Source organism: Adiantum capillus-veneris, chromosome 17 (assembly GCF_014529385.1).
Source record: "Adiantum capillus-veneris isolate H3 chromosome 17, ASM1452938v2, whole genome shotgun sequence".
Classification (NCBI taxonomy): domain Eukaryota; kingdom Viridiplantae; phylum Streptophyta; class Polypodiopsida; order Polypodiales; family Pteridaceae; genus Adiantum; species Adiantum capillus-veneris.
The window spans coordinates 46068179-46140267 of record NC_140947.1 but is presented as its reverse complement, the minus strand read 5'-3'; the positions used below and the strand labels follow the sequence as shown (position 1 = coordinate 46140267).

At 41.3% G+C, this 72089-nt stretch overlaps 3 pseudogenes; 1 reads left to right on the top strand and 2 right to left on the bottom strand.

Moving 5' to 3' along the window:
• Positions 1–50809: 50809 nt before the first annotated feature.
• On the top strand, positions 50810–51306 carry LOC147437164 (uncharacterized; annotated as a pseudogene).
• Positions 51307–57178: 5872 nt separating this feature from the next.
• On the bottom strand, positions 57179–57470 carry LOC147437163 (uncharacterized; annotated as a pseudogene).
• A 3510-nt stretch (positions 57471–60980) lies between these two features.
• LOC147437162 (uncharacterized) lies at positions 60981–61555 on the bottom strand (annotated as a pseudogene).
• Positions 61556–72089: the final 10534 nt, after the last annotated feature.

The following is a 72089-nucleotide window of genomic DNA, read 5'->3' as shown; positions in this document are numbered from 1 at the left end:
GGCACCAAAAGCTAGGAAAAAAGCCCCTAATTTGATTAATTTTTTACTTTTATGGGGGGGGGTCTTCAATTTGGGAAATTTCCCTCTCATTGGTCCATCTGGTACCCTAATTTGGTATCTTTGGGAAGGGGGGCACCGCTTTGCTTCATTTTCTCTCTCCTTCTCTCTTTGCACTTGGAGGGGGGCATTAGCGATGTGGCTACTTCCCCTTGGCTTCTCTTTATTTTTTATTTTTTACCCCTTTATGGGCTCAGCCTTGCACTGATCTATTGGCTTGACTTTGACCCTTTCTCTCTCTATCCGACTCCTCTGTCACCTCTCTCTTCTTTTCTCTCTCCTCCTTTGCTTCCTTTTGGCCCCGGCTCTTACCTTGCTCTTACCTTGGCTTTTGCTTTTCCCGGACGGCTTTTTTCTTTGGGCTCCTTTGCCTTGGTGCCCATTGCCAGTTCTATGGGACCCTCCCCTTTGGTCATCAATAGCAAGGTCTCTATTGGGGGGGGGGACCCCTCCTCTTAAAATTGCGGCCCCAAGGGCCGTGTGAATGGCCTCCTCAATGGCGCCTGTCACGTCAACAGTCAACCTCACGGGCGCCGACGCCGCCCACACCGCCTCCAACTCTCGCGGGTGCGCCTGCGCTGCCTCTGACCAAAACACACCATAATGCGCCCAAGGCCGCCTACGCAACGCTAGCAGTGCCGCCATGCTCTCAGGCCATGGCTCACGGAGATCCAAGCTCCCCATTCTCCACTTGATAATTCAAATGGGCCACATCGCCCAACCCAAATACCCGCCATCGACAAGTGTTGAATGTGTATATAGGACGACCGCCGGTGCCACATGGCAACAGCTGGGGCGTCTACCTCTTGGGGTAGTCTCTAAAGCCCTTTTCAAAAAAAAAAGCTCCTTACACTCATTTCCTTCCCCCTCACTTCGCAAACCTGTCAAATTCGACTTAGAGGCCGGTTTCTTCAGCTGCAAAACCCGGCCAATGGTGCTCGTCCTTGACTTCAAACTCTTCGGTGCTCACTGCACTCTGAATTTAATGGGCCTGCGATTTAAGGCAACCAAAACTCAAAAAAATTCTCTGCCAACACTTCATCCCCAATTACCCCAGGCTTTCCCAGACCGTCACTCGGTGTTCGCAACTCAGAATCACATGCGGTCGATTCCAACTAACTCCACATAGTGCACACTATCATCGAGAACCTTGGCGAGGCCAAAATGATGCCAGATGGCACAGGGCTCAGACCCGGCCTCCGAGAAATCTTCTAATGGCCATCACTTACTAACCAGAGCTCCGATTTGACGAGCCGTCTAGACCGGCTTCTAGAGCACACTGAGCAGTACATTTTAGGAAACTGGTAGGGTACTTTGAACATCTTTACCTGCCATCCCAACTGAGCCTCCTTGGCCTAAAAAGCTGCATTGAGCATACTTTTCCGCTACCTCTTGGCTGCTCAGGACCTTGGTACCTGCTCTAGTCTTCTGCTTTGCACTTGCCTGCTGCCTCTGCTTGGCATAGACCATCTCCTAGCTCGGACCAACTTTGGCTGCACCAGTGGTTAGGAAGATGCCTCGCGGGCAGCGGGATGTCTCGTGGTTAGCGAGATGGGAGGGTTGCGCAATTGAGGGTTAGATAATAAATCCTTTGCAAAGGCTCTGTTGGTTAGACAAAGAAAGTCCACGGGTAGCGGCAAACTCATAAGAAATTGGAAAAGTTGTTTTTGTTGAAATATAGGCTTGTCTTCATTAGGCGTTGTTTGAATTGTTTTGGTATTGTTTGAAGGGTTGTATAAAAGAACCTGTGTCTAGAATTAATCAAGGAACATTGTTTGTATGTGTAAAATCGTGTGGTAGTAATTAGAAAACAAGTTAAAAAGTATGAGTGTGGGGTGGAAAGTGGGGGCTCACTCACGTTTCTAGTCAAGGATGGGTGGTCTCGATTAGTCAAGAAACTCTCCACTCCCTCTTACTAAGAGAAGTGACATTAGAGACTCATTGCGCCAAGAGTCAAGATATCCCAAATCTACGTGTCCCTAAAAGCTATGGACCCAATTAGTTGGGTACTTTTCACAAGATTACTAATTAGTTTAGATTAAGTCTATATCATATTTATGGTTTATGGATGGCGGCTGTGCCTCTTAAACGTGGGAAAAAAGGCGTTGTTTATGGATTCTAAATATGTCAATGCGAAACAACTTCCATTAGAATCCTATATTTATCGACCTGGCTTGTGGCGTATGACCTTTATAACCACGTAAACGATGGATAGGGGACTTCCTCTCTTCTCTTGTTTGTATCTCTACTTTGTGGAAACGAAGTAGGGTGTTGTCAATGGGAAAGGAGAATAAAGGAAGGCCATCTATCAAGTCGCCCCAATCTTCTCGGGGTTGGGGACCTCACAATTTTACACTTCCTAGAGAAAATACATTACAACAGACATGTCTAGTAGAGGGACCACAATAGGATACAAGCTGTTTACGACGGCGAGAGTGGCCATCTACTACAAGACGGTCTAGACCTAGAGTTAGCCCAGATAGACAATCACGACCACATGTGAGGAGAGCTCAACCTACATTGTGGACATTGAATATTTTGCTATCGAAGAGCTGACCACCTATCACACCACATGTTGACACGAGCCATAGCTCATTTGAGATTTCCATTGACCATGTTGTGGACTTAGAGCTAAGCAAGAGTCAGCCATTGAGGGATCTTGAGCCACATAGTTCATTGTCCACATAGTCACATGTTGTTGTCATCCCTAGACCCATTCCTTGTGCTACGGAGTTTACCATTGACATGGAGCTAGGCGCTATCCAGTCAATGACCATTAGACAGAGAGCTATGATATTGGAGATTTTTTTCTTTGGAGAGAGTTCTCTTATCCCTCCTAGTTGCACTAGACCCTTGATTTTTGTAGATTGATTATGGTGCACTAGATATATGCGCATATACTAGAGGCACTTTTTTTCCTTTGGGTTTTGTCCCTCTAGGCATCTAGGTATGAGACTTTGCTTTAGGATTTCTTTTTATTTGCATATAGGTAATAAAACTTTCATTTCTATGCCGACATGCCTTTCTAGGTGGTAGTGTTTTGTTCATGATTTTGGAGCATAGATGGACTTCAACTCATGAATCATGGATAGATCGAGCTCTAGCGTTGCATGATTATATTCACAGCTATCAAGGAGATGCATCACATACCGCCAGGTGTACTCCTTTCAATTATTCATGCTTGTGGATATTTATATTTATTGATTGTGGTTTTCCATGGTTTGATTGAGTGCATTTAGTTATGTTTTTCTATTTTCCATTATAGATGTATAAATTTGTCTTTGCTTTAGTTAATTTGACTTAGAGTTTAGTTTTATAAGTGAGCCTTGAGGTTAGGAGGCCGTGACTTTAGGTTAACTCATTTACTTGTCTGTTTGTCCTAGTTGGTAAAATTATTTGAATGTTTGAGACCTTAGGAGTGTTTTAGACATAGAGAGGCTAGCTCACTCAAACAACAAAGAAAACTAGTCAAAACACAAAGGAAATGGAAGTAGAAAACAAAAGTTCCATAAATGTAAAGTCTTCGACTAGAAGAATAATCCTAGATTGATCTTGGTGCTTCACTCACATGTATAGCCTATGCTACTAGAGCCCTAGAGGTTCCCAGTGTGGATGATTTTCTTTGAGAAGGAAAAAACCCTGGGCATACAAAATAAGCACACACGTCAAATGATTTTGACTGAATGAGAAAGAAAGATAAATGAAGAAGAAAAGGGAAGGAAAGAAAAACGACATGAAAAAAGAGCTTAAAATGACAAATTCAAGGTTTTGTTTGGAGTTGTGAGAGTTAGTTGGATAATCAAAGTTGAAAGGAACAATTAGAGAATCTTGTATTTAGATAATATTCCTAATTTAGCTAGTACTAGAGTTGTTGGTTTAACCTTAGTCATAGCTAACTAATCGATAGACTCATCCATAAGCCCAAAACTCTTAATTGATTAATTTTAGCAAAGTGCAATTTATTTGTCCTTAATGGAAGTGTAGCATTTCATAGTTATTTGCATTTACTCATTTCCACATGTGCTTTACATTCCCCTCATGATTTATTGCCATGTAATTCAGCTTTCTACCTCATCAACATTTTTATTTTGCAGGCACATCCTTCCTCAAACATCTACCTTGACATGGCTTTGTCAAGGACGACAAAGCTTTAGAAGGGGGGAGTGTTGACGGGCGAGCATCAACGACATACATAGTGATTCCATCGATGTATACACACATGTGTATACGTACCTTTCTTGTATCTTTGGGCTCTATGAGAGTTCCAGCTTGTATTTGTGAGCCTAGGCTTTTTATGCACATTTGGGCGGCCGGCCACTTCTTAAAAAACCCCAAGTATAAATGTCAAATGCTACAATGTGAAGCTTATTTTTATGAGAGCTAGGGTGGAGAGTAGAGAAGATAGGTGGCTATGGAGATAGAGATCCCCTCTCACATTGTAGCTAGCATTGGGTTGTAGCTAGCATTGGCTATGGAGATGGAGATCCCCTCTCACATTGTAGCTAGCATTGGGTCTCTATGTGTTGTGATGCTTAGATTTGAGATTATTAGTCTCTAATTTAATATAATCATTCTCTCCTCTTGCTAATTTACTAATGTGTTGTACACTTTCTTCATGTGTGTGCTCGATTAGAGTGTGTGTATTGAGGTAATGGCATTGCAGTTCTCTAATCTTGGCTTCCATATGCTTGTGTGTGCATGATTTTGTGTGTGAATGCTAGTCATTAGTGAGAGATTAGAATCATTTCCTTGAGCTTGTGAGACGTGAGTGATGGATCAAGGTGTGTGTGCAAAGAGCTTCCCATCTCTTCTTGCATTCCCTCTTCTCTAGTCACTAGTTCCTACTCTCTCCATTAGAGTCCTCAATCTGTCGCATTTGGTGCATCCATGCCTTTGTGCACTAGCCGGGTTTTGATCCACCGGATTGACATTATGTCAGTGGGTTGTGAGGTATGCTATGACCACCAATAGCTAAAAAGCTTTATTGGTATGTGTGTATATTGTAGATAGTTCATAGAAAAATTCTTGCAAATAGCAAGACCGTTACATGACTTAGCAAAAAATAACGTTAAGTATGCATGGATTGCAAAAGAGAAAAATGGTTTTCAGAAGCTCAAAGAGAAGCTTACCTCTCAACTTGTGTTTACACTACTGTATCTCTCAAAACCATTTGAGGTCCAATGTGATGCTTGTGGAGATTGCCTTGGAGAAATTTTGCTTCAAGAAGGGCATGCCGTAGCATACGAGAGTCGAAGACTCAATTCCAACAATGAGTGAGTGTTGGGCATATTAAAAAAGGAGCTACTATCTATTTACATGCTTGACACATGGAAGCATTATCTTTTGGGGACTCCATTCATCCTACAAATGGATCACCAAAGTCTTAAGTACTTCATGATGCAAACCAAGATTTCCGACAAACAAATGAGGTGGGAAATTTTTATTTCTCAATTAACTTTCATATTGCTGACATTGTTGGCATTATTACAACAACCAAGGGAAAATGTGGTGTCTCTAGAAACTCACAATTATCTATCTTTCATGATAGATGAGTATGCTACTGACCCCAATTTCAAGGATTTCATTTCAGCCCTTGCCTTAGGTAAGAAAGAGGAACCATTCACCTTGCAGGATGGTTACCTCCTCTATGGAAATAGGCTATGTGTTACTAACTCACTTCGTGACAAAGTAATGTACAAATCCCATGATCCTCCTTATGCAGGGCATAGAGGGACTCAAACTACTCTTTGGGGAGTAGAGGCCTACTTCTATTGGCCCAGTATGAAAGTAGACATACAAGAGTATGTTTCAAAATGTGTAGTGTGTCAAAAGACAAAGTATGATAGAGGGAAGTAGCCTGGATTTCTTTAGCCATTGCTAATTCCTGATTCACCATGGGAGAGCATATCTGTTAATGGTTGGGTCAACAGTACGACATAACTCAATTTCCGTAACAAAGCCTTATTCTCTGAGAAGTTTGAAATGCTGCGGATTATGGTTCGAAACAACATTTGCAATACGTAGGTAGTCTAGTAGCAAAAGCCGGGGTGCAATGGCACTTCCAAATTGTAAATACTAAGCCATTTGACCCCTCAAACTCTATTTTTGGTTAACCTAAAGTGACCTTAGTATATAAGGTACCTAGGCCATTTTTATAAGGACACACAACTTTTATCATGAATGAAATTTTAAGCTGCCATCAATTGTGTGTGAGAGAGAAAGAGAAAGAGCGTGAGCTTCATCCTGGTGCTACTCCCGCTCGTTCATCGCATTGTAAATTCAAAAACACCATCATGCAAGCCTCGGCAAGAGCTACACCACAACCCCAAACATTCCTTGTGGAATGGAGCATATGCGATGACGCACCTACGAACTATTTGTGGTTGTAAGTGTATCAACCAATGGTTGTTTTCTACCTGCAAGTAGTCATTAAAATCATGGCGACATAAGCTACGCATAGGTACTCATAGATTTTAGTTTCAGGCACTTTCAAAATTCTGCTCTATCTTGATACGTAATTTTTGCAGATGGATTTTGAGTGTACAAGCTTGGGGACACGTGTATCCCAGTGAGGGAATGATGTTCCATAAGTTTTGTGTGATTCTGGCATGATTTGATGGGTTTCCTTTCGTTTGTGTGTATGTGGTCTAGGTGGTGTAGTTGAGAGCAGTTAGATTCTAGATTGTGATTTAGTTGGCTTTCGAGAGTGTTGTATGTGTAGGATGGTCTCAACCTGACAAGCTAACGAGATTTCCTCTGTGTGCCTATCGTGTCATCTGTGTCCTCGATTGACATTATGTTGATCTAGGTTGTGTTGCATGCACTTTATGGGTGGTGTGATTCGCTCCCGCAACATTGGCGTTGTTGCCGGGGATACAAGGACTTAGGTAGGTATTCCTACTAACACTCGTGTGATAATTGCTTGCCTTAGTTTTGGCTAAAGAAAGCATTGTTTTTCTCAAGTGGATCCGGAAGAGGTTATTCTGAGATCAAGTGGATAGCTAGGAAGTGTGTGTCTTGCCGAGGGTCTGCGACTAGGTAGATTTAGTTAGGATTTGTAGATTAGAGTAGTTGTTGGTGGTCGAGTGGTTTGTGAGGCGATGAAAGCATTTTCCAGTCCGTGTGTGGCATTGAAGAATTTTTCTACTCATAGATGCAAAACCCCATATGATTTGTAGGAGTAGATTTAGGTAAGTGAGCTATTCATCATTGATCTATTTGCTTAAGTGCTTGTTTGCATTTGAAATCATGAAAAATTCTACCTTTGAGGGGAAAATGCAATAAAAAGAGTTCTGTTGACATTTTTGCATGACTGATTGGTGTTGAGCATATAAGAGAGCATGTGCAAAGGTTCTATGAAGAAAATTAGCAATTCTGTAAACTTGGACTTTATACGCGTATAAAGTCTCAAGGGGCATCTGGAGACAAAATTTTGAAAATTTGACTGCACCAATGTGTTCAGAAGGGGGGTTTTACCCTAAGTATACATTGAAACTTGAGTTTTGACCAACTCTTGACACCCAAAAGGAAAAAGATGGAGTGTCCAAAACTGAAAATAGAGAAACTTGAGATTTTGAGCATATTTTTACATGAAAATTGGAAGAGGTGCTTGAAAACCAGTGCTAAACACTTGGGGATGCATGTGAATGAATTATGTCCAAAAATTCATCAGCAGACATCATAGGCATATGAAGTCTCAAGGGTGATTTTGGCAGCAATTTTGAACGTTTGACATTATACCCATCTTGTGCATGTTGTGTTGAGCACACACACCAAGTTTCATGTCATTTGGGCTTATAGATTGAGAGTTAAGGGGATTCTACTCTTTCAGAGGATTTATCCCTAAAATTGATGATTTTGTGCAATTTTGATATCCAAAATGTTTTGTGAGCATATATTTTTGTTCCACACACTAAGGGGCACCTTTGGTAGAAACAAAACTAAAATTCGAGCAAAAGACTTCATATGCATATGAAGTCTTAGAGCCCAGATCTGGGGTCAAAAGTTACATCTGAGTGTACCCTTGTGATCTATAGCATTTAGCAAGCATATAGGCCAAATTTCATCAAATTTGAATCACTATTGGGCTTGCAAAGACCATAAGACTCATCAAGGCAAGTGAATGCTTGTTTTGGCCATAATTTGCTCAAAAAGTGTTAAAATTCAATTCTGAAACTTGCTGTGAGTTACCAGTGTTGTGAGGAACTTGTGGAGTGAAACTCACTTCATTCTGATCAATAGACTTCATACGTGTATGAAGTCTAAAGGGAACTTTTAGAGACCAAAATTGAGATCTAAGCCTACCACGGTGTTAAGCACCACAATACAAGCTTACTCACCAAATTTGGGCAAATTCTGAGCACATTGACTTTATACGCATATGAAGTCTCAAGGCCAAATCTGAAAGTCAAATTTCAATTTTGACCACATAGGGGGTTGGGAAATGATGTGTTAAGATTGCTTGCAAAATTTCCAGTCATTTGGACACATACTTTTGCAATTAAAGAGATGTTTGCAAATACAAGACTGAAAAGGTGAAAAAGTGGTGATTTTGAGCATATTTAACATCCAAAATTTGCTGTGATCACATATTCTTGTTGTATGCATCAAGGAGTACCTTGGGTAGAAATCTAAGTGAAATCTGAGCCAAAATACTTTATACGCATATAAAGTCTCATAGGCTAGATTTGGGTCAAATCAGACATTTGAGCATACCTCAGTGTCCTAGAGCATAAAAGAAGTCCCTAGCCAAAATTTCATAGAATTTGGAGCTCATTTGGGCTTGCAAAGAGCAAAAGACCAAAAACTGCAGATTTAGGCTTGTACTGATCACAACTTGCCCAAAAAATCTCCAAATTGAATTCTGGAAGTAGTTGTGAGTTCCTTAAGCGGTGGCCTACCTCTGGTTTTCAGCCATAGCCAAAAATTGTTTGAAGCACATAAAAACTTCGGACTTCGCTTTAAGCAGAAATACCCATGCATGCCTGGAGTAATCATCAATGAAAGTCACGAAGTACAGGTAATTGCCCAAGGACGGAGTTTGCATGGGCCCACAAACATCACTGTGCACAAGCTGCAACCTGCATGTGGCCCTAACTGAACCATCCTTTGGAAACTTAGAACGCTGCATTTTACCCAAAATACACCCTTCACAAACATGTTTGATAGGTGCTTCAAAAGGCGGCAAAGAAGCAACCATATCAGATTTCTACAAACGCAACAAATTGGCAAAATTCAGATGACCAAAATGTGCATGCCAAAGTTTTGCATCTGAAATAGCCCTTGAATCTGCAACAGCATTTGCAAAATTTTGTCCACACTTGTCATACAAAGTGAGATTATACAACCCAAGGCACAAAAGGCCAGATGCAACAATTTCATCAACAAAACTGAGATCATGAACTGTACATCTTTCATCCACAAATTTGACTACAAGTCCAAGTCTAGCAAGTGCGGATACATACAAGAGATTCTTCTTGATCCTAGGTACATAAAGTGCATCAACAAGTGTGAAGGAACTGCCATTTGCAGCAGTAAGCACAATCTTTCCAACTCCGTGAACTGGATACGAGGCATTGTTGGCACAAGTGACTGAATTCCCATGAGGGACAGACTCGAGAGAGTAAACAATTCACGATGTGAGGTAATGTTCTTTGTAGCACCACTGTCGAAATACCACACATGTGAATCTGCAGCAACTGACAAGCATGCATCATGGACAACAGGATTGTAAGTGCACTCTGCGCTAAAAGCCCATTCTGCATCAACATCAGCATTACAGTCTCCTTTCACAGAAGACTCAACAATGGATGCATTTATAGTAGAACCAGCATTTGCAGTGGAACCACCCTCTTTCTTCTTAGCCTCTTTGGCCTTCAACTTAGGACACGACTTGATCAAGTGATCATTAGCTTTACAATAATGGCAACGCATCTTCTTTTTGCCCTTATCACCAGAATTTCCAAACGAATTGTTGCCAGCAGAAGCATTAGGAACAAAATTTTTGCCACTCGCAGCAGAACCATAAGAAGTGGCTGCATTGCTGTTACCACCCTTTCTTTGAGAAGCAATAAAAGCCTGTTCAACTGCACGCTGCCTAGTCCTGTTTTTTCTAGAAAGTGACTCTTGCAATAGCAATGTGCATAATGCATCAAACTTGACAACTTCAGGATTTCCTTGGGTCATCAGTCTCCAAGTACTAGCAAAAGTCTGGTAGGAATCTGGTAAGGCATCAAGAACAGTCTGCACAAGGGAACTGTCTGAAATGACTTCACCTGTAGAAATAAGTTGCTCATTGATATCCTTGACACCTGCAAGGAAAGTTTCCATATCATCTTCCTCATGCATAATCTTCGACTCCAGCTCTTTATGCAGCAAAGCAATTTTATCCTCATTGTGGCTTGCATAAAGACCTGCTAAATATCCCAAGCCTGTTTTGCAGATTTTGCTGAACGGATGTGAGGAACAATCGTGCGCTTCACAGACAACGCAATCAATGCATGAGCCTGCGCATCCTTAACATCCCAACGAGCTTGTTCTGCCGTAGGCAACATAACTTTAACAGTTGCAATCCTTGCAGCAAGACCTGCAACATCCTCAACATCGCCTACATCCTCAGAACCAGGACGTACATCAATGCCCTGCACAATATTCCAGACGCCCTTTGACACAAGAACGTGTTGCATCATATAAGACCACATAGGGTAATTGTCCCCATCCAACCTGTCCTCAACAGCAAACATCTTGAACACATCTGTGTAACATTTTAATGGCCTAAAATCTCATTTGTAGCGGAAATTAGCATGAACATAGTGGGCATTTCATTAGAATAGATTCCTAATGAGAATTACAAGAGTGCTTGGGTGGAGAGAGCAACAAAAAGCATAACACCTAGTTAGATAGCATCGACAATACTTTCAAAAGAGAGAGCAATTAAGCTATTGACAACAGTTGAGGACCGGATTTGCATGGAGCCGGTCCCCCCCTCCAAAAGGCTTTGTATTATGGTTTCTCCCATCAAGAGAGACATTGTACAATACAATTCTTTGTGTTCCTTCAAGACTAGCTAGTGCAATGAAGATGGAAGCTTCATACACCAAGCAAAACACTTAATCAAACACAACTTGAATTATCCCCGTTCTCAGACCCAAGACCTCACACACCTTCGAAGATGGTGAGAGCTAGTAGGGTATGAGAGTAGATTGAGAGGAAAAAGAAGTATCTTACGAGAAAGAAGTACATCTCCTCACATAATCACTCATATTAGCATAGCTTAGCTTAGTAATTAGCTTGGTAGAGAAGATGAGCATGCATTGAAGCTTGGCTCTTGGTTGGATTTGCATCCACATGCCAAGAGAGTGTTGATGTAGGCTTCTATCTCACAAGCTTGGAGTAGGTGATGAGCTCTCCATTAAAGCTTGGGAGGAGATAGAGTATTTTTCCCTTCACACATGGTCAAGTGTGAGAGTGTGAGAGTGAATGCCCAGCAAAAATCAGCCCCCCCTCTCTCTTGGGCGAGCCCTAGCTGCTAAGTTAGGCTGGCTTTTTCCTCATTGGACCTCCCCAGGTCAAGCCAATAGGAATTAAGCAGCATAAGTGATAGCCTTCTGACATGTGTCCCCCTTTCCCCTTTTGTGAGAGCTTTAGATAATTAAATAATTAAACTAAACTCTCATTGGACCCCTTTGCCTCCTGGCCAATAGGAATCAGGCAAGCCATGGGGCTCCTGAATGCTCATTGGACCCCTTGGGAGACTGCCCAATAGTCTTCTAGGACACTTAATTCTTATTGGTTTCTTTTATTAAATGTTTTTAAATTAATTAAACTAGATTTACTCTAGCTTAATTCTCATTGGTCCACTTCAAGGGTCTTCCAATAGGAATTGGGCACACCTTGTGGGCATCTGGCCTAGGGAGCTGACATGTGTCCCTCATTCCCTTTGTGCAAAGGGAGCCTGTGTGTGTGTGTGTGGCTTTCTCTCTCATCCCCTAGCTTTGGGGCTCGCCCCCTCCCATGTAGGGATATGCAAAGACTTTTTAAGCTCACACTAAGCATCCAATTTTTCCCTAGGGTTAACCTTTGGACACAACCTTTGAATTTTGGAACCTTAGCATTTTGGAAGTCTTAATGGGCTAAACCTTAGGGTCTTTTTGGCCCATTGTTTCACATGGTTCTTTTGCAGATGGCCCCCCCCTTTGGATCCCTATTTTCCCTCCTTTGGATCCCTACTGTGACCGGTCTGCTAACTTAACCAATATTCTAGCTTTTTCTCCCTTGGCACTTCACCACATTAAATGATCAGTTTAATATGAGAAAATCATTTAGGAGAATTAGATATTGATTATTATGACACATCTGTGTTGTTGTTGTCAGCCATGGTAAATGCTACACCTGATGTGAAAACTGCCAGAAAATAGGAGAAATGGAGCGGGAACAACACGTGCTATATAGCACAAACCGTAGAAGAATGTAAGACACTTGTTATGCAGAAAACGGCATTGACAGAATTTCTGCACAAAATGACAGAATTGCCTGTGCAGACCTGGCTGTAGTGGAAACGGAGGCCGAAATGAGCCCAAATTGAAAATCTGAGCAGACTGAGCTCTTCGAGATCTCCCAAAATATTTTTCGACCTACGAACGCTCGCCAAACCTCACTGAAATCGGAGAAAGTGAGCAGGCGTGTGCTGGAGCAGCTAGCGACTAAGCCGAGGAGGACGCAACCTGCTCTGATACCAATTGTTGGAATTAGGATTGCAGAGAAATGCACACAGCTTGGAGAAGACGAAGGAAGCTCAAGGCACAGAGTGAAGAGTGTGTTACTTAGTATGAAATGGAAAGATAGATAGCCCTAGAATGATGGGCGTATATACAATGCACGGGGGAAAAAACCTCCTAAAGAGGGAAAAAATGCCCCGGCGGTCCTAGTGTGTTCACACACATCACTACCATATGTATATGGTAACAAGACTTAGGACCTTTAGGTACTTTAGACCTTTGGCAAGCTAGGCATGTTCTTGAGGTGCTTAGTGACTAAGGTGCTTGAGGTGCGCAGTGACTAAGCTGCTTGAGGTTCTTGATGACTAAGATGCTTGAGGTGCTTGAGGTGTTCAAGTCAAACATGATTACTACAAAGGAAGGGGTGATCCCTAAAGGTAGGGAATGAGAGAGAACACACTCCCACACTCTCAAGAGCCACACTTTCCACAAGAGGCATGCAATCCCTTAGCCATGTTGCCCTCATAGTGTGCTTGAATCCCATTGGATGGCCTTTATGGAGGTCTCATATGAGAATTTGGATTCAATAAAATAGTTAATTAAGCTCTCTCTCTCTCTCTCTCTCTCTCTCTCTCTCTCAAAAGGGGAAAGAAGGACACTTGTCCAAATGCTACCTTTATTGCTAGTTATGACCAAAACCTATGATTGGCTAGGCCTTGGCATGGGCGAATAGGATGCAAGCTAGTGCTAAGGAAGAGAGGGATCGACCAAAGCAAGATAGGGGGATCCTTTTTGGGCATACACTCCCACACACTCACACATTTTCTCATGTGTTGAGCAAGAACTCCGTCTCCTTCTCCATGCTTGAGAAGTAGAGAGCCTACACCAGCACCTCTTGGCTATGGAATGCAAATCTAGCCAAGAGTCAAGCTTCAAATAAATGCTTATCATCTTATTTATATCCATTACTAATGCTATGCTATGCTATAAGAGTAGTGATATGTGAGGAGACTACTTCCTCCTCGTTAGAATACGTCTTCTTCTCTTCCCTTCACTTGCTCCCTGCTATTTATTGCAAGTTCCTATTTATTGAAAGTTAATTACAAGCATAATATTGGTGCATGAAGCTTACCAACTTCATGGCATCAACAAGGTCTCAATAAACACAAAGAATGTATTGCACCAAGTCTCTCTTTAGGGGAGAACCTATAATACAAAAGCCTTTTGGAGGGGGACATGCACCAAGTAAATCCGGTCCTTAACTGTTGGTTAATTTCTCTAATTCTCTCTTTCTTTTGCAAGTATTGTTCATGCCAAGCTAACTAGGTATAATGTTTATTTTTCTATCTTCATCAAGTACTCTCCCTATGTTCATTAAGAATTCTCTTAAGAAAATCCTCACTACTGTCACTTTCATTCCGCTACAATCAATGTTATTTTCCTTATTCCATTACAGCTCATCAATTGGAAACATGGTCATTACTTGCCCTTGATTTTGTAGTTCTAGTTTATTGTAAGTTGGCCCAAATTTCAACTTGTGCCAAATCCTTCCATATTTGACATACTCAAAGTTCTTGCTTTGTAGATTTGGTGTTTGCTTTCAAAACATGAATCCAAATTTCTTGGTTGTGTTTATTAATTCTTGATCCATTGTTAGATAAAAAAGAGAATAAAAATCATTGAAAATTATTATTAATTGGCCAAAAATTTTACCAAAATTATTCCTCACACTCATATGTACATACTCTCACCCTAGGCATCTCGCATGTCGTCATTTGTCAATATGGCTCAAGAAGAGAAAAATTCTATTAAAAAGGTCGACAAAAAAGTAAAAATTAAAGAAACAAAACACACTTTATACATTTTACACATAATCTTTTATCATCTTGTAGCTTGGGATCTTGTAAAATGCTGCCCTAGCTATTTTTACTCCCTCCTTCCCATTCTGAGTTGTCTCGGATGAAGTTTTGTGCAATGTGCATGATTGCGAACAATGTCTCTATGCAAGACCGTGGAGAGTGTCCCTATGATTCTTATGAAAGAGATGCACTGAGTAACACTATGCTATGCAAGATGTGGGTACTCAACAAATGGTTCAAGGGTTTTTGCTAGCAAGGCTGCATCTAGATTGCATTTTTCAAACAAAACTCATTGAAGACTAATTGTCGGTACTTTGGTGGTTGGTTTGGTGAGTACAATGGGTGGGTTGATGATTTGTCTTAGCCTCAATTTCTATACCCACTTGAAGATTGGTTTTGGAGACTTTGAAGATGTTTGGCGGTTTGGTCTCCATTGCCATGTTAGTTCTTTGGTAGTTGTTCACTTTTGAGATTGGATTTTTGGAATCCATTTGTACTTTGGTGAGCTTGATGAAGCAATGAGTTGGTTTTTAGATAATTTTCACCGTTTTGGCTGATGTTAAGGAGTTTTGGATACTTGGTATCTTGGCTCATTTGAGTTGGAAGATGGATTGGAAAGGAGGACTTTGGGTATCCATATTTGTTGTGGTTTGGTTTCCATGATTAACTTTTTTACCCAAACTTGCTTAACCTTTCTCCCAAGGATGCTTGTAGACTTTTGCGGTTGGATAACTGACTTTGGCTCCTCTGGCTCCAATTCTTCTAACTAAGACTGTACATTTCAAATGTGATCTATTTGGGCCAAGGGTGTAATATACACTTTACCCTTGACGTTGTACTCTAGAGTTTCATCTTGCAAATCTAGTACTACTTTGTAAATGCAAATCCATGAAACTCCTAATATAATGAGATCCGTATATGCCATGATGTGGAATTGATGTGGGTAGTCTTTACCATCAATTTTGATTGAGACATTGGCTTATCCCAAACTAACCATTGCTCCTATGTTAGTTGTCCTTAGCTCTATTTTGGTCGGTTCTATCATGGAGTTAGATTGTTTTAGGTATGTAGAATATGATATAGCATTAACGCATGCTCTCATATCTACAAGTGCTCAATTGTTGTTCCATTGGTGAGTTGGAAATGAATACGTACATCCATACCTCCAAGCCAACTTTTGTTGATCTAAATTACTGATATAGGAGGAGAAGGTGCTTCTACTTTCCATAGTGTAGCTGGATTTTGTCCTTCTTTGCCCTTTAAAATCTGCAACCTGACTTCCTCTTGTGCTTGGTCTTGAATTTCTTGAGCTTTTTTCTTCTGTTCCTTTGTTTCGTGAATATTCTCCAACATTTTTGCAGTAAGAGGTTGATGATACTTCTTTGGTCTGCATACATTGATCCAATTAGGCATCACCTCTCTCTCTAATGTTGCAGGTTGTACGGCACCACTCGGTGATGTATCATTGATCACAAATGGGCCATTACCTCAAATTTCCAATTTCTTGGAGTGTTGCTTCAAGGTGTAAACTAATACATAGTCGCCTTTTTGAAACTCCTTGTTTATCACATATTGGTCATGAAAGAATTGTTTTTCACATATTGGTCATAAAATTATTTCATTTTTTGTTTTTGTGCGTAAATGGCCGCAACAGCCTTGAGTCGCAACTCATCTAACTGGGTTAGCTATTCTAGTCTACCAGACAACTTGTGTCCATCCTAATGCTTGTGAAACCCATAGTGTAGGAATAAAAAATTCCATGGGCAGTATGACATTTATCCAAAACACCAAGTTGAAAGGTGTCATATTTTGTGGTGTTTTGCATGCTACCTGATATGCCTATAAAGTTGAGTGTAATTTTAGATCCCAATTGGCTCTTGACTTGCTGATAATGTTTGTGAGCACCGTGCATAGAATTTTGTTTGTGCTCTCGGCTTGCCCATTTTCTTGAGGGTGATATGGCACGCCGATTTCAAATGAAACACCATAAAATCTTGCAATATATATTCGACAAATTGTTGATGAAATGAGTCCCTTAATCACTCACTATCTCAATTGGAAGCGCATATCTTGTGAAAATTCTCTCATACAAGAACTGTGATGTCATTCTAGCATCAATTTTTTGTGTCGCCTTGGCTTCTACCCATTTGGTCAAATAATTTGTGGCCACTATGATGTATTGAGCATGATATGCCGAGGGTGACATAGGTTCCACAAAGACTATCCCCCATTTGGCAAAATTCCTTGCACCCATCATTGGTCTTAATGGCATTTCATCATGGTGCATCGGTAATTTTATTCGTTGGTAATTTTCACAGCATTTAACATATTGCTTCGCATCCATGTATAGAGTAGGCCACCAGATTCCTGCAAGAAGTATTGCTTTTGCAGTTTCTTTGGCCGCAAAGTGTCCTCCTATCAGTTTGGCATGTTCTTGCTGAAAAATCAGTGAGTACTCATTTTCCACAGCATAGATGTGAAAACTGTTGTCTATCCCTCTCCGATAAAGGATATTTTCAATGATTACATAGTTTTTCACTTCTCTTTGGATTGAACATATTTTGGATCTGCTCATGTTTGATGGAAAGACTCTTTTTTCTATGTAATCCATGATGTATTTCCCCCACTTGGGTGCTTCTGTTATCCGGAACAGTGTAGCATGTTTGATTGGCTTTTGAATGGCACAAGTTTCACATGAACTAACATAGTCATGGACACTTTTTTGCATATGAAGCCGATACACTCCAAGTCTCATGAGTATCAGGTATGTTTGTGTTTTTGCATTGTGAAACCCCGTCATTTGTACGTGAGTTTGTCTCAAGTAAAATTATTTCTCAAATGGCTATGTACATAGCCTAAGTATTCCATCCTTTCCTTACTTATATAGACATCCTACTATAAGCACAAGCGAGCGTGATTTCTCAATGATTGATGGTTGCCTTTCAACCTGCAAATAACCAATGGTGAGCAATGGAATCACATGCTCGCTCCACCTCAGTACCATCTATATATTGAAAAGGCACGAGTCTAGCAATTCATCATCAACTCCAAGAGGTGCTTTCCCATGTATCAATTGAGACAAATGGTCCTCCCTCTAATGAGTAGTTTCTTTCTTGACCACTACAATGAAATCAAGACATAGCAATATAATGAGCCATTGAACTATGCGGCCAGTATTTCATGGTTTGCTCAATAAGTACAATAGTACATGGTGGTCCACAAAAAAACCAAACTTATTTATGAGAAGGTGTAATGGAAATGGCCAATTACCTTTGAGAGTAGAGAAAATTAAAGAAAGTACTTTTGTGAAATTACTTTGTGAGCATAGCGGGTGAACTCAATTGATGGTAGCAACATAAACGTAGCATTTAGTTAACTTGGCATGAACAATACTTAAGCAAGAGAGAGAGTTTAGAGAACATGACAACAGTTGAGGACCATATTTATGTGGAACCGGTCCCCCCTCCAATAGGAATTTGTAATATAGTTTCTCTCATCAAGAGAGACTTGGTACAATACAATATTTATGTTCCTTGTGACCTAGGTGATGCAATGAATATGGAAAGATTCATGCATTATGAGCATAACATAAACTTTGTGGAAAGCATTAAATATCCCAAGGCCTCAAACACCTTCGAAGGTGGAGAGAGCTAGCGGGGAATGAGGGTAGGGTAGAGGAAGAAGAAACATTTCATAGAAGAAATAACTAGTTCCTCACTTATCATAACTCTTCATGCTAGCATAGTAATGAAGATGGAGAATATGGAAATCTTAAGCATTGAAGCATAGATCATGGTTGTATTTTCATTCCATATCCAAGAGTGTTGGCGTAGGCTCTCAATTTCTCTACTTGCTTGGAGAAGGAGATGGAGCTCTTGCACTTTGCACTTCACACAATGAGTGAATGTGTGTGTGTGTATGTGTGGGAGAGTATACCCCCCAAGCATGCCCCTAGCTTCCTTGGTAGCTCATGCTTGAAGCTCATTGGACCCCTTGAGGCCTAGCCAATCACAAGCAAGAGGCATATCAAGCAAGCATGCTAGTCTTGGGACAAGTGTCCCCCTTTCTCCTTTTAGAGAGAGGACTTGATAAATGCAAAAACAATTAATTAAATCTACTAATTTATCATTGGACCCCTTGGGTGGCCAACCAATAGGCTGTAGGCACACCATGAGGGCAACATGAGGAGGAACTTGACAAGTGTCCCTTTTGCTTTCTTTGTACCAATCCTGCCTTGTGTGAGTGTGTGTGAGCTCTCTCTCATCCCCCCTCTTGTAGGGCTTGCCCCCTCCTTGTAGGGATAGATGTTGAGTTTTTCACACCTTAGTCAGCAAGCATGACAAAGCACCTCAAGCTTGGGTGGTGTTCCCACAAGCACCTCAATCTCCCTAGTCAACAAGCATGACAAGCACCTCAAGCACCTTAGTTAGTAAGAACAACAAAAACCTCAAGCACCTTAGTCAGTAAGAATGAGAAGCACCTCAAGCACCTTAGTCATCAAGCACAAGAAGCACCTGAAGCACCTTAAGCTTGGGCTAGTTTCACACCTCAAACTGATCCATAGCTTACCTAGGTCAAAGGGATTTTTAACACTAACCTTTGGAGGTCTTTAATGAATCGAACCCTAAGGTCTTTAATATCCATTAGCTAGCTTTCTCTTTGACCAATTTTTCTTATTTGGGCCCCTTTACCATTGGCCCCGTGTCGAGATAGACCTAAAAGCACATGTCTATATTCTAACCCTTGTTCCCATTTATTCTCCCACATTAAATGATCAGTTTAATATGAGAAAATCATTTGGGTTGGTTAGAAATTATTTATTATGACATTACCTCTTTCTTGAAATCATAGTCATCCTCGACTATGAGGTAGAATAGATAAAGCCTTAGTCATTAGTCAATCTTTCTTAGCGGGTAGAGGATCCTTTTTTACCCCGCAACATCTTTCCAAGATGGATGACTAATCCATTTGGTGCTTGGGAGACATGGTTTTTGCAAGCATGTCTTCTCGTTAGTCCATTTCGTTCTCCCAAAGTAGAGTGACAAATTCTACTTGGTGTTTGAAAGACGTCGTCATCACAAACATGATTCTTAAGGATGCATACTATTTAAATTTGTGCACAATAAAAAGAGAATTAGTCTTATAGGACAAAAACATTGGTCATTTAAAAGAAATTTGTATATTTTCTTACTCTAATGTAGCATTGTAAGCATTGAAAAGGTTCATACTATCCTTAAGCTGTATTCCTTGCATCCATTTAGCATCTTCAAAAGGATACTTAACAAGATACCGTTGGATAATCTTACCTTGTCTTCATGCCAAAGGATAGCTTCAGGTTTTAGCACCTCTTCTTGGTCTTTGATTTTGGGAGGGTCTTCAATAATTGGTTCACTTGGTGGATCTCCTTTGTAGGGATTCAATAGGCTCACATGAAAAGCATTGTGTATGAGCCAATGGTTGGGCAACTTGAGTTGATAAGCCATCTCATTGATGGGCTTCAAGATTTGGAAGGGACCATAGTATCTTTTTGCTAGCTTAGCATAATACTTTTGATGGCTTGTAGGATTTTTGCCTATCGTTTGTCTCAATCAAGCCTTAGGAAACTTAAGTAAGACCCAATCATTTTCTTTGAACGTTATGGCCCTTGTGTGCTTGTCAGCAGTAGCTTTTTTCCTTTGTTGAGAGACGGATATAGCCTCCTTAATCTTTTGAAAAGATTCTTGTAGGTCATGGCTATACTGATCGACAATGAAGATCTTCCCATGTACTTTAGGTAGCAAGGGACTTTTAGGTCTTCCCTCTATTATTTCAAAAGGTGCTTTTTCCATAGAAGTATGTAGAGTATTATTGTATGCATACTCTACAAGAGGTAAGTACTTTTCCCATTGTGAGTGTTGATCTACTTTGGTAACATAAGTCTTTAGTAGATCAAGTATTGTAAGATTAGCTATCTCAATTTGGCCATCCGTTTGTGGGTGATACATCAAAGAGAAATTCAATCTTGTTCCTAGATTTTCAAAGAGACCTTTCTAGAAATTACTGGTCATTCTAGGATCTCTATCTGACACAATGGATGTTGGCAATCCATGGTGTTTGAAAATTTGAGATATGAAGAGAGTTGCCATTTGGTGTGCCTTAATAGTCTTTTTGACAGGAATGAAGTGTGCTTGTTTGCTAAACCTGTCAACTATTGTCCATATTCTCGTATTCCCATGGATAGACTTGGGTAATCCAAAGATGAAATCCATGGATATACTCTCCCATGGTGAATTTGGGATAGACAATGGCTGGAGTAATCCAGATTTCTTTCCTCTATCATACTTAGTCTTTGGCATACTACACATTTTGAAACATACACTTGTATGTCCACTTTCATGGTAGGCCAATAGAAGTATGGTTCTATTCCTCCAACAGTAGGTTGAATGCCTCTATGCCCCGCATAGGGAGGAGTATGGGATTTATATATGACTTTCTCACGAAGGGAGTGTGTAACACATAGCCTATTTCCACGGAGAAGTTAAACCATCTTGCAAGGTCAATGGTTCCTCTTTCTTCCCCAAAGCAAGGGCTGACATCATGTCTCTATAGATAGATCATTGTGAGCAATTATAGACACTGTATTAATTTTTGGTCATCGTGAAAGTGCATCGGCCACTTGATTTTGCTTACCCGCCGCAATGTGAGCAATATGAAAATTAAATTGCGAAGAAATTTTTTCTACCTCATTTGTTTGTCGGAAAGCTTGGTTTGCGTCATGAAGTACTTGAGACTTTGGTGGGCAGTTTGTAGAATAAATGGAGTCCCCAATAAATAGTGATTCCATGTGTCTAGGGCATGTAGAAGAGCTAAAAGCACTTTGTCATAAATGCCCAAGACTCGTTCATTTGTATTGAGCCTTCGGCTCTCATATGCTATGGCATGCCCTTCTTGAAGCAAGACTGCTTCAAGGCAATCACCACAAGCATCAAATTGGACCTCAAATGGCTTTGAGAGACCCGAAAGCATGAGGACTCGTTGGGAGATAACCTTCTCTTTGAGCTTGTCAAAAGCATTTTACTACTTAGCAGTCCATGAATACTTAATGTTTTTATTTGTTAGGTCATGTAATGGACTTGCTATTTGAGAAAATTTTGCTATGAAGCGTCTATAGTATGCACACATACCAATAAAGCTTCTTAGCTCATGTAGATTCCTTGGATTAGGCCATGCTTTTATTACCTCTAACTTTGATGGATCCATACGGATACCATCTTGAGAGATAATATGACCTAAGTATTGAATCTCTTGAAGGAAAAATTTGTTTTTCTTTTGGTTGAGAAAAAACTTGTTCTCCCTCAATGCTCAAAAAATCACTTGGAGATGTTGCTTGTGTTCCTCCAAAGACTTGAAGTAGATGATGATATCATCAAAGAATACTCCAGTGAATTTTCGGTAGGTTCTAAAGATTTTCTCCACCATTAGATGATTGAATGTGGCTAGTGCATTAGTCAAGCCAAAAGGCATGACTAGATATTCATAAAGGCCAAACGTTGTACAAAACACGGTCTTTAGAATATCTTCATCCACTATCCTTGTTTGATGATAGCCACTTTTAGGGTCAATCCTACTTAAAAGTAGGTAGATCCTTGTTGCTTATCAAACAGATCTTCTATTCGAGGCACTAGAAATCTATTTTTGATAGTGATATGGTTTAGTGCTCGATAGTCCACACACATATGGTATGTACCATCTTTCGTTTGCACTAAAAGGACTGGAGAACAAAAGGGAGAGGAGCTAGGCCTCACCATCCCTATATCAACCAATTCTTGTACTTGCCTCATGATCTCCTCTTGTTGAGCTTGAGAAACTCAATAACGAGGCTTTGTATGGTGGTAAGCTTCCTGGTAGGATCTCAATTCGATGGTCATCACCCCCTCATTTTGGAGGTAAATCCATAGGGATATCATCGATGAACACATCTTGGAATCCTTTTAGAAAATTAGACAAGCCTTAACTCTTCTTGATTCCTACCATTTACAATTAATGAAACATTAGGATCTTTTAGAGACTCTTTGACAAAAATCATGTACGCAAAAATTGAGCTCTTCATTTATTTATCAAAAGCAGGAGGATTTACAAGTGGTATAGTGTGACCAAACTCACTAGCATCTATGTACATGTTCTTTCCCCTATAGGTGACATTGATTCTCCTTTCAGGGAACTTGATGTTGGCAGCCATGCGGTTGAACCATGGTGCCCCTAGGATAGCATTCTCATGTTGGAGAGGAGAGATGAAAAAGTCTTCTTTGTCGACATAGCTTTGGACATGAAGCCTCAACTTCCCAATCAAGGGAGTAATGGAGGGTTGCTATCACTTGAAAAGCCTCAACTTCCCAATCAAGGGAGTAACGGAGGGTGGAAGCTCTAGGAGTCTCATTGCGAGCATTTTTCTTGGGGAAATAACGATAGCCATGTACTCGCTCCCCACACATAAATCACTTATGGTCCTTGAAAAAAGCTTCAAGCTCTTTGGGAGAGAGTTTGTTTTTACCTTTGAAAACTCCCTTCTCCTTGGACTGATTGCTATTGTTATTGTTGTTATTGTTGGAATTGCCTTGGGAAGAATTTTGGGCATTGGTTTTCCCCTTGGCATCACTTTTGTCTTTATTTTCCATGTGATTGACATTACTTCTAGCCCCTTGTTGGAAATTGATGCACAAAGAAACCATGGTGTGGTGGATTACTTCAGTGATAGAACCAGGCTGTTGAGAGTTGACATACTCGGCCATCTCTTCATGTAATCTCGCATTGTTGCTTTTTCTCGGCAAAGTCTATCTTTTGGAAGATAGTAGCCTTGAGATGTAAATCCTAAAACTTGTCTACATACTTATGGATAGACTCGTGAGAAAGAAGCTGCAAATTGTGTCATTCGGTGAGCACCTTTTCCATTGCATCGCTTGCAAGGAATTGATTCATGAGATGGAAACTCGTAGAGTTTTCCATGTATTTGGTTTTTTTCCGTTGCCACAAAGGCTAGCCCACCATTGACGAGAGGATTTTTGTAAGTGCATAGCTACATGGCGTAGCTTGGAGGACTTTGTGAAGCCTTCGTCTCCAAAGGATGAATCAAATTGTTGGATAAAGGCCAACACTTTGTCGATAGCACCAAAGGTTCCATCATAGGTGAGAAAAGAGATACTCTTTCCTCCCTCTTTGAACTTCTTAAGCTTTTGTGACCTTCTCCATGCAGGGTTTGATTTGCGTTATCCTCTTCTCTTGTATTCTCTACTAGGAGAATAGCCATAACTTTCCTCAGAAGAGGAGGAAGGTGAAGAAGAAGGAAAAGAGGGTGACCACATTCTTGCCTTTTTCTTCCTTTGTTTCCTCTCTTCTCTTTTGGAGTGACAAGGAGAAGGACTATGTGTTGATATTTTCTACTTGAGAGGAGTTGGCAATCGTCTAGACCGTTGTCTCTGTGGTGCCAAATCTTCAGAAGAACTTAAAGTTTCATTACTTTCTTTCTCTTTGGATTCCTCCTCTTGTATGGGAGAGAGTCTTATTTTGGGGGTCTCTTTAAGAGGCCTCCTAAGCTATCAGTCCTCTTGGAGAGGTAGGGTAATCCCATAAGCGTGAAGATGTTGAGTAACTTCGGCTTGCAAAGTAGGGTTTCCCATAGCTTGTTGCAACCTAGTGACAAGATAATTGATAAACATGGGTGCATCATCATTAGTACCTTCATGTGCAAAATCAAAGCTATCAATGTTCATTCTACTCTCTTGGTTATTGTCAGCCATGTAAATTATATTTATGTGTTTACTTAGTGTATGATTTGGCCATTCAAAACCTTAGTTGCTAATCCTATTAGCCTTTGAAAATTGGCTCTTAAGTAGCTACACCCATGGCTCAAAGTGATTAATTATGGAGAGTAGTGGAGTGGGTCTAATATTGTAGAGTTGCCAAGGGCTAGCTCCTTTCGAACTTCTTATGGCTCAATAATGCTAGAGCCGTAGGAAATTCTAGAAAGACCCCATTATTAAGTCCAAAGCTCCCAAGGTGTGCACCATATCCCACATAGTGGGCTCAACCAAACCGATAATAGATCCAATCCCACTTAGCCTAATATAATTAACAAAATCAACCATTTATAGGCTAATTAAGGATGTCTCTTCTTAAGAAATAAAAGAAAAACCAAATGCTCTGATACCAATGTAATGAAAATGGCCTATTAACTTTGAGAGTAGCTACAATTAAAGAAAGTACTTTTGTGAGCATAGAGGGTGAACTCAATTGATGGTAGCAACATAAACATAGGATTTGGCTAGCTTGGCACGAACAATACTTTTGCAAGAGAGAGAGTTTAGAGAACATGACAACAGTTGTGGACCGGATTTATGTGGAGCCGGTCCCCCCTCCAAGGCATTTGTATTATAGTTTCTCCCATCAAGAGAGACTTGGTACAATACAATCTTTGTGTTCCTTGTGACCTAGGTAATGCAATGAAGATGGAAAGCTTCATGCATCAGGAGCATAACATAAACTTTGTGGAAATCATTAACTATCCCAAGTCTCAGTCCCAAGGCCTCAAACACCTTCGAAGGTGGAGAGAGCTAGCAGGGAATGAGGGTAGGGATGAAGAAGAAGAAACATTTCATGGGAGAAAGAACTAGTTCCTCACTTATCATAACTCTTCTTTCTAGCATACATAATAGCATAGTAATGAGGATGGAGAAGATGGCAAGCTTAAGCATTGAATCATGGCTCTTGGTTGGATTCGCATTCCATATCCAAGAGTGTTGGTATAGGCTCTCAACTTCTCTGCTTGCTTGGAGAAGGATATGGATCTCTTGTACCTTGCACTTCACACAATGAGTGTGTATTTGGGTGTGTGTGGGAGAGTATACCCCCCAAGAATGCCCTTGACTTCCTTGGTCCACCCCCACTTGTAGCTCATGCTTGAAGCTCATTGGACCCCTCCAAGCCTAGCCAATCACAAGCAAGAGGCATATCAAGCAAGCATGCTAGTCTTGGGACAAGTGTCCCCCTTTCCCCTTTGAGAGAGAGGACTTGATAAATAAAAAAAAATTTAATTAAATCTACTAATTTATCATTGGACCCCTTGGGTGGCCAACCAATAGGCTTTAGGCACACCATGAGGGCAACATGAGGAGGAACTTGACAAGTGTCCTTTTTGCTTTCTTTGTACCAAGATTTCCTTGTGTGAGTGTGTGAGTATGTGTGTGTGTGTGTGTTCTCTCTCATCCCCCCTCCTGTAGTGCTTGCCCCCTCCTTGTAGGGATAGATGTTGAGTTTTGCACACCTTACTCTCAAGCACCTTAGTCAGGAAGCATGACAAAGCACTTCAAGCTTGGGTGGTGTTCCCACAAGCACCTCAGGCTACCTAGTCGGCAATCATGACAAGCACCTCAAGCTCCCTAGTCGGAAAGCACGACAAGAACCTTAAGCACCTTGGTCAGCTAGCACCAAAATCACCTCAAGCACCTTAGTCATCAAGCACGACAAGCACCGCAAGCACCTTAATATTGCACCGGTTTCCAGCCTCAAGCTTAGCCCTAGCTTACCTAAGGTCAAAGAACTATTTAACACTAACCTTTGGAGGTATTTAATGAAGCTAACCCTAAGGTCTTTAAGTTCCATTAGCTAACTTACTCTTGGACAGGTCATCTCTCATTTGGGCCCCTTTACCATTGGCCCCATGTCGAGATAGACCGGAAAGCACATGTCTATATTCTAACCCTTGTTCTCGTTTATTCTCCCACATGAAATGAACAGTTTAATATGAGAAAAACATTTGGGTCGGTTAGATATTAGTTTTTATGACAGAAGGTAATGTCTAAACTTTGTAACTACATAAATCATTCCCAAGCTCTCTCTTTTTGTGATCATATAATTTTGCTCCATATGTTCTCTCTAGGCTATGCTGAGATGCATTCGATAGCATATGCCGATGCATCTACGTAGGCGTGGAAGATCTTGTTCCAATCACGGTCTTTAAAAATTGGACTAGAGGTAAGCCTCTGCTTTGACTGTTGAAATGATTTCTCACATTCTTCATTTTACTCAAATTTTGTAATGAGAGCATAGAGAGGTTTTGCAACAACTCCATACATGTAAATAAACATTTGGTAAGCTATAATGTCCCATAAAGGCTTGTACCTCTCTAAATTTTGTGGATCTTAGAAGAGCAACAATCACTTGTATCTTCTCAAGATCTATGGAAGTGCCATGTTGGACACAATATGCCCCAATATATTACCTTGTCTTACTATGAAGACAAATTATTTAGGATTTAGGCAAATACAATAAGTCTTGTATTTCTCAAATATCTTTTTCAAGTGATCAACATATTCGTCTCTTTGTAGAGAATGCACACATAAATCATCCATATAAATATCTTAGAATTGTTTTAGATACTCCTTGAATGCATGACTCATTAGCCTCTCAAATGTGGCAGGTGCATTGGTTAAACCAAATGGCATCACTGATAAGAAAATATACCCCAATTTGTGGAAAAGTCCATTTTGTATTGATCTTCCAACTTTATTGCAAGTTGATTGTAGCCCAAAAAGCCACCAAGAAGGTTGTAAGATTCCTTGCCTTCCACTCTCTCAATCACATGATTTGTGATGGGTAAGGGATAGTTTTCTCTGATCGTAGCAATGCTTACCTACTTGAGATTTACACAAACTCGTAATTTTCCATTCTTTTTGGGTACTACCGCAATTTGCGATACCCACTCCATGTGTTCAATCTTGTAGATAAACTCGTCCTCTTTCAGCTTATCTACTATCCTCTTTGATTTTTTTTGCAAATGTTTCATTGTATGTATATGGACGTTGTCTAGGTGGCTTAGCATCATGTTGGGGGTTCCATCATTGCATAAGTCCAATGACCAACAAAATTATCAATCGGGAGGAATGATCTACTCAGCTAGGGCATGGAAACACTCACACAATTAGTGATCATCTAATCATGGCAACATGAATGGTTGACTCTATGAGGTGAGCTTCTTAGCCTATGGAGGAGCTAAGCCACAATGAAGGGCAATCTCCATTTACTTCTCTTCACCTCCATTCAACCCAATCACACACACTAACGATTGCAAGACGCACACAATACTAACCCTATCATGCAACACACTAATTGTAAGCACACACACATAGATCTATCGAGCACCACACTCCAATCAAACCTACATGCACACACAAACAAAAGAGGGAAATCACATAAGATTAGAGCGGGATTAACCACTAATTAGTTAAGATCTAGCATCATAGGCAATCACAAGAAGCATAGTGAAAGAGAATTAAGCATTGATTAGTGTTAACCAAGTCACATGATCAAGGAGAAGCTCAAGGACTCCATAGCCACACACCTCAAGGGCTCTCACCAAAGAGTGCTCTCAACAAACGAGCTTGAGAACCCTAATTTATTTTACACACAGCCTTATATACCTAGGGTAAAAATATGCAATGTCTGGGCGCCCAAGGCCTTAGGGCTCCACCATTTACGGAATCTGCAACCTAGGCACACTACTGACCTGTTCTTTACATATTGGAACTCCCATTGAGCACATTGAAATATTACAATGGCTTGAAATAAATCAAAAATTTACAATACATGACCATTTTGGGAAAATGTGAAAAATGTGTAACTCCAATATTTATTGCTTCTTTGTATTCATCCTCGATGTGCATCCATACATCTTCGGTCTTTAGCAGTTTTTGTTAATTGACGTTGACTCGGTTAATATTCCCCCCTTCCAATTTTAGTGCCCGTCCTCGGGCACCGTTGAAAATTGTCCGTGGAGGCTGTGGAAGGTTTTTGATTGGTTGTTGATGGGTCAATTTTCTTCAATTTTCATTGAATTTTTTGATGAGGTTCAATTTATTGCAGCATCTTTATTGGTCCGAATATGTCTATTGTGAGAGATGTTGTTGCATTTGTCCATTGTAATAGCATAATGATGAGGCTTCTGTTTATTTATGAAAATTATGTACAAGGAAGTAGAATGATGAGGTTCTAAATTAGTCTAATACCTGAATGACTAAAGGGAAAAAACCTAGTAGTAAAAAAGTTCCTATGGGATACGTGCATTATTGGAGTACTTATTAGCATGGGAAATATTAATAAAGTACTCAAGGGATTATTTGTTGATAGATATGGAATTAAAAAGGCAGCAAATATGAGAGGGTAGCATGATGGAACATTGGTTTTTCTGTTGTTGTCCACTCAAGGTACATAGGTGGAAGCAAAAAAGAGTGTCTAATGCATATGTCCAATAGTAGAACATCCTATTTATGCATACACAAAAATGCATGGGAAACAATATACTTTGCAAGAAAGGTTTGAGGGGCTCTTCAAAAAGATGGTGTAGCTATAAAAGCATATGACATGGCTTTGCAAGCTGGCACCCCTTTAAGAATGGTTTTTGTTGACGAGGATATGTGCTCTTATCTTACTGTGCACTGTGCGTGAGTGTTGGACTCTACGACACTCCAACAATTGTAAGTTAATAGACTTAGACTCTTATGGTCATCTCATCCAGCATGAGCAACACAACTTAGATATTCTCAAATCTTCCAGCTTGAGCGTAAGCCTAATAACTATGACTCTTAGCACACAGTTTAATATGACTTGAAGCTTTGGGAAGAATGTTTTGCTCATTTTATGGCTCAGCAGCCCGAATCTGACTATGCCAAAGAGTGTTTTTTGCACCCTGGTGACTTGAGTTTTTACAGTGTTGTGCTTACCACAAATATTTCTTCAGGTAAAAGTAAGCTTGAATTCTCAAAAAGAGGATTAGTGAAGGACCAAGGTTGCATTGAAAGTTTTTTTTGCCATACCTATTTCATCTTCTTTGAATCTACATATGTGTTGGTTGGGTTGTCCTTCTTTGACTATAAATATTCCATTATCTGTTTGATTCTCCAATTAGGCCTGTTGATAGGCGTCTTTGATGTTTTTGTAGGCCTCTGCTCACTGTCTGCATCTAGATTTTGACTCGGAGCATTGGAAGACTTAGGAATCCAAATCTCTTGATGACCTTTGTATCTCCTTTGTTGACTTTTCTTCACTCTAGTTCTTGTTGAGTTCTTAAGATCTTCATGTGGGTCTGGTGTAGTCGCAATTGTCTTGTGGTTGACGGTAGCCAATTCTTTTTATATCCTATGTAGAATCTTTGTCTAAGAGGAAGATTCTTTGAGATTCGTCTTTGTTATCTATCCTCTTGAGAGTTGTGGTAGACTTTAGCATCTTTTTATTATGTTTTGTTGTATACATGCTTCTTAGGTATCCTAGGATATTGTTGAAGTTGATACCTTGTTGGCCTTCTTTCTTGGGAGGGACTTGAAGTTACTTCATATTCCCTAACCTATGGTTTTGGCACCCATATCTGTCTGCTACCTCCATAGTACTCATGCTCCTTTAAGCTCCACTATGATGCTATCCATCCCATGTGTTTGTCTTTCTGTGTTGATTTCCCATCCTCAATCCAAAATGGGTCATTGAATTTGACTAAACTGCCCGAAACAAACACTTGTTTGACTTTTCTTTGCTTTCTTGAGTACTTTGGTTGATATATCTTTGGTTTTTTGGGTGTCTCCTTAGAGGTTTTAGTTGGTTCAACACATGACTTGAAGTTTTGAAAGCCTGACTTGCTTGAAGAAGCCAATCCACAAGGGTTGTTTAATGTAGAGGCATATGATGTCACACCTTCTTTGCTAGTCAATGGAAGTTCCAGTTTAGCTTTACCTTTGTCTGCAAGATGTGTCTTTGATTCTTGTGACTTCTACAACTCTGAATCTAGCATTAATGGTATCTGTAATTGTTCCTTGCTACCTCTTGGAAAAGAGAGTATTAGCATTATATCTTCTTTGTAAGCCTTGTGTTGGTCCAACCACTGATGTCCAATGATGACATTTGCATGCATGTATTTTTAAGGCTTCACCTGAAACTTTACCTGCTCTTCATGATCTTGGATGCTAAGAGTAGAAACCATTTCTTCTTGACTTGTAGCCTTACCCATGATTTACATGTTACCTAGCGTGTTCTAAGTAATCTCGAGAATGCTCTAGATGTTGTCTGTCACCATATTGAAATTTTCTTCTTTATCCATTAGAGCATTGCATCTGACACTTGCTCCTTTTGTACTGCTAAGAACTACATCTATTCTCATTGTTGGCTCTATTGAAGATTTATGTCCTACTTTTGCCATGGCCTCATCTTGATCTAATTGTGTCTCTATGGAGGGCGACTTGAGACTCTTTTTTCCAATCTATCTTACAACAGCTAATTCAACTGACAATGTCTAATTGATATTTGGACTTCCTATTTATTCGTAGTTGTCTACAACCGTGTTATTCTTTATTTTTGGATTTGGTGGCATTCTCTGATCAATAGCTATCGTGGTGGCCCTTTGCTCTATTTGATTTGAACTTGCTAATGCCTAATTTCCTTTAAGCTCTTTTGAAGTTTTGATTGATGGAGATGGATCATCTTCAATAAGCTTTGCTTTGGCATCGGTTTCCATTTTAACCGTGCTTGAGGACTTTGTGTTGTCGTCCGCGGGTGACCAGTCTTGGTCTTCATTCTTTGTTGTCTTTGATGAGTCCTTCATGTTTGAATTTTGTATCTCTGATATCTTATAATCCATTGACATTCCCATTATGATGTCATCTGGCATATTTTTTGTTGTGATCACATGAAATTGAGCAATGATGATCTGTGAACTTACTTCAATTAATGGTGGTGGAGATGATTCCCCAGCATTCTGCTCGTTTGTTTCCTGATATGATCACAAATTCATGAGCATCTTCTAGTTGTGGTTGGCCACATTTTTTCCAGCTGCGAAAAGACATGAGGTTCTTGTCTAACTGAAAATCTAGCTTTACTTCTCTTGCTAGCTTTTCTTCCTTTTCACCAACAATGTTGCACTTGATCGTGTCAATATTTGATCGTGTCAATATTTCTTTCTATATTGAATGCTTTTGTTGTAACAGTGTCCTTTGGTTGAGCTTTATGTGCATTTTCTTTGCTTTGACCACCTGCTTCAATCAATGTTGACTCCATTGGCTGTAATATTGCACTTTCTGCTTGCAATTGTTGAGCATTATCTGCATTTTCTTTGCTTTGACCACCTACTTCCGTTGATGTTGACTCCATTGGTTGTAATATTGCACTTTTTGTCTACAATTGATGAGCATTGTCTACCTACATCTGAGTAACCTTTGATCTTAAAAGATCCATTGTATTTTCTGGCAAAATTTGTCTCTTTGGAGGAGATTTTGGTGGTGACCTTTGTGTCAATTTTTGGACTTTAGCTCCCATTGATTTTGAATTTTCTGTCACTTGTTTTGGCAGTTTGAGACTTTGCATCATCTTCAGATAGTCTTTGATTTCAGTCTTACCATCCGTATGGGTTTGTACAAGGTCATGAACTTTATGGTATTCATTGTCGTTTGCATCTTGATATGCATATGTGATCTTGGTCACATGTAACTGTTTGAACACTATTGGATTTGTCGGCTTTTGACTTTGACTTGTTGAGATCAACTGAAACTTTTGTCTTTGATGATCTTCATAGAGGCATTTATCTGTAGACTCTGATGGAATATGGGTCAATTGGAAACTTCCAACAACCATATGATCTTTCAATGGTTTTTTCTTTGAAGGAGTTTGTTGGTTAAAGGATCTAGGGCTTCTAACTGGTGTAGCATTTCCTGGTGCATAAGCTGAGCTTGATGGATTTGCAGCTCTCCCCTTCCTAGGGTGATCACTATAGCCTACTCCATTATGAAATTTCAAATTTTTTTGGATCTAGTTTAGTCTCACCTTTTGGGATTGTTAAGGTACACTTTAGGTAGAATTGTTGATGTTTGGCAGCATCTGTAAACCTTCTTCATAATTTCCTATGTATCTACTTGAAACATGACAAATTATTCCCCAAGTCAAGCTATACATAGCATTATCTCTTCCCTGATATTGTCTATCCCATGGGTCTTCTATGATATGAACTTCTGTGGTTTCAAGACCCAAGGCATCATAGATGCTAGACTCTCGTCTATATCTATGATTGTTTTGGTCAAAGTATATGTTCGCTGGGTTACAACATCGAATCTTGATTTCCGATGGAGGAGAGTTTGGATCTCAACAAATTTTTGGGTTCACTTAAGTAATATCCTTCAACTCTAGAGACGATGGGCAGTACTAGATTCTTTCCTCTGAAATGAACCATCCTTTTTTATCTATCATTGGATGCACTTCTATGAGTTGGTATGTGGGCCGTTCAAACACTGGTTGATCCTTTTTGTACAGTTTCCCTTTTTGGTCTACATAGTGTGCATATGAATTATGTGTGCCATACAATGATAACAACATTCTGTTTGATGTGTTCCTTAGACTCGTGGATGATTGCACACTTGTGGATTTGGATGCAAAATCATTTGCAAACCTAACAGTTTTTTCAGCATTTTGTGATATATGGATTAGCTGAACCTATGGTAGAAAGAAAGTAGGAGGTAATTTTGATAATTAGAACCTCCAAAGATGAGGTATAAAAGCCAATTTCTATAACCCTAAGGGAAACTTTTGAATTAATCATCTTTTGAGCTCAAATAAGCATACCTTGAGTTGTGTGTGAGAGAGTGAGTGATCTTCTTCTACTCTCAATCGTGATACAAAAGCTACATTGTGGAGGCAACTACACCATTGTGTTAGAAGCAGCAAGAGATACACGTAAACACCAAGCTTGCATGATTTTGGTCTCTTTGAAAAGATCTCTCCCACGAGCTTCAAGGTGAGTTTTCTCTCTAACCGTGCATCTGCTTTGTGATTGCTATATTTCATTGTGTTCACGGTGAGTAGAACTACACATTAGGCTTAAACACATTGAGAATTGATGACCTATAATTTTTGGTATGTCTTCATATGTGTTTTCTACACCAAGGGTTTATGGGTAGCAAGTTGGGTTAGAGACTTTAGGGTAGTGTCCTCTAGGTGTGTAGAGGTCATCCCTTAAGTTTCGTGATTATTTCACAATTTTAGGTCTTGTTTAGGAGATTGTAGCCATCATAGATAAGATAGCGGTTATCCATACATAGTATGCTTTGAGTTGATTTTCCTTGTTAGTGATTGTCCATAGAAGGTGGAGTAGATGATTGACATTGAACGGGAGCAAAGAAAACCCCGAACCCCGACGGCCTCTAAAACGTCGAGGACTGAATGACGCACCTCGAGCCTGTCACACGGTAAAGCGAACAGGGGGCACCACCTAGCTTTGAGTGGCTAGGATGCAGACCATGATGATATGATCACCGCAAACTTACACACACACACACACACACACACACACACACACAGATTTCCAAATGAAGAAATGCCCTTGGGGGTGTGAGGGATAGTTATTTCTGTAGTATTTACAATGACCTTCCTTCCAGCAAGGCAGCACACCGTGATGATAGAGAAGTAGGGAGAGAGAATGGTGAAAAAAACTACTTGGTGCGTTCTGTAAGACGACTCAATGATTGTGAAGCTTGCTACCAAGAGCGTGTATATGTGTGTGCATCGACCATTGGAGTCGAGAGGTGAACGTGGCTCCCTTTACATGGTGCAAATCCCAAGGCAAGCCATCACACAAACCCCCTTCCCGTGATGCCAATAGTGTCAACTCTTCCCACTACACTCTACCAAGTGCTGACCTCCCATGAATTCCCCCCCCCCGAATAGTGACCTCTCTGTGCCAATTTATAGGTGTTGGCTGCTTGGGTTATGGTAATCCCGGTGTGATTAGGGTAAGCTAATCGGGGAGACAAAGCAAGTGGTGGGCCCGGTGTGGTTGACCCTTGCTTTGTTTTGGGAGGTTTATTAAAAGATGAGAATCTCTAGGTGGGCCTTTGTGACCATCACCTAGAGAGAGGGAATTTTACAATGGCTTAGGTGAAAGATGAAGAAATCATAAACTAAAATTACTGAAAATAGCGGCGTGGTTGTGTAATGCCAGCAAATGGTGTGTTTCCGGTGCGTCGGTGTAGCGCGTACTTCTTTTCGGGGTCGGCCGGGGCATGCCTTTGGCGCATTTCTCCTTTTTGTTGTTGGTGGCGTGTGATTTGGGTCCTCCTTCTTTTTCGTTGTTGTCGTAGTCATAGAATACTTTGGTTTTTTTTGTATTTGTGGTGTGTATATGCATGTGTGTGTGTGTAAGTATGTACATGTGGGCGGATCTGTGTGTATATATAGATGTGGGTGCGCATGCGTGAGTGTGTGTGTGTGTGTGTGTGTATTTGTATATGTATGTGTGTGTGCGCAAGCGTGCGTGGGAACGGGCTTATTAGGTGTAATATTATTTATATATATATATATATATTCGGGTTGGCTGCCTGTTGCAGCTACGAGAGGGTGAGTGAGGGGATGGGGTGTGTGTGAGAGAGGGTGTGTGTATTGTGTCAAGAGAGCAGCACGGGCTGTGTCCGCAGAGAGCGTGTGTGGGAACGGGTAGTGAAGCCGGGCAGCTTGCGGCGAGACAGAGCGAGGCAGGGAGAGTGAGGGGATGGGGGGGGGAAGATGGTGAGGGAGGGGAGAGGGTATAGGGCGGATATGGTTGGCCGTGGACGCGCGGGCGCACATGGATGAGCGTGTGGCCCGGGAGGGCGGGGGTAACGATAGCAGGCGCGACAAGAGACAAGGGGAGAGGGGATTTGGTCAATTAGGGAGAGAGTGAGGGTTAATGCCAAGGGTGGTTCCCACCAAGGGAGGAGAGGGAGAGGGGGTGGGGTATAGGGGTAAGGAGGAGATAGAAGAAGAGTGGAGTGATACTTGCCCTAAGGCCCGCCGTGGATATCTCCAAGAGAGGGGGGGGGAAAGCTAGGTGTAGATAGGGGGGGCGAGGTGTTTAAGCCAAAGGGAGTGTGGATGAGAGGGGGTGGGGGTACGGCTCGCCGGGTCTGGAGTATGGACAAGCAGAGATGAGAGAGAGAGAGAGAGAGAGAGAGAGAGAGAGAGAGAGAGAGAGAGAGAGAGAGAATATTTGGAAGAGAGAGAGAGAGAGGATACTATCTATGGCGGCCCACCAGGGCTGGTGTGTGACAAAGATACCAAAGGCACCTACCGGCCCGGATGATGCAGCAGCAGAGTGAGAGAGAGGGAATATTTAGCGGGGCCGGGTAGTAAGAGAGAGAGAGAGAGATTGTCTTGTGGTGATAACGGAGGGGTGTGGCCAAGCTGACGGCTCCCCACTGGTGGTTAACCTTCGGGGGGTATGGTGAATGGTAAAGGCCCCTTTTTTTGTTTTGTTGTTGTTTTTTTTTCCTTTTTGGTAACAAACCCTCCCTTCCTTAGGGTATGGTCCTCACAGGCATGGTTTCGAAAGCCGGCCATCATTAGCCCTCCCATCTGGCTAGAGGCATTCATGCTTCTAGCCCTTCCTCTGTATATTTAGCTGTGGAGTTAGAGGGTTCTCCCTCTTCTGGAATGTCTAGCATGAATTCTGGATCAAACCTAAGAAAATACCTCTTCAGTCTCCATCCATTGACCCTAGTCTTGTGAATTCTCCCATCTGCTTCCATTAGCTTCTTGTTGCCATTTTTGTAGCGTTTCTTGATGATGAATAGCCCTTCCCATCTGGGTTGAAATTTCTTGCCCTTCCTGGTGTCAAATCTGTTGTCGTATCTTAGCACTAACATACCCTTTTCAAGTCCTTTTTCTTTAAGCCCTTGATTGAAAGTGAGCCGGCGTCGTTCTGCCTGTGCTGCATAGTGATTGATTACTTCTTACCTATCTAGTTGGAGTCTCTCCAGATCCAAGATGTGGTTTCAGAGATTTACAATTGGACGATGTGTCTGGCTAGCCAAAACTCGTAAGCTGGCTATCTGTACCTCAATGGGTAGAATTGCCTCCTTCCCATAAACTAGATGGAATGGGGTGAAACCTAGTGATGTTCAGAACGTTGTTCGATAGGCCCAAAGAGCTGCCATGAGATGTTTATCCCAGTCCCCTGTGTGATTGTTCACCTGCTTTGTGATGATTTTGCAAATCATTCCGTTTACCTTCTCTACCAGACCATTGCATTGTGGATAGTATGGTGTGGAATGTCGATGTGTGATGCCTAACTTATTCATTAGTTCTCCAACCAAATCACCTCTAAATCCTGGTCCTCTATCTGATATTATGTCAAGAGGAGTGCCAAAACGGCAACAGATATGCTCAAAAATGAACTTTGCTACCTCTTGGGCCGTAATATGGGTGGTGGCAGTTGCTTCTGCCCATCGAGTCATGTAGTCTACACCCACTATGATATATAGTTTATCTGATTCGGCCCTTGGTAAGGGACCGATTGCATCTATTCCCCATTTCTCAAATGGACCATATGAGATGATAGGAGTTTGTGGCTCGTAGGTTAATGTGCGATCACTGGTCACTTGACAAGATTTACATGTTTTGCATCAATGGTGTACATCCCTGTTCAAACTAGGCCAAGAGTATCATGCCTGTAGAATCTTCCTACTGGTGATATCTAGAGCAAAATGACTGCCGCAGACGCCATCATGGCAGCTTGAAATTACCTCTGTGATCTCACTGGATTTTGGCACCTGCCTGAGAATCTGATCCTTGCCCTTACAATACAAGTGGTCGTTTACAAGGCGGTATCAGGTAGCCTTCCTCACCAGCCACTGCTTCTGGCCTTTGGTGTATCCTTCCGAACATTCTCCTGTATCTAAAAAGCTGACGACATCAGGCATAGCATCACTAGCTTGAAAGAGGGGTAGCTTCAGTTTGATTGCTCCTACGGGAACGTCTTGTATTCTTTCTTTGGCTAGAGCATCTGCCTCCTGATTTTCTGCCCTGGGAACGTGAAATAGTCTCACTGCTTCAAAATTCCTTAGAAGATCCTTAACTTGGCGTAGTTGACCAAGTAAAACCTGATTCTTACAAACCCAAGTGCCATTTATCTGCCTTATCAAAATCAAAGCATCGCCAAACACATTTAGGCGCTAAATTCCTTGTGAGATACATTGTTCCAACCCAAGAATTAGGGTTGCATACTCTGCTTCATTGTTGGAGTGGGAGTGTAATAACTGCCCAATGGAGAATACTCTCTCCATTGGAGAGATTATTCTCCAATGGAGTGTAATAACTACCCAATGGAGAATACTCTCTCCAATGGAGAGAGTAATAACTGTCCAATGGAGAATACTCTCTCTTGTTGCTCATTGAAAATGACTATGCCAGTTATAGATTGGTCCATTGTTCTCTTGTATGCTCCGTCAAAGAAAAGAGAGTGAGCTCTTTCCAGCCTAGGACTCTCTACTATTGGTGTTTCTTCCTTCCCTTCTGTGTTGACCTTCAGCTTCTTCTTATGATGGCGATGAGTGAGAATTCCCGCTAAACTAGCCTTGGTGGAGTTTTCTACCTGCATGGTGTAGCCAAACTCTTGTAATCTAATTAACCACTTTGAGATCCGAGATGAGACATCCATGTGTCGCATTACATATGGGAAAACCTCTTCCATTGTCAGGATTACAAAGGGTCTAGGCAGGAGATAGGAGCGGAACTTTGTGGTAGCAAACATTAGTGCTAGAACCATGTGTTCTAGTTCGGTAAATCCCTTCTCTGACGGGGTCATGACACGACTAGAGAAGTAAATAGGACTCATGAAAGAAGTTTGGGGGTCCTTTTGCATTAGCATGCCTCCGAGTGTATCACTTCCTACACTAGGATTCACATAAAATGGTTCGTCCCACTTAGGAGGTGAAATAGTCGGAAGCTTAGCTAGGATTTGCTTTACCTTAGTAAACTGCTGCTCATTCTCTTCACTCCACGAGAAGACATCCCTCTGGGTGAGTTGTTGTAGGGGAAGGACCACTTGAGATAGCAAGTGAATGAACCTGCTTAAGTATATTACCTTCTGAAGGAAAGAAACCAGCTGCTTAGCGGTGGTGGATGATGACAAAGATACCAGGGCCTGGACCTTGCTAGGGTTAGCCTCAATCCCTTTTGCTGAAATTACATAGCCAAGGAGAGTGACTTTTCTCTCACCAATGTGACACCTATCCACATTAAGCTGGCCACCCAAGGTTTGTAGCCTGGTTAAGCCATCATAGAATCTGCTTAAATGAAGGGCTCGTGAACTATAGATGCAAAAATCATCTATGAAAACCCGTATTGATGTTCCAATGTAAGGTTGGAAAACAAAGGTCACATAGCGCTGAAATGTGTCCGGGGCATTAGTGAGGCCAAATGGCATCACTCTATAAGCAAAGAATCCCCAAGGTGTGATGAAGGTTGTCTTCTTATGATCTTCTTCCGCAATGCTAATCTGGAATTATCCTGAGTAGCCGTCGCACACTGTGTATCATTTGTGACCTGCCACATCATTGAGTATTTCATCCTGGAATGGGAGGGGAAAGTGATTCCTTTTTGTGGTTGCATTGAGAGGTTTATAGTCCACGTAGACTCTCCTCTTACCATTTTTTTTTGGTATGACTACTACTGAGGAGACCCATTCGGAGTCTTCAACAGGGTAGATGAAACCTGCTTGTAGCAAACTTCTCACTTCTTTGAGTAGTGCCTCTTGTTGGATTACTCCAAGTCTTCTGAGCTTTTGTACTACGGGTTTACTGCCTTCTTTGAGTTTTATGTGGTGTTGCACTACTATAATTCCTGTGATCTTATCATAGCCATCAATGAACAAGGTAGTGAAGTTTCCTAGCATGGAGACATACTCCTTCCTTTCTTCATCGGTTAAATCATTTGAGAGAATTTTTTGTAACTTACCTGCATCCTCCAAGGACTGCATACCTGATGATTCCTCTTGGTTTGTTGGGGGTGTTTCAGATTGTGTCAATCTTTTCGAGTCTTTAAGAATGACCCCCATCACTTCGATGCTACTGTCACTTCCGTCGGTGGTGGTTGTCTCTTCTCCTAAGGTAGACGAATAGTCGTTGGTGGACTCATCTTTCGAAGCCTCCAAGATCATGTTGCGTTGCTTCCCAGTCCTCATGTCATAGAATATGGACTTCCCTTTAGCGTCCTTCATCTGAATCATCCTGGTGCTCCAGTCTTGTTTAGCTTCCATAGCCATAAGCCAAGGCCTCCCAAGAATGATGGGGTAGCCCTCCCCTTTGTGTGGCATGACAAATATGTCTACCTCCACTTCTGTATTGAATGCTTTTACTTTGACCGCATTTACAATGCCCACGCACTTCACTCTTACATTGTTTGCCATCTTGGCTCGGCAGGGTGCCGGCCTACTTACCTCTAGACCTAGATGGTGCATCATATTTTCACTCATGACACATATTTGCACGCCACCATCTATGTAGACGTTTGAGATTCGTTGCCCCTTGATGTGAGCATCCATGGTCGGTAGGATGTCGTCAAGATACCTTCCAGAGATAGCCCTAACTATCCTAGGTCTTGATTTCCTGGTACTCACCATTTTTGTCCATTGCCTCCTCATTCTTGGTGCAAGGTGGAGTAATTGGGGCCAAGTTATCTTCGGTCCCTGCATCAACACATCCTGAACTAAGTCATAGGGTTTTGCATACTCACCTAGTGAGAAGTCCACGATGTCTATCTTCCGTCGCGGTTAAGCTGCTTGCTTGCTAGATTCGGCCTTCCCTTTCATCTTCTCTTCTCTTTGAGAGGCTTCCTCGTGCCTGGCACGCTTCACTCCCATAGCATCGACTTCTTCTACCTTCGCTTTCCCTTTGTGCTTCTCTCGAATTGATTCTTCTACCTTTGCCTTCCCTTTAGCCTCCAAGCTAATAACACTCACCGCTTGGTTCACAGCAGGTGGTGGGGGTAGTGGTGGAATGAGAGGTTGGGGTGGTGGTTGTTGTTGTACAAGTGGTCAAAGGATTTGGACCGGTGGGATTGGTCCTGGTTGCCTAGGTGGTGGTGGTCTTGCTCTTGGCGGAGAGAGCTGATTCTGTCTCCCCCCTCTATTGAAATTCTGCCTCCTTGGGTGTGGGCAGTAGTACATTCCATGGTCGTCTTCCCCGCAGTTGTAACAATGGTACTCTTGGTTCTGCCTTTGTTGTCCTCTTCCTTGTTCTGGATTCCTGACAGGTGCATGCCCTTGCTGCACCAGATGCATAGATAAACTCTCTAGTTGGGTGGTGATACGACTCAGCAGGTCTTGCTGCTCTTCTGATGCCTCTTGTGGTTGGGCTCTATGACTCGTTGTTGCAGTCACTCGGGTTGGTCGAGCCGAGCTTGTTTCCTCTAACTCATTTACTCTTGCTTGCATGCGCAGCTTCTTGTCTTTAAGGTGGGCTACTTCGACTGCCAACTCATATGTTGCAGGAAACCTTCTCTTCACCTTCTCTCTAAGCGGCGACCATAGACAAGCAATGAAACGGTCCTTCTTTAGGAAATTAGGCGCTCCTTTTCCTTCCTCCAGTGAGGCAACCCATATTTCGCATAAGTCCACAAATTTGGACTCGTAGGTGGCATACTCTAGCAGACCTCCCTGCTTCAATTCTGTCAGTAGCTGCCATATTTTCTCCGAGGTTGTACCTCCACCAAACCTCTTTACAAAAGCAACCCTTAATACATCCCATGCATTCTTGGTAGACTGGGGCAATGCATTATACCACGACTTGGCCTCTACTTTCATCAGTAGAGAAAAACTTTGAAGTCGTGAAGCGTCGTCATCTTTGTTGGAGACGACACAAGCAATGTCGAAATCATCCAAAAAGTCGGTGGTGAGATCTTCTCCCTTCTTTCCACTGAACATGGGAAAAGAAACACTTGCCATGGTAGTGACTCAGGAAATTACAAACCCCCTTTTTTTTAGATTAATACATTAACAATAGTAGCGGCTCATAGCGGCTTTTTATAGGGTCGGGTGGATAGATTAAAACAGGATAAAGATAGAAACATTAAAGGAATGATGGTAATCCAATATGGGGAGAATGATAGGGTTTGGGGAATTGAGGATTTCTCCTAGTATCGCCGCACTGAATAGGTATACGATCTTCTGTTGGTAGAAGACTTTCCTATCTACATAGATATTCACATGCATATGCTGCAGGAATCTGAACGGGAATGTCATCGGCCCGTTTTCCATCATGCACAGAGGGTGGAATACTTACTTATACTCTTACCATGCCAGTGTTGATGAGTCGGCACATCCACAAGAGGTCGTCGCCTTTCATGGGCTCTACCTTTCCTTCGTTGCTTAGCACGTATGGGGTGATGGCAACGTGTCTGACCACTCCCAACCTCTTGGCTAGTAGAAATTGTAGGTAATTTCCGTAGTCAGCGTGTTGCATGAATTTTACTCCATTTAGTTGCAACTCGTCCCCAGCCCACTGGGTTTTGCCCGTGGTAGAAAGCTTCTTCAGGATGAGTTGTACAGGGAGAGGAGGAAGATCCTCTACCCGTCTTCCAAAACAGCGAGAGCAGTAGCCGAGCCAGTCTTCCCTACGACATGGGAATCTTCTTACCACTTCTTCTTCAGGGTTGTCGAAGTGGATTGGTAGCACTCACATGCGTTGGGCAAATTGGTAGGCGACCTTCCGCCACTTAGCTTCGGATGACTTCCTCATTGGAAAGCTAGGTACAACCCGGATTTCTGAGCTTGAAGCACTTGCTTGGCCAGATGCTTCTCCCTTTGGGGTCATGTGTTTCCAGACTGGCTTAACTTCTCCTTACCTTTGGCTCGAGCAGCCCCTTTAGGCCACTTTGGAGTACATGTTATAACTTTGACTACAGTTTCTTTAGGGAAAAGAGGCCTCACTGTTTTCTCTCCTTCTTTGATGTGAATGACTTCTTCGCGATGAATGTCGATGTGGACAATTTCAGCCCTTTCGCTACCTTCGTTGCTGGCACTCATTGACAGTGTGTCTTGGCTGACAACAGTAGTGGCACTTCACCGACCTCCCACCTGATGTTCTCAATTTGTGGTTAGAATGAGCAACACGATATCGAGAATTTACCTCTTGAATACTGACGACACTGCAGCCTGGCAGTAGTACTTCAATGAAGGTGGCTAGTGCCTCCTTAGTCTCCTCTTCTTCCATCCTCCAATTAGAAAATTCCTTCAACCATTCGTCCATGATTGATGGCATGCGTCACTTTTAGCATTGTAAGCTGAAGGGTCTTAGAAGCCCTCCTCAGTGGGGGCACCAAATGAACGGGAGCAAAGCGAACCCCGAACCTCGAACCCCAACGGCCTCTAATACGCTGGGGGCCGAATGGCACAGCTCGAGTCTATCACGGTAAAGCAAATAGGGGGCACCACCTAGCTTTGAGCGGCTAGGATGCACACCACGATGATATGATCATTGCAAACTTACACACACACACACAGATATTTGCAAATGAAGAAATGCCCTCGAGGGTGTGAGGGAGAGTTATTTCTGCAGTATTTACAATGACCTTCCTTCCAGCGAGGCGGAACACCGTGATGATAGAGAAGTAGGGAGAGAGCCTTGGTGAAAAAAACTACTTGGTGCGTTCTCTAAGACGACTCAATGATTGTGAAGTGTGCTACTAAGAGCGTGTATATGTGTGTGCATCGACCATGGGAGTCGAGAGGTGGACGTGGCTCCCTTTACATGGTGCAAATCCCAAGGCAATCCATCACACAAACCCCCTTCCCGTGATGCCAATAGTGTCAACTCTTCCCACTACACTCTACCAAGTGCTGACCTCTCATGAATTGCCCCCCCCCCCCGAATAGTGACCTCTCTGTGCCAATTTATAGGTGTTGGCTACTTGGGTTATGGTAATCCCGGTGTGATTAGGGTAAGCTAATCGGGGAGACAAAGCAAGTGGTGGGCCCGGTGTGGTTGACCCTTGCTTTGTTTTGAGAGGTTTATTAAAAGATGAGAATCTCTATGTGGGCCTTTGTGACCATCACCTAGAGAGAGGGAATTTACAAAGTGGGAATTTTACAATGGCTTAGGTGAAAGCTGAAGAAATGATGAACATAAACTACAATTACTGAAAATAGCTGCGTGGTTGCGTAATGTCGGCAAATGGTGTGTTTTCGGTGCGTCGGTGTAGCGCGTAGTTCTTTTTGGGGTCGGCCAGGGCATGCCTTCGGCGCATTTCTCCTTTTTGTTGTTGGTGGCGCGTGATTTGGGTCCTCCTTCTTTTTCGTTGTCGTCGTAGTCATAGAATCCTTTGGATTTTTTTGTATTTGTGGTGTGTATATGCGTGTGTGTTTTGTGTACGTATGTGCATGTAGGTAGATGTGTGTGTATATATAGATGTGGGTGCGCATGCGTGAGTGTGTGTGTGTGTGTATTTTTATATGTATGTGTGTGTGCGCAAGCGTTCATGGGAACGGGCTTATTAGGTGTAATATTATATATATATATATATATATATATATATATATATATATATATATATATATATATATATATATATATATATATATATAGGTTTTTTTTGGGTTGGGGGCCTGCTGTAGCTACGCGAGGGTGAGTGAGGGGATGGGGTGTGTGTGAATGTGTGTGTGTTGTGTCAAGAGAGCAGCACGGGCTGTGTGCGCAGAGAGCGTTGTCGTGCTGTGACACGTACATAGTGGGAACGCATGCTACAAGATCTATCTTGTATTTTTTTAGATACATAATTATATTTCCTATAGTGTACATATGCATATTTAAATATAATAATAAACCTTCTATCTCATCCTATTATTTTTCTCAAGGGTAACATATCCTTACTTTACCATCAGAAAATACTATTGGAAAAGCATCAATAGCTCCGCCTCTTTAACTTGGGGCAAAAAGAATTGATTCTTTATTTCTACTATTTCATTATCATCTCACACCCTAGCTAGATCCTATATCTAGGGTAAACTCCAATATATATATATTCTATGTATTTTTTATATTTTTCTTATATTTCTTTTTAAATAGCTACTAGGAGAGAATCAAATCCTAGTGGGACACTAGGTGGCATGATTTCAAAGATACACTTATTTTAATGCATTATTGTAAGCATGATTACAAAACTTTGTCAAGGAGCAATGTCATGCTTTCATATGGCATGAGGTGTCCTTGTGAATTAAATGAAAGTCTAGGCTAAGGAGACCACATGAAGACTTTTGCTGCCATAAATGGACCCTATTTTGATGAATTTTTTACATAAGGTTCCAATCCGAATTGGAAAATGATTTTAAAATGAAAATCGTAGCTAATGAGCTGAAGTTTCTGCCCATATTTTTACTTTTTTATTTGGAGCCACGGTTGAGGATTTATGATCAGAATACTGGACCCCAGTCTGCCCACATCATGCAGGGACAGCTCATTTCCAACTTTTCCAGTTTCTATTCACACTGGCTCCTCTCTTCTTGTGTAAACCTTGGGGGTTCCCTTCACCTATAAAAGGGGACCTCTTCTTCCTTGGAAGGAACTCAAGCATTCAAGCCATTGATGAGAGGAATTCTCGAGGGAGTGAGTAGTAATGCCTAATTGTACTTAGCCATTAACATAAGCCCAAGCCTACACTTTCTCCTAGAGGGAGACTAGCCATTCTTGCAACAATCTAACCTTGGAAGATCAACTCTAATCAAAGAAGGTCTTGCAGTTGGTGTATCAATCAAAGTGGAATTATCCACTCTTCTTCTCTCTCCCATCAATAATGGTGCCGAAGGGTTTCAAGTAAGATGTGTTCTACATTGATGTTTTCTTGATTTCTTGTTGTTTTCATTTTCATATGTAATCCAACATATATATATATATATATATATATATATATATATATATATATATATATATATATATGTATCTAATCTCATCTCCTTAACCAAACCTATCTCTCTCATTCTTAGTAATTCATCCTCTCTAGGTTCTCTTGCTACAAGTACATCTCTCCCCGCAGTATCCTTATTGCCTATGGGCAAGAATAGGGCTTGGGAGGGAAACTTCTCATCTCTTCACTTCTCTCATATCTACATTTCTCACATACTATCCTAGATGAATAACCCACATGATGATCATTTCTATCGCTTTCACTCTGTACGATCTATTAGAATTAACGTATGGATTAGCCGTAAAATACACTTTCAACAACGTATAGTGTTTGTCTTCGGCCCTGAAAGTCTCAATGAAATACTTCTATCACCGGATCCCATCATACTACCTCTCATAAACTATAATTTTTCTTTTGATGTAAGCGTAGTTATCTTGCTATGAACCAAGAGGATTTGTACACACAATTAATCCCAATCACTAGACAAAATATATATATTATGGTAAGCACAAAACTACAATTCCAAAGAACAATTCGTAGCCTATTTGGTCAGCCAAGATTGAATGCCATTAACTCATCCATTAACCCTTTCATATTACCCATGATACGATATGACCATAGTATTGATGTTTTCATCTTTGTATTGTTTTGACATTCTCTTTTGCGTTCTTTCTTTGTGTGTGTGAGTGCAAGAGAGAAAGAGTGAGTCTTCTTTGATTGCACTTCTTTCCAAACCCTATTCTTCATGGAATCTATGGTTTAACTCCTTCATATAGTTTTTGTTGAGTTCTCTCACAAACTCTCACAGCCATAAGCCCGGTGCTTTCCTGGCAACACCGCAAATTTCTCGACAGCGTGTGTGGGAATGGGTAGTGAAGTAGGGCCGCCTTCGGCGAGACAGAGCGAGGGAGAGAGAGTGAGGGGATGGGGGGGGGGGAAGATGGTGAGGGAGGGGAGAGGTTATAGGGAGGTTATGGTTGGCAGTGGGCGCACGGGCGCACAAGGATGAGCGCGAGGCCCGGGAGGGCGGGGGTAACGACAGCGGGCGCGACAAGAGATGGAGGGGAGAGGGGATTTGGTCAACGAAGGAGAGATAGAGAGAGAGAGGTTTAATGCCAAGGGTGGTTCCCACCAAGGGAGGATAGGGAGAGGGGGGGGTATAGGGGTTGGGAGGAGATAGGGTAGAGAGAGGAAACAGAGGGTGAGAGAGATAGAGGAAGAGTGGGGTGATACTTGCCCTAAGGCCCGCCGTGGCTATCTCCAAGAGAGGGGGGGAAAAGCTAGGTGTAGATAAGGGGGGGAGGTGTTTAAGCCAAAGGGAGTGTGGACGAGAGGGGGTGGGGGTACGGCCCGCCAGGGCTGCAGTATGGACAAGCAGAGAGGAGAGAGAGAGAATATTTTGAAGAGAGAGAGAGGATACTATCTATGGCGGCCCGCCGGGGCTGGTGTGTGACAGAGATACCAAGGGCACTTACCGGCCCGGATGATGTAGCGACAGAGTGAGAGAGAGGGAATATTTAGCGGGGCCGGGTAGTGAGAGAGAGAGAGAGAGAGAGAGAGAGAGAGAGAGAGAGAGAGAGAGAGAGAGAGAGAGAGAGAGAGAGAGAGTCTTGTGGTGATAACGCAGGGGTGTCACGCCAAGCTAGCGGCTCCCCACTGGTGGTTAACCTTGGGGGGGGGGGGGGGGGGGTATGATGAATGGTAAAGGCCCCCCCTTTTTTTTTCCTTTTTGGTAACAAACCCTCTCTTCCTTAGGGTATGGTCCTCACGGGAATGGTTTCGAAAGCCAGCCATCAACATGTTAAGTACGGAGCGTGATTTACCCCTTGTAATTTTTTGTATTAAAAACGCACATTTGTAAGGCCCCCGTTATGAGGAGAATCCATCGTGTGTGAAAAAAAATCACTCGCCAAAATTAAAAATCACTCGCCGAAAACCAAAATTTTGACTTCGGCCAAAAAGTGGTCGAAAAATGACCGGTCGGTTGGCCGATGGCCAGTGGTAGGAAGTCAATGGCTACTAGCCACAATAGTCGAATTCAATGGACGGTGGCCGAATTCAAAAGCGAACTTGTCTTCTCAAGGGCGGCCACACATGGGCGGATTGGAGGGTCCAATTTGGACTTATCTGCACAAGGGCGGCTACACATGGTTGCCTCTCATGAGAGAGGGTAGCCCTTTTTGCGTATAAAAGGAGGCCTCTTCTACACACAAAAATGGATTGTGAAGCATTGTGGTGCATTGTGAAGTTGGTGTGAGGTGGTGAGAGTGAAGCAAGGTGGGAGCTCTATTAAGGGTATAATCCCTTTGTACCCTACTTCTTGTTTGAAGTATAAATCAATTGAGTGTCTCCTTTCTCGTGGATGTAGCCCACATTGGGTGAACCACGTATATCATGTGAGCTCTCTCTCTCTCTCTCTCTCTCTCTCTCTCTCTCTCTCTCTGTCTCTCTCTCTCTCTCTCCTCCTCCTCTATAATCTCTCGTGTGTGAAAATTTCTCTCTCCCCATGAAGTAAGCTAGTCAAATATCTATTTAGCTATGTCATATTTCCTAACAACTAGTATCAGAGCAAGGTTTGCTCATAGCTAAATTATCTCAAGGAAAGGATTCCTTGAACTGTGTGGGAGTTATGGCGGAGGAGAGGAAGCTCAAGATTGAGAAGTTCAACGGCAAAAACTACAAACATTGGAAGATGCAGATTGAAGACTATCTCTACCACAAGCACCTCTATTTGCCACTAGGCAGTCTTGTAAAGAAGCCCGCAACAATGGCAGATGAAGCATGGATTGTCCTTGATCGAAAGGCATTGGGAGCAATCCGGTTAAGCTTGGCATCATCGATGGCCTTCAACGTTTTGGAGATGAAGACCATGGAGGACTTGATGAAGTCACTTGAAGACTTCTACGAGAAACCATCGGCATCCAATAAGGTATTTCTCATGAAGTGCTTGTTCAATCTAAAGATGCCAGAGAATGGTTCAGTTGTAGAACACCTAAATGACTTTAACACAAATATAAGTCAACTTTGATCGGTGAAAATCAATTACGATGACGAAGTGTGAGCTCTCCTTATACTATCATCTCTACATGATACTTGGGACAACCTTGTGATGGTTGTAAGTAATTCTATCTCTGGCACGAATACTCTTAAGTTTGATGATGTTGTGAGTGTTCTCCTAAGAGAGGAAATGAGAAGGAGAAGCACAGGAGAATCATCAAGTGTTGCACTATCAGTGGAAACAAGAGGAAGGACTAAGGAGAGGTTTAAAAACCAAAAGGGTCATAATCGCTCAAGGCGGAGCAAGTCGTGCACAAAGTCAGTTCTTGAATGCTGGAACTGTGGCAAGAAGGGTCACGTCAAGAAGGATTGTTATTCCAAGAAGAAGGAGACATAGTCTCAAGACAACAAGCCAACATCGGAGGCCAATTTGGCAGGAAAGTAGAGCAAAATTATCTCATTAGACAATGTACCTAATTCTTGGATAGTAGATTCTAGGGCTTCATTCCATGTGACAACACACAAGCAGCATTTCCAAGATTATACCAAAGGTAATTTTGGGTATGTATAATTGGGAGATGATGAAGCTTGTGAAATTGTTGGCAAAGGTACAATTTGTGTCAAAACTGCTAACAAAAATGAATGGAAGCTTAAAGATGTTAGGTATGTTCCTTCTCTTCGCAAAAATTTGATCTCTACAGGACAATTGGACGATGAAGGTCACAACATTGCATTCGGAAACAAACGGTGGAAGATCTCAAAGGGATCTTTGGTGGTTGCCAAGGGAGAAAAGGTTGGTACACTTTACTTATGTACTATTAGCACGCAATCTTGAATTTTTACGATAGCTACGGAAGTCGAGAATGCGGTGTGGCACTATCGGCTTGGCCATATGAGAGCCAAAAAAATGAAAATCCTTCAAACAAAGTAGCTTCTACCAAGTTTGAAAGAAGTGGACTTAAATTTCTGTGAAGATTGTGTTTATGGTAAACAAAAGAGAGTAAAATTTCAAAAATCAGGAAATGAAAGAAAAAAAAAAAAAACTTGATTTGGTTCATTCTGATGTTTGGGGTCCTTCATGTACACCATCACTTGGTGGCTCATTGTACTATATGACATTCATAGACGATGCAACTAGGAAAACATGGGTTTATGTAATGAAGAATAAATCCAATGTGTTTTCCATATTTCAAAGGTGGAAAGCCTTTGTGGAGAATGAAACAGGTACTAAGGTTAAATGCCTCAGATCCGACATAATGGAGGAGAATATTGCAGCCAAGAGTTTGAAAGCTTTTTTTCTAGCAATGACATTCAGAAGCAAAGGACAGCCCCAAGGACACCTCAACAAAATGGGATTTTGGAAAGGATGAACAAGACAATCATGGAGCAAGCACGAAGCATGCGGCTACATGTAGGCCTACCGCTTGAGGGTGGAAGCATGAGTGGGTGGACACAATAGCTCTATCTGGGACATCACTTTTAGGAGAGTGAGGAAGCTAGTAATTCTCGTCCTTTGAAACATTAAAATCTATTTTTTGGGAATACTATTTTTTAAAACGTGGTCAGACTCACGAAGTATAATTTCTGCAAGTGAATTATTTGAACATCCCGCACTTTGCAGTGATTGTGTTCTCACAGCTATGGAACAATGCTCTCTCTCTCTCTCTCTCTCTCTCTCTCTCTCTGCATCTCTTTATATATTTCTATCTCACTCTCTCCAAGCATCTTTCTTTTGCTTTGTAGGTGAGTAGAACTCATGGTGGAACTTGCATCTTTGGAAGGGGAGGATAAGGAGTAGGTGGCTTGCCATTATATCTGTTTCTCTCCCTCTCCTTTTAATTGTTGTGCTTTGGGCAGGTTTGTTTTAAATGCACTTGTTATGTTTGGGGTGGGAGTGAGGGCAGAATTCGAGGAGATATGTACATATGGTCAGTCACACGATCTGTAGTCTCTAATTTATTCACAATTGTTGCCTTGTATTGTAAAATCTGGGGAAGTATGTACATATGGTTAGTCACACAATTGGTGGTTATTATCTACACGACCAAGGATATTATGATTTTCTTTAATTTATCTATGGTTGTTACATTGTATTGTATTGCTGGGAAGGAGGCACTCAATGTAGATAGTAAGCATAGAACACCACATGGTGGTCTAGAGAAACATTCATGACATCAACACAATGAAATGACACGAATAGTTTTAGAAGTGAGAATCCTTTAGATGTCAGTTTCTCTGTTCGGGGTTCCCATTCCCTACATTCCTTGTGACAATTTGATCCTGGCAATACCTGCTGTTTATGTCATGATAGCTCATTATTTCATTCGAACATTTTTTGGGTTCCTACTTGCTTTTGCAACACTTTTTTCCGTGAATCTGAAGATGCCTTGGTGGGCTGTTTCCCTAAAGTGCACTATCTAAAGCTCCTTGTAGCTTAGCTGATGATTGTAAATAAGTCATTGTGTTATGTTTTTTATGGTTGGTTCATTCCAGGACTTGAAGCAGGCAATGGTGATCAGGGAATATGAAGCTTTCCGCAAGAGAGAACAAAGAGCTCGATTGAAGAGAAGAGAAGATGTAGGTTTGGTTGTTGAAAGAGAAGGGAATGAAGCAGCTGAAGGAATAGAAGACTTAACAAAGGCACAGGGTTGTGCAGAAATTGTTGAGAATGAAAAAAGAGCAAAGATAGCAAAAGGGATTGCACGATATGTACTTCAAAGCACAAGTGGAATGGACATGGACACCAAGAAATACATCTTTAATCGGATGATTCAGCACCCTTCACTAAAAGATATCTAGAACGACAAAGCATCAACACCCTATTTTGCAGATACACTGATAGGAAATATTCAGAACACACTTCAAGACTTGAAGAGGCCATAAGCTGAAGATGAGATCTTCCTCAAGAGGTCTACAATGATGATGCTTCTGAACTCAAAAAACCCAGAGGAGGCACAAGGCCTTCATGTTAATGTTGTCTCAAAGCTACTTTCTATTCATAGAAGGAACTTGTATGGAGCCAAGAATCGTCTACTCCAACAAACTGAGAAGACCACTTTTCCCTTTTCCACATGTCATCAGAGTCTTCAAAAAAGTCCCATATTTGAAGAGGTAAAGGAACTAATAGTCAACTTTTGGATGCTTGAGACTAGTGTATCCCCCAACAAAAAAGACATATGTGGAAAGAGAATTGGTCGGAAGGAGTATATCGAACATCCCATCTATTTATTGGAAGTATCATAGGTATGGAAGAAACTGTATGCCATGTAGTGGCTTTTTGTATTTGTTAGATACTCTTGCCGGGTAGAAGCTTTTCGACTGCACAACTATTTGAATTACTTACATAACTATTGTCAGGGTTTAGCTACCAATTATTGACCATTATCTATATGTTTGGCTGCCAATTATTGTTTCATGGTTGTTCGTTATCGCTATTCTTTGGCAATGGCTAGTTAATAGCTGTCAAATTTTGGCAAGTAGCTATCCGTGTTTTATAGATAACTCTTGCCACACTAATAGCTATCAAATGCATTTTACTTCATAGCCACCCACTAGCTATGTTGTACCATCTTATAGCTAGTCAAATATATGTTGTAGTTGTTCACTATATTGGCCAATTGATAGCTGTCAAAGTTTGACCGGTAGCTATGTGTTGTTACATAACTTCTGCCAGGCTATCTGATTGGTATTGATATTGATAGCCAATAGTGACTATTTTTGTAATTACCTACTTGTTGATAGTGATAGATACTTATAATTGTTATGTTATTAGCAGTTGTTTAATAGCTATTGATCAGGTGTTTGCCTTAGGTGAAACTATTTTATAGCTAGTGATTTCTATAAAATATCTCTTGATAGCTCTTTGATAGCAATTGATAGTTGTTCATGGCTTGTGATTTTTATTTCATAGCCAAAATTTTCTTTTTAATAGGTAATCAATAGATATTTTATAGCTAGTCAGTGACATTCTATAACTAGTGATGACTATTGATAACTAATAATCAAGTATTTTCTTTAGGATGAGGTATTTCATAGCTAGTCAGAGCTATTTGATAGCTATTCATGGCTAGTGATTGCTATTTCATATCTAGTGTTTGCTATTTGACAAATATTTTATATGTAGTAATTGCTATTTGATAGTTATTGGTAGCTCTTTGATAGCTACCAATAGCTATTCATAGCTAGCAATTGCTATTTTATAGCCATTTATTGGTATTTGATAGCTAAATAATAGATATTTCATAGCCGATGATTGCCATTTTATAGCTAGTGATCGCTATCAATAGCTAATAATCAAGTATTTTCTTTAGTTAAAGCTATTTCATAGCTAGTGATTGTTGTTTGATAGCTATTGATAGTTGTTCATAGCTAGTGCTTCTTGTTTCATAGCTATTGATAGCTATTTGATAGATATCTCATAGCTAGTGTTTGCTGCTATTTCATAGCCAGTGATTGCTACACGATAGCTACTAGAACAGCTCTTTGATAACTATAATAGCTAATGATAGCTATTTCATAGCTAGTGTTTACTATTTGATAGCTATTTTATAGATAGTAATTGCTGTGAGATAGCTATTGATGTTCATAACTACTATTTGATAGCTATTAATAGCTCTTTGGTAGCTCTTTTGTAACGGCTATTTGATAGCCTTTCCTAGCTAGTGGTTGTTTCATAGCTATTGACTGCTATTGGATAGCTAGCTATTGGAAACTATTCATAGATAGTGCTTGTTTTATAGCTATTGATAGATTTTTGATACATATCTCATAGCTAGTGTTTGCTATTTCATAGCCAAGGATACTTTATTGCTATTTCATAGCCAAGGCTACTTTATCGCTATTGATTGCTACTCGATAGCTAATAATAGCTCTTTGATAACTATAACAACTTTTCATAGCTAGTGATTGCTATTTCATAGCTAGTGTTTAGTGATTGCTATGTGGTTTCTATTGGTAGCTCTTTGATAGCTATTAACAGATCTTTAATAGTTGTTCATAGCTGGTGATAGCTACCTCTCAACTATTGATAGCGGTTCTTAGATATTTCATAACTAGTTATAGCTATTGATTTTGATAACTGCCATTTGATAGCTATTGGTAGCTCTCCGATAGCTATTGATAGTAATAGCTAGTGATAGTGAATGATCAGGTGTTTGCTTTAGGTGAAAGGTAATTTATAGTTAGTGATTGTATACGAAAGCTACCAGTAGCTGTTTGATAGCTTTTGATAGCTATTTATAGCTAGTGATTTTTATTTCATAGCTTTTGATAGCAATTAATAGCTACATCTTACTATTGATAGCTAATGGGTAGATGTGACACATGATTTCTTCATCATTCAAGATTTATTGTTGTGGAATGCAAGCTGAGCTCTACCAACATTTCAAGGATGCCAATCCGGATGTAGCAATCCAACTTCGTGCTTTTGAATCAGAGAAGCCCTACTTTGTGCAAAAGCTAAAGGATAGGCTGACATATTGTTGTATTTACCATGTGAAAATTTCATATTCGAAGGAGGCTGTGAATCATATGCGTAGTCAAGCATTTGCAATGCATGGTGGGTTGTGCAAATGTGCATGCGTTGTGTGCAATGATTCATCACTTGTAGGAACATGTGTTGCTACAAAGTACAGTGTGAAGAGCATTTCAAAGCTTATAGATTCTCTATTGTGTCCCAAGCAAGATGGTTCTACCTACCATGGTCTAAAATGCCACATGGGTCAATGTACAAAATGTGGGGTAGAGAAATTTGTATGTTGTCCATAGGAGTTGCTAAAGGATGCACGAACCATCAAAGTCAAAGTATTTAAGGATGTGGAAACAAGCAAATGTGAAGGTGGAAAGAAGAAGAAAAGGAAGGAACTTATATGCGAGGAGATGATCACTACTGATTTGCTACAGGTATTCAAAAAAGATCTCCAATTTTTCATCAAACATGACTTCATGTATCGATGGCAGGTTGAACAGTTCAAAGCGTGCATCACGCATTTTCCTGAAGATGTTGTATCTATGGTGGATTTTGCTGAGAATTATTCATTCAAGGAGTAGAATGAGATCCAGTCGATGCATTGGTATTCCATTTAGGTCACCGTTTTTGTACACATTACCTACTATCGTGTTGGACCTGAGATAAAAAAGACTTTGCACTTTTTCATTTTTGATGATAAAAATCACGACACTTTGTTTGTCCAACACTGCTTTATGCTACATTGGCAATGTATAAAAGATAGAGGCTTGGATGTTAGCCAGCACTGGGTTTGGTCAGATGGGGCAGCATCGCAGTTCAAGGCAAAAAGGCCTTTCTATTTTGTTGGTAGATATGCTGCTTTGACAGGGAAAGTGATGGTGTGGAACTTCTTTGGAAGTGGCCACGGGAAAGGAGAACATGATGGGCCAGGAGCAGTTGTGAAAAGGGCACTTACACACGACCAGCTAAAGATCAATGGAGCTACGCTCAAATGTGAAGCTGATGTTGTGCAATTTCTTCTCTAGCATTTGTCCGATGGATCCATTGCTCACTACCCTTCCAAGCATAGGCAAGTAGAGTGTGTGTTTTGGGAGGTCAAGCTTGGAGAAGTGTCCCGGGAGAACAGATGGGATTGTGAAGCTATCCCTAATGCACGCTCCATACATTCTATTCGGGGCTACTCAAAATAATATGGCTCCTCCATCGCACACAGGCAGCTATCTTGCGATTGTAGTGCATGCATGCACAACCAGTGGAAGAATTGCAACAACAAAACACATGTGTCTAGCTAGAGTTTCCACAAAATCTCTCAAAGTGATGGTGGAAATAGTGATGACAAATCTGAGGAGCCTATCTATGAAGGGCACTATGAAGCATTGAGTGATGCGATTCAGGTAGGTGATAACTTTGCTGTCAATGTCGAGGAGGGGAACGAAGAAGGTGTCGACTTTTACTTGATCAAGTGCACAAGCACATTGGAGAATCTCAAAGCACACGACATAGACAGTTGGGGCAGTGTGTTTGAAGCAGGGTCGCACATTTTGAAAAGCCTCTATTATAAGCAGGTTGATGATTATTGCTATAAGATTTTGGCTAGAAACACAATCTTCATGTACTCCCATCTTGTCAGGTGTATAAAAATCCCACTAACAGTAGTCTAGGGTGCTAGGGGATTGTATACAATCTCGTCGGAGGTCTTTGAATCTGTATACAACAGCATGCCATGGGAGATGTAATTTTAATCGTTTGGTTTTTATATGAGCAAACAAGTCTTGTCATTCTATTCATATGGTCTACATGCGTTGCCAGTCAGTTATGCAGGGTTAACAGGTACAATTTTTTACCATTCGTTGCCAAATCTACAAGTAATTTGTCTTATTTCTATCAATACAACTCTCATGGCACCAAAACATGGAAATTGAGCATTTCCTAAACAGATGACGTTTATGTACTCAAAATTAAGACCAGAACTTAATAAGCTTCGCACGAAAGTAAACAGTGCAATGTCGCATAAAGCCAGATTTTGTATAATGTACTCAACATAAGAGTGGAACTTAATAACCTTCTCAGGAAAAAAACAGTACATGGTCACTTTGAGCGATGAATTATATTACAAATTTTTGCAATGAGCAAGAACCATAAAAAAGTATGGTGTTACAAATAGGATGAACAAAGGGGATTCTCTAAATCTGCACAAAAGCTACATCCCCTAGCTGTTACAAAAAGCAGGCTGTCCAAACTTCAGAGGAAATCCACCAATGTGCCCAAGCGTGTCTGTCCAGGCCGTTTATGAAGAGTAGGGTCCCACACCACCTTGTAAACCTCCTTTTTCTCTGGGAAATCCCTCACTTTGTCAGATGCCTCCCGCCATTGAATCTCCTCAGAGGTCTTCTTTTCAATTTCGCCCCATCTAACACGATGGAAACACTCTAGGCTTCTCTGTCCATGCAACTCTATAAGATCCTTAACAATCAAGTCCTTTTCACTGCCCTAGGTGCCAAACACATCTCCTCCTCCGGTAACAAACTACGTTCTGTCCCTTGCCTTCAGGTACTCATACAACCATGGGGCAAGCTTATGTGTAAGGAATGGCCTTCGAGTTGTATCGTTAGGCAAGCCAAACGTTGGCACAATGTAGCAATTGCCAGAAAAATTAAATATACACTTGTATAAACTATCATCAACCAGTAGCGTATTGTGTGGACCAAACTGACCATTACATTTGTTCCAGAAATCATTGAGGTGCTTGAAGAAAATGGGTTTTTTGCCCTTGATTTTGTGATTATGAAGCACATCACAGGAAGTCTCTACAATGAACCCAGCTACGATTCCTCATAAACCTAGAAAGCATTCACGGAAACGCTTTACGACATTATGTTCCATGGCTGAGCTCCAAATGAAGACATTGAAATGAGTTGCTGTCCACAATAAGAAATGCCTTGCCTCTTGGCCTCTCCACCAGTACCTGGTCATATTGTAGATTCCATGTAGGGGAAAACATATCTTCTTCCATATCCACTTTAAGAATCAAAAGACCATTCATATCCAAAATAAGATCCCGAGGATCATTGTGTACACTTTCAGGGACAACATGATAATCCTCCTCAGCTGATGCAAGAATCCTGCTTGAATCGTTGCAATTTGGGAAAGCCCATGAACATGAGCTGGATGCATACACATGTGCCAACCTGATGTGGCCTTGACTTTGGCTTTGTTTTTTATGGTGGACATACTACTAGCATCTACATTAATTCCTTATGAATTACTGTATACACAAGACTGTCTACATAAGTTGACTAATTGTGAGGAAAAACAACAAAGTATTTGCAAAAATAGCTTGGAATAGCATTCATATTATGTCCTTGATACAGAAAAGTTTACAAAGATGCATCAAGGGACAATAGACCAGCACCATGATCTTGGCTGGTGGTATTAGGGTGATCATCCAAAGGACTTGCTTGATGAAATTGTTGTGGAGCAGGTACACTGCCATCAACACTACCATCAATGCTCACACGATGAGCAGGGAATTCACTATTTAGGCTTGCATCAGCAACTGTACTCAGGAGCAGGCACGGTACCATCAATGCTTACACGATGAACAAGGACTTCATTGTTTAGGCTTGCATTAGCAACTATATCAGGAGTAGGGCCTTCAACACCAACCATTGTTAGGTCAATTACCCGAGTCAGAGTAGGGTCTTTGCCAACATCCTTTGCATGCCTTTATATTTCAACATCTGGGCAAGGGATTTCACTGCCACTCCTAACATCTAGAGGAGTTTTGTTGAACAGAGTTTTCTTCATCCTCTTGGATGGTGGATTTGGTGACCCTTGCCTCTTTCTTTTAGCTTCTTCCAGCATGTTCTCTAGAGTGTCTCCACAATATTTATTGATAGGAGATTCTACATGTTGCTATGCCATCAGTAAGTGCTCCAAAAAGACAAAAAAACTCAACCACGTGTAAGTGGGCTGACACTAAATTTACTAAGGCATACCTTTCTGCATCAATGTATCACTATTTGTATCTTCATTGTTAGCTCCGTGTGCAATTATTGACCTTCTTGTCAACCTCCTAGACATACTTTGCCCATGCTTGCCACCTCTTGCAAGCTTTCCCTGTTTTACCTTGTCCTCTATGTCTCCAATTGTTGCCTCTAGAACATCATCAGGTGTCTCAGAGATCCCTAGAGCTGTAATGGAAGATGTGATTAAACTAGAAGTACCTTCAAAGCTACTTAATAACTATCTAGAAACTGGCTAATAACATAATATTAACTGGCTAACATTAACTATCATACACCACCTAAAACTCTGTAATACTTTGCCAACAACATGTAGCCATAGCATGACTGGAGAGGTACACAACGTGAAACTTAGCAAGAAACTCTGGACCTCACCTTTGCTTTGAAGACCATCTTTTGGACTTATGGAGCAGCCCGCAGCAACGTCACAAGTACTACTTTTTCCGATTACTGGTAGCTGTGAATTCTTGAAGGGGCTTCAAGAAGACTTTGTTGGGATACTCCCTAACAATCAGAGCTGACTGTGAATCCTGTTGACTGCATTGTATCTCCACCAGATGTCTTCGTTGACTGCATTTTATCTCCACCAAATGTATTTGCTGCTGTTACACAATCAGCTGTTGTTACAAAAAGATACCAAGCAGTAATTAAAAAAGGAAGTCAACCTTTTGGAAACAAAGTCAAACTTTTCAACAAATTATTGGACAGCTTTTGGTTGTTAACAACTAGAAATACTTGCTGCATACTGAACGAGAAAAGATTTACCACACACTATCAACAACTATTAGGGAGATGATTAACAAGCATCAAGTAGCATTTGCCTGCTACTAGCTCTCTAAACCTAGCAAATGGCTATCACCCACTAACTGGTTAGAGCTATCTGTTAGGCATCTATTAATAACTAGTAAAAATCTTTCTGAGAAGCAGTTATAGCCTATTTGCTTGCAAGCTATTGAGCAACAATTGGTTGTAAATAACTAGACAATACTGGCCACATAGTCAATAAGAGTATATACCACACAATCAACAGCTAATGTGGATCTATTTAACAAGCATAAAGTAGCTTTTACCAGCCAGTAGCTCTCTAAACCTAGCAGGTAGCTATCACCCACTAGCTATGAAAAACAATAGCTACCCAATAGTTGGTTAATACCTACACAATAGGTAGCTATCACTCACTAGCTATGAAAAACAATAGCTACCCAATAGCTGGTTAATACCTACACAATAGCTACCTAATAGCTGGTTAAAATAGCTAAAAGCTCTCAAAACCTGGCAAATAGCTATTACCCACTAGCTCTGGAAGACAATAGCTTCTTAATAGCTGGTGAGATAGATACTTCCATCTAATAGCTCTCAAAACATTCCAAATAGATATTACCCAACCCAATAGCTATGGAAGACAATAGCTACCTGATAGTTGGTTCTAAGCTGTCAGTCAAGTAGCTATTGATAGCTGGCCAGAGAGCTACTAGCAGCTGATATCTCTCAAAACCAGGCAAATAGCTTTGACCTAATAGCTATGGCAGGCAATAGCTACCTAATAGCTGGTTGTAAGCACTATCAAGCAGCTATTAATAACAACTTCAAATGGATACTACCAACTAATAGCTCTCCAAAATTGGCAAAACTCTATTATCCACCAGTTGTGGAAGACAGTAGATGTTATCAATAGCTACTTCCAGCTAATAGCTCTCCAACCCTGCAAAATAGCTATCACCCACTAGCTGTGGAAAATAGCTATCATCCACTAGCTATGGAAGCCAATAGCTAACTCATACCTGATTAAGATCTCTATCACACAGCTATTAATAATAGGCCAAATAGGTACTGCCAGCTAATAGGCCATCACCCACTAGCTATGGCAGATGATAGCTACCTAATAGCTGGTCAAAAGCTATCTGAGAAGCAACTTTAGCCAAGTTTGGGTCTATAATATCTACTTGCAAGCTATTAATAGTTATTTCTTGTTGCTAACTAGAAATAGTGGCCACATGGTGATTGAGTGTGTATATCTACACACTATCAATAGCTATTGTACAACTACAAAAGTCAATAGCTACCTCATAGCTGGTCAAAAGCTTCGGGACCAACAGATATGTAATAGCTAGTACCCAGCTATTAGAGAGCTATTAAATTCTAATAGCTAGGAATACTGGCAACTAGTGAATGAGAAAGTATTTACTCACACAATTAAGAGCTATTCTGGAGCTATTTAACAAGAGCCAGGTAGCTATTACCAGCTAGTAGCTCTCTCTAAACCTAGCAGATAGCTATCACCCACTACCTATGGAAGCCATTGGCAAACTAAAAGCTAGTTTAAAGCTATATCTAATAGCTTTTTAAAACCTTGTGATAAGCAGCTATTGGTAATTGGACAGTAAGTTGTATTAGTAGCCAATAGCTATCAAATAGCTAATTCATAGTTGTACCTAATACAATTATTGGTTACTAATACATCTTACTACTAATTACAAGCTATTTGATAGCTATTTGACAGTTGACCACTAATTACAAGCTATTAACAGCTATTGTTTACTAAGATAATTTACTACTAATACAGCTATTGGTTACTAATAGAGCTTACTACTAATACTTTTGGTTACTAATACAACTTTTCCTTCCTTTGAAGCTTGAGTAACCAGAATTGGGAACATACCTATTGGAGTAAATTTTTCTTCTGCCACGGATGTTGTCTTTGCACCAAACATCTTCTTCACAAAAGCAGGGATCTCTATGCCGCATCCCGGTGCCAAGCATGAATCACTCAGCGTGGACAAAGTTGCGAAACAAAAATTGTAAAATTGCACTGCCAACAAAAGCCTCCTGATTTTTGAGTCTCGCCAAGAGCACATTATTTTGTTGCAGCCTCTCCTGTATCGGACAAAAAAATTCAGCAAAACTGTTCAAACACAAAATAAGAGGAACAATAGTATCTTCTTAGTGTTCGCAAATCAACCTGTATGGCTGCAACATCATTGTTTTCATACGTGCCACCCTCTTCGACACCAAGAACACTGAGAAATTGCAAGTTAGCACTGATCACAGCTTGCAACGTCATCATCCTCTCCAACGGCACATTGCCACTAGCCTCAAGCATGGCTAATTCTTCTCGTGCTTCCCGTAACTATTTCAAGAAAGTGTCTGCCTTTGACTAAACTTGCACTTCCACTTGTGCTTGCTACATTTCTTTAGAGATTTGCCCAATTTCACTCTCAAGCTGCCTAAATTTAGCTTGTACATCAGACTGCATGATCTGTGCCAACTCTACATACCAACTATTTGACGTATCCACACTTGCCTTTGATGACTGAGCTACCAATACTGACTTGCACACTATTTTCCCGTCAGTCATGTGCGTCATTACTCTAGACATCTTGTTGGAGAGACCTTGCTTATGTGCCCCCAGTCGAGTAACTGAGTTCTCGGCCACAACAGCCCAAGCTACCCGGTATTTGGACTTGTTGAGAGACAAGTCCGCCCTCTATCAATTTTCAAATGCAAATGCTTTGGCAAACTGGTCAGCGCACTCACCGTTTATAGGTAACTCTTGGTAAACCATCTGATACAGCATCATGAATTTATCATAAAGCTCTGACTGTATGGTTCGAAGCTTCACCTTCTGCCCTTTGGTTGGTAGCACCGTGAACACGGACAACCAGTCTTTCTCTGTAACATCCATAAAGTGTGGGTTGTCAACCCCGTCCAGGCTGAGGTTGTAGACTTCATGGAAGTCTTGTCTTGACATGCAAAGTTTTGTATGTTGGATTCTAGTAAATGGAGGTGGGTTCCACCTGAAATATACATATAAAACCAGTTTTATAATTAAATGACCCATCGAAATAGCATTTTTAATCATCATTTCACCACAAGAAGTAACTAATGATAGATAAAATCTCCTAAGAGGAAGTATTTTAGCACCAATAACAAATCCTAATGTTGAAACAAGACTCTCTGTGTGTAGGTATGTGTGTGTGTGTGTGTGTGTGTGTGTGTGTGTGTCCATGGACATGCATCATAGAACAAAATGAAACTGAAAAAGAAACATACAATGGTCACAGTTGGGTGGTGAAGCTATCGGGACATGAAAGCACCTTGTAATGGTGACAGGGGAAAAAGCAAGCAAAACATGTCCAATCAAAGGTGACAAGCTTGAGACTAAGATACCTTGTTTCAAACATGCAATACTTTTAGTTGTGCATGTGTGTGTGTGTGTGTGTGTGTGTGTGTATGTGACATAGAAAGAGAGCAAGGTGTAAGGTCTCTGACCCCGATTAAAAAGAGCACCATTGTACCATGAAATAATCATAATGGAAAAAGTTACTATTTTTAGCAGTTTTTCAAATTCTGTCAGTGCCATCATGTTTAGAATATTTTAAAGCTTCGAAATGTGAATTAAAATATTTTTTGTGAAAAAATTCCAAAAATAGTAAGTTTTTGGTCACCCGACCCGTCCAGTTTTGACCGTCTCGAAAAATTGCACCTGTACCCCAAATTTGAAAAAAATGCATTTTCGGACCCCGGGAAGCTGCTAAATATGGCAGGTACTCGGACCAGTACGCCTTAGTTAGAGCTTAGTATAGTAATTTACGGCATTAAATTCCGACTCGTATGGACCGTTTTAGCCTAAAACCAATTTTTTCCTAGAGTTGTGCAGGGAGGCACCGGGGCTCGAGGCTGTGTGAGAGCAGGTTCCAGGCCACTTTGAGCCAGCTTTAACAGCTAGGGGGCGCCCTCTTGCCTTGTGGGAGTTGTAGGAGAGTTTCCAAGCTAGAGAGTGGGTGTGAGAGCCAGTTAGACTAGCTAAATGGACACTTGGTGGGAAGGTAACTAGACTTGCCAATTCATGGAGTGAGTGCTCACTCAGATGCTTATAGCAGCTAGGTTCGATTTTCAGCCTTGAGGAGACTATTTAAAGGTGTGCTCACACACACACACACACACACACACACACACACACACACACACACACACACACACACACACACACACACACACATGCTCACACACACACCCAGCATACACACACACACACACACCTTGGGGAGGTGTTGCCGACACACGCAGTTTTTGAAGGAGAAGCAAAGGAGGGAAGTACTGTTGAATTCTCGTCTTGAGAACTCATTTGGATCAGAAAATCGAGAGGAGTTTCAGCCCCTAATCATGGTAATCATGATTTAATTTATGCTCTTCTGTAATTCTTTTCATTATTCCCTTAATTCCTCGTCTACTATGCTTAATCCTAGTTATAATTCCCTATAGCTGCTCTCTAAATCTCCATAGCTATACTCCATTACATAATCATCATCCAAATAGCTAATTATGCAGCCATTCATCACTCTTAATCAATGATTAATACTAGATTAGAGGAGATTTCTCTCTCTAGGCAGCATAGTAATAAATTGTTAGCCGGTAATGGTGTAGATTTGATGAAATTCATTCTTTTGCCACATAATATTGGTGTAACTGAGTTAGATTCAATTTCTCATACATTAATATGTGATTAAGGAAAAAATTAATCCACTAAGAAGAGAATTTTCTCTCACCTATATAGGCATGCGGTAATTCTGCATCCTTCTAATTGCATTAGGAAAGTGATTGACCTTGCTTAATTCATCTCTCTTGTAATTTAAGTAGTAAAATTATGAAATTCTTAATCATCTAAGCCAAGTGATTAACTTTAGAGCTGGTTCCCATAGGACAAGTAAAGTATTATCCATAAAATTACTATGTCTCGAAGGAAATTTCTAACCCTCTCGCATAAGGGGCATTGTTCAATGATTCTAATCTATCATTTGGAATGTTATGATGCTCTCGGACATTAGCTCTTTTTTTCAAGTTTATCATTTAAAGTAGTGAGTATAAAATGGCCCCGGTTAAGAGAACTCGCTTCGGTGGCGTCCACGACCGCGAGGCGGAAACGAGCAATGTGAATGGAAAAGGAAAACCCCCCATGGACGAACAAGCACCAGCCATCTCATGAGCTATCGACGAAGAAATGGAGGAGGTAGGTCACAATTTCATTCAGTTGTTTAATTTAACATTGCATACGATAAGTTAGGAAAGAACATAACCCCAAACATGTTGGAGAAATCCGACGGAAACCTCGGCATTTGTATTCAAGTGTATATTAAAGTCTAAGTAGGAAAGACTGGTTGATGGATATATTGTTTGAAAATAGGAAAGAATGTCTGCTAGGGAAAGTTTAGCTCGACATGTTCATTCTATTTCCAATGTTGAACTAGTCCTGATCCCCCTACTGATCATAGGGGGTGGCTCGCGACGATTTCGCAGTAGCTAGAGTTACTAGCTTAGAGCATTTACCCACGACTTGATTTCTATGCGGTGAGAACCCACGTCTTGCTTTCTTTGCGGTGGGAATGTCCATGGCGTGCTTTCTATGCGGTGGACATACCTAGTTGTATGGGTAGCTAGGCGACAACGGGAGGAGTAAACTCTCGCTGGAGGGGGATGTTGTACCTCGAGAACATTCAAATTTTAATGAATAAGTTTGAGTAGAATTTTTACTAGAATTACTATCTTGGTGCCGCTTTGCAATACTGGTTGAAGGGTTGTCTTAACGAACTTTGTGAATCGGAATTTAATCAAGGAACTTTTATGTTGAACAACCATTGTGGTAGTAATTCCGACACACAAGGAAGTGTGAGTGTGGGGGTGGAAAGTGGGGGCTTGGCTCGGGTTGCCAATGCCTATGAGAAGGGTGGTCCCGATTAGTCGGGAACTCTCCGTCCCCATAGTGTTATAAATCGACACTAGTATTACTCATTGCCCCAAGAGCGGCGAAGTCTCAAGTGTCGTGCCTCTGAAAGCTATGGGAAAAAAGGCACTCGGGACTTTCCTCCTCTTGAAAGGTGGGTCTTAGGATCGCTAGATAAGTTAAGTACGCTTCCACTGTGAGGTGGAGCTAGATCTCGTTGCTAGTAGGCTCAAACTCGACTCACTTTGTGATGAGAGATCGTCTGCTAGATGAACCCTGAACCATTTTTTTTGCTTCCGCTATAGATCTAGTGGCCACCAGGTTTACCATCAGATCCGTCGTTTGAGACGGCGGGGTGGGGACCTCACACAAAGGATGACAGATATTGACCACCCTGCCTCAGAGAGAAAGAGAGAACCTGAGGTGACATCCTACCCTGCTGCTGTTGTGTGCCCTGCTGCTATTTCTTCTTGCTTGAGACAAAGAGAAGCTACATGAATGCGCTCAGTGTGCTCAACATCCACGCAAGTACGAGCTAGTGGGACCTCTCTTGCACGTATGAGATTTGGTGTTTTTTTTTAGTATTTTTTGAATCCAAAAATTTCAAAGTCGCTAACAGCTAATGATAGAGTTATTAAGTGGCTATTAAAAAAGAGCTTTCAACCCATAAAAGTGTATCACCCTGTCATGCTTCCACCCTTGAGCTTTGGGTGGAAGTAGTAAGTACGTCTGTGTACTTAATCAACCAGTCACCCTCAATAGCATTGGATGGGGGAGTTCTAGAGGACGCATGGACAGGTAAACAAGAATATTCCTTTTTGTTGGAATATTATGGCCGGCTAGCGGCCGAAAAGTGTTCGAAAAACGACCGGACAGTTGGTTGGTTGGCCGATGGCCGGTGGCCTGATTCAATGGCCGGTGGCCGAATTCAAAAGCAGACTTGTCTCCTCAAGGCCAACCACACATGGGCAGATTGGAGGGTCCAATTTGGACTTATCTACACAAGGGCGGCTACACATGGCTGCCTCTCATGAGAGAGGGCAACCCTTTTGGCCTATAAAAGGAGGCCTCTTCTATACACAAAAATGGATTGTGAAGCATTGTGGTGCATTGTGAAGGTGGTGTGAGGTGGTGAGAGTGAAGCAAGGCAAGAGCTCTATTAAGGGTATAATCCCTTTGTATCCTACTTCTTGTTTGAAGTATAAATCCATTGAGTGGCTTCTTTCCCGTGGATATAGCCCACATTGGGTGAACCACGTATATCTGCTGGAATTAGGGTTGCAGAGAAACACACACAGCTTGGAGAAGATGAAGGAAGCTCAAGGCACACAATAGAGAGTATGTTACTTAGTGTGCAATGGAAAGATAGTTAGCCCTAGAGTGATGGGCGTATATACAATGCACGGGGGAAAAAACCTCCTAAAGAGGGAAAAAATGCCCCGGCGGTCCTAGTGTGTTCACACACATCACTACCACATGTATATGGTAACAAATCCCCCTTGGAGTGATGCGGTGAACGAGAGCTGGCACATGAGTAAAGGGAAGTGCCATGCCCTGAGGACAGGATCAGTCCACAAAGGGGAGTAAGCCCAAAGCTTTGCGGAAAGCTTCAAGCTTCTCACGAGACAATGCCTTTGTGAAAAGATCTTCAAGGTTGTCCTGTGTTGGCACATAAGCCAAGCTGATCTCTCCTGCTGAGAGCCTCTCCCTGACATAGTGGTAATGCACCTCAATGTTCTTTGTGCGAGCATGAAAAACTGGGTTCCTCGCAACTGCCAATGCGCTCTGACTGTCAGTGTAGATAGTGTTGGCAGTGTCCTGTCCAACACCCAAGTCAGCCATAAGGCGTCTGAGCCATACACACTCAACCGTAGCTGTGAAGACTGCCCTGTACTCAGCCTCACAACTCGAAGTGGCCACAGTAGGTTGCTTCTTGCTCAACCATGATATACATGAACTGCCAAGCATGAAACAAAAACCACTTGTGGACACTCGCGTGTCAAAACAACCAGCCCAATCTGAGTCCGAAAAAGCATGTAAGTCTGGCGGCAATGATCCCCCCTTGGGATAAAACAAGCCAAGATGTAAAGTGCCACTAAGGTAGCGGAAAGTCCTCTTGACAGCCTGCCAATGCTTAGACCCTGGGCTATGCATAAATCTGCTGACCTGCGAGACTGCAAACTGAATATCTAGCCTCGTGTTGCATACATAAATGAGGCAGCCAACAGCAGTTTGGTAAAGAGTGACATCAGCAGGATCGCCAGCATCATGTAGACTCAACTTCAAACCTGTTTCCATGGGAGTGGCAATAGGTTTGCAATCCTCAAGTCCAAACTTACATAGCAATGTCTCTATGTAACTTTTCTGACACAAGGCAATACCACCATCACACTGCTTAAACTGTATACCCAAGTAATGATGCAACAGCCCCAAATCTTTCATCTTGAAAGTAGCATTCAAATCAGCCTTAAATTCAGCAATATGTCTCTCATTTGGTCCAGTGATCAGCAAATCATCAACATAAAGAACCACAATGAGAAATACATCATCCTCACGCTTTACATACAATGTGCTTTCTGTTGGACTGTTACGAAAGCCTCGTTTAACCAAATGAGTGTCAGCTTTCTCATACCAAGCACGAGGAGATTGCTTCAACCCATACAAAGCCTTCTTACATTTGCACACTTTGTCCTCTTGTCCTTTTATGACAAAACCGCGAGGCTGCGTTACATAAACTTCCTCAAATATGTCACCATTCAAGAAAGCAGTAACAATGTCTGATTGATGTACATCCCAACCAAAATGAGCTGCCAATGCACATAGAAAACGCATAGTAGTCATACGACAAGTGGGAGCAAAAGTCTCTTCATAATCTATGCCTTTTTGTTGTGCATAACCCTTTGCAACAAGTCGAGCCTTATGGCCATCGATCTCACCATCCGGCTTGCGTTTCAACTTGTAAACCCACTTCGTACCAATGGCCTTTTTTCCAGGAGGCAAATCACATAAAGTCCATGTGTCATTCCATATAAGTGCATCATATTCTGATTTCATGGCAGCAATCCAATTTTCTGAATTCTGTGCTTCATCAAAAGACAGAGGCTCCTCAACATCATGTAAACTAGACACAGCCAAAGCATAACAATCTGATGCATAAGATGCATGGCAAGAGCCTGAACGAGTACGACTAGATAAAGGTGCATCCAATTTACTATCACGCAAAGTGTGCACCAGCCATTTTGGCATACCTCTAGCCTGCTCATTTTCAGCCCTTTCCTCATCAAGTACATCATGTACATCTGCATCAGTAATAGGCTGTTCTAAAACATTTTCAGAAACTCCCATAGGCTGTACATTTGCCTCATTGGAACTTACATTCGTATTTCCACCACTGAAAAGAGGCAACAAAGTGTCATAAATGTCATGTGAGCTTACATTACTGTCTCTAGTACATGACAGCAAGGGCTGAACAGAGTCTTCCACAAACACTACATCCCGTGAAACCAGAATACATTTTGTTTGCAGATGATACAACCTGTAACCTTTGCTTTCAGCACTATAACCAACAAAAATACATTTGACAGCCTTATCATCCAATTTTCTGCGCTGCACTTGTGGCACCAAAGCATATGCCAAACAGCCAAAAACACGCATGTGCTCAATAGAAGGTTTTCTATCATGCCATGCTTCATATGGAGTAATAGATTGCAAAGCTTTCGTAGGACACCTGTTAAGTACATAAGTGGCACACATGATGGCCTCAAGCCAAAAAGAATGCGGCAAAGCTTGACTTTTGACCATACATCGTGCCATTTCCGTTAGTGACCTGTTTTTCCTCTCAGCAACACCATTTTGCTGAGGTGTATAAGGCACTGTACATTGGTGTTTTATCCCACGACTAGCCAGAAATGCATTAAATTCATGAGACATACATTAGGAAATTTCGGAGGTCATTTGGAGGGCCTTCTAAGAAAATGTATTTTTTGCACTCTCTCTCTAGAAAAAATGGCAAATAAAAGAGCTGGGTCTTTCATAGTAAAACTTCAAAAAGTGTACTTTAAGTAGATTCCTTACTCTTCTGAACATTCATTCGTAGTGATTGAGGGATAATCCTCTTTCCAGTTGCATTGAATGAACAACGTCAATACGGAGGGAATGAGGCTAACATGGAGGGACGAATCCGCAACCGCTATTCACTTTCCATTAAACCTGCACATTTGGCTAATGGCGCACTCCTCAAATGGCACAAATGTTACCCAGAAACGAGCCAAATATCACCTTCACATTGATTTGGACAATGAGTACCAACCATTGATTAAGCGCAGTAAAACAAACACACATATACCTCCCGCCTCCATAGACACGCTCAGAGCTCAAGGAGCTAAACACATAGATATCTGGACGAGAGGCTCTCTCTACCCTAAGAATCCAATAACTAATGCGTCTCCACCGTTTGTCAATCCTACAAGCTTATTGACCTTTGCTGGTGATGGAGAAAAGGGCCTTCTGGGTTATTGTAAATCACTTACAAGAGAAGCTGAAACTTACAAGAGCATTCTCCAAGCTCAACAATGTGAGATTGTTCGCCTTTCACATTTACATTCTACAGATCAGGTTACCATTTTGCAACATAAAACAGAGGTACAAGAACTGAAAGGAAAGGTGCGAAGTTGTCAAATGAAGGACACCATCTTGGGTGGTCGTATCCGAAAGAAGAAATTGCGCAATCTTGAAACATTGCAGGTTGCATCAGGAGGTCTCAAGAAAAGAATCCGAGCATTAAGGTGATGCTTCTTGGTTGGCTACATTGTCTTAGTTAAGTAATCTCTTTGTTTTTTCTTGTTATGCATTGTTTTCATGTGCCTAAATAGTGTTAGTGAAGCAAATTTTCTATTATTTACTTATGCATTGTCTTCATGTAGAGATTCAATCTATCCTGACAAGGAAAACATTGACCCCAAAGCCAATATAGGAAAGAAATTGAAGCCACTTATAAGTAGAAGCCTGGCAGCAGATATAGTACATGACAAGAAGTTTAAGGTTCTACAAAGAAATGTAGTGGACCGCTTTATTTCAGAGAACTCAGTGCCTGCAAAAGAGATACAAGGCACACTTGATTCACTTGGTGTAAGCAAAAGAGGATATTCGGCTATCCAAAAGTCTGTCTCATCCATCTTTGTTAGGAAGGGTATAAAATCCAAACTTCTACCATCAGCCTCAAGTGTTTGGAAAGAAAGGCTTCAGCTTAACGAGGCACAGGGAGACTATCTTGGACAACCCTTTCATATTAAAGCAACTTACAGTGGCCATGGAGCGAACATGGCATATGATGAGTTCAACAATATTTTTATGGACCTGCGGATACTACAGAAGAGAATGGTGGAGTTTTACAACATCACATTTGAAGAGTCACGCGGGCTATTACATTTTGTGTTAAAACTGGATGAGTGTGAGCTTGTTAAAGAGAAAAAGCTAGAGCGTGTTACTATTACTTTAATGAATAGAGCCCTCTCAAAGTGTCCCAGTGATGATCCTTTATATTTTAGTGTTCAATCAGAATCTAACATATGGTGGCTTGGTGCGTTTGAGGTAAGCGATATTCTCAAGTAAGCTCAAATGTTCAGATCTGCTTAAGTCTCATTTATTTTGTGTTGCAGGTAAAGAAAGAAGATCATGAGATTCTATATTGGGTGTTCCATCGAACTAATATTCCGGAGGTGATTGATCGACAGACTAACCAGGGAGAGGTACTACGTCTAGATGGAAGGGGAGACTTTCAAGTTCAGTGGCATCTTGCAGGTGACCTTAAAACATTAAAGAGCATGTATAATTGTGGAATGGGTGCAATGGCAAAGTCACCGTGTTTGTTCTGCATGGAGCCTGCAAAGGTCATGGACCCAAAGTGGTGGAGAAAAGCTCCAACACGTCACATTGAGGATCCTGCTTTTCGACCCGTTTTGAAAATACCACTTGTGAATGTCCACATTTGTACAATGCATGCCCTTTGTAGAATTGTGGAGAAATTGGTCTACTTATACATTGGGTTTGCTTGGAAGATTAAGAACTCTGCAGAACGACAAGTAGCCCTGCAGTGCCTAGAAATGGTACTGTCGGATATGGGGCTTCATGGTGGCAATGTGAAAATCCAGCGGGATGAAAAGAGATCAACTGCTGAGAAGGATGTCCCATGCAAACCATCCATCAGTGGGGTGAAGGCACGGAGGTTTTTATCTAAGCCCCAAGGTACAAGAGATCCAAAGCTAACAAAACATGGAAAAATATATAACACATCTTATGTTAGCAAGGTAGAGTATCAAAGCTGGAAAAAGCTACATATTGCAGTCAAAGACCACGAACCAACTACTCGTAACGCGAAGGCTGAGGTTTGGCGATCAATAGACATCCTATTTTTGATGTGCGACAAAGATGACTGGTCACAAGGTGATATGAACAAGTTCAAGGAAAATCTCAACCTTCTGAAAAAATCATTCAAGACAGCATGGACAGACACCCAGATTACTCACTACATGGTATTATAATGTATTTCTTTCTCTCTTATGTGCAAATATGTTACTGTAAAACATTCTAACTAATCTGTTTTCATATCCAGCGCATCATCTTCAATCATTTGCCATATTTTATACAGAAGTATGGGAACCCGGCAATATGGAATACCCAAGGGATGGAAAAGTCTCATTACATGGCGAGAAATGTTTATTTCAGGCACACACGACATGGTGGCTCTCGAATCAAGGCTAACAGTTTGAGAGAACTATTTGAATCGTTCTATCGTAGAATCATTCATCGAATGCAGGCAAAAGAAGTCTTGGCAAATTCAGCAACAGCACAAGCCATCAGACATTTACAACAACAAAAAGCTAAAAGGTCAATGGCATACAACAACTCCGGAGCTTGTGAAAGTCAACGAAGGTGAAGAGAGACAATGGTGTATGTGAATCACAAGTGGAGAAAGATACTCTGAGTGGATGACATTGTACAAAATTTATGTAATACATGATCTTATACAATTGCTACTTGAAGTGTATCAAGATTTTGCAGGTTCAATTTTGTTTTTTGGCACGTCACCCTTGTAACGAATCATGAGATGTTTGCCATACTCTAAAAGTTCATCTGGGTTTTGTCTACCAAGAGCTAGTGCCATTGCTGTGTAGGTGTAGTAATACACTGCCCGACCACCTGTATAGCCTGGGCAGTAACCAAAACAATCTCTAGCAAACACTTTGTCCACAAGAATGACTTTATCTGCACTTTTGGGCAGCACCGGTCCACCCAAGAAGCGTGATAGTGTCTTGAATGTGTAAGTTGCTATTGAACCCTCTTGTGACATGGAATTGTAAAAAACTACTATCGGCGACTCGCAAAGCTTTGAAAGGTACTGTGCTAGGGCCGCATCCCTTCCTCGATACTCTCTTGTCCGGCGCCGAAGGAAGTCATCCTTGTCAGCAATCCAAGACTGCACATACAATGTCAAAAAGGACACAAAGAGAGAGAGAGAGCGAGAGCGAGAGAGAGAGAGAGAGAGAG